This window comes from Amphiura filiformis, chromosome 18 (assembly GCF_039555335.1).
Source record: "Amphiura filiformis chromosome 18, Afil_fr2py, whole genome shotgun sequence".
In the NCBI taxonomy this organism is placed as follows: Eukaryota; Metazoa; Echinodermata; class Ophiuroidea; order Amphilepidida; family Amphiuridae; genus Amphiura; species Amphiura filiformis.
In genome coordinates this window covers 38,811,370-38,883,458 of record NC_092645.1, presented here as the reverse complement: position 1 = coordinate 38,883,458, position 72,089 = coordinate 38,811,370, and the positions used below count along the sequence as shown (strand labels likewise).

Sequence of the window (72,089 nt, the reverse complement as noted above, 5' to 3'; positions counted from 1 at the left end):
CTTGCATTATATTAATTTGTGTCTCGCTTTACGCCCTGCTAGGGTGAAGCCACTGAGACACAATAAGAGAGTTATCGTGGGGATTTAAGTTGAGATTGCCCGAGTACCGATTGTGAACTCAGGCAGTACAGTGATAAGACTCTCGACCGGTAATCCAGCGACCTGATTTTTTTTCTTTCTCAATATTTTCATATGTCAGTTTGCTCGAGCCCCAAACACGTCATTTAAATTATAATTTCTCGGGCTTGCATCGTTTATTTCCGATCCTCGAATATATCAATTTATGTCTCGCATTGTCTTAGCCCTGTTAGGGTGACGCATATAGACCGCCTCCTTCTTCACTGGTAACCGTTTGTAAAGTTACGAATACCCAATATTAGACGTAACTTTACGAACGGTCCCTGCAGTATTTCCCTATAACTTAATATGGGTACCGTACTTACGAAGGGTACCGTTTGTAAGTTTAGTGAATTGGAACTTACGACTCGTCGTAAGTTACGAACGATTTCAAAATGAAATGGACCCCTGTTTACATATTCGCAAATCAACTAATTTGATAAGGTTTTGTACGTTAAGTGGTCTTAAGAAGTGTGCAGGGCATCTAAATGTGCCAAAAAGTGATTTTATTCTCATTAATGCTATAACTGCAGATTACGATCTAAGCAATGGAAATGTTTACACTTACAAAATCTCAAGTTTAGTAGTTTCAAGAAAGGTGTTGGTTTGAATCGCAGATATTGGGACATCCGACAAGTATCTGAAATGAATGTTTTGCTGCATGTTAGTTTTACTTTCTATTGCTTGATAAAATTAAATTTGGAGTTAGATTTATAAATTCTTATTAATAACCAGTTTAAGGTTACGGCTTTAAATCTTACATCGTTAATTCAAATAGCCTACGCTAACAACTTGCAAATCAATGATGTGAAAATTTAAATTATTTTGATGATGACATTATGAAGAAATATGTGGCAATAATTGTTATAATATATTCCATTATGTTCATATTGAAGGTTGAGAAAGGGTTAAAGAGCTTTGTCAAAAACGTTATTAATTTAAGTATTACTGGTTGAAACTTTCAAGAACTAACAACTCCTTACTACGTCAGAGTATGTCACGTGACTTACGTCACGGTCCGATAGTCTCTGTTTACCAGTCCAAACGATAAATAGTGCTATATTCCGAAAGCTCCAAAGTGAGCAATTTCAACTTTTAGTAATAGTTTTTGCCTTTTTCAGTAATATTGATTGAAATAGGAAACATCAGGCAACAATCTACATTAGACATTTCGAAGAGAATATATTGTGGCGGACAATGGAGTTCGATATATTTAAAATCCACTTCCCCATTTCTATGTTGCTCAAAATGTAGTAAAACTTAACATTTCAAATGTTCCTGAAACTTGATACAAGGTCATGACTTACAATACTTTCAACTGTGGTAAACCTCTAAAGGCGTGACTTGTTAGCCTTGATATGTTGTTGTGTGAAAGATCTCTGCAAATATTACGGAAAAATAAACAATATAAGATCAAGGTTTAAATCACATTACTCCTAGGTTGATACTGGAGCAGGACCAGCTGAAGGTACACTATACACGGAGTCCCAGAAAATATACCAGGTGAATAAATTTAACATAAGTCGTGAAATGGGCATCATAATCCTAAAAGTTAAACAACAGCGTGTAGCCCATCTGATTCTGCATCTTATACGCTAATTTTACTTGAATCAGTTGACTGATTGCGAAGAAGTGAGCGATTACATAACGCATGCATCAATTCACTTCATTCCAAGTTTGAAAGAAATATATCATTCAACACAATGCGCACTATACGGCTGTTTGATGTATATAGAATTGGCTTCATTATTAACTAAATGCAAACTATACATGGCGCTATTTATCCTAAATCATATTTCCTAATTTGCAAGGGTTAGGTGATTAATACTGCCATTAAAACATATTGAATAGGTGAAACAAGTAACAAGGACATTTTATAAACATATTTTATCAAACAATAAAAGGAATTATTTGTATTAAAAGCCTGAAAGAATAATTTCCAGTAACTAAATAGCGCCACCAATTTTGTCATTAATAGATAAATTTTATATCCAAAAAAGCTTTTAAAAATAGTATAAAAGTGAATAATTTTGTACAAGAGGGGAAATTAAAGTTGAGAACGACTCGAAAGCATCTTTATACATAAGTATGATATCACTTTTAGCTGTTTAAGCCTAAAATTTGGTTGTACATGATGTTTTGTTTGAAAAACTAATAAATGATCCCATCAAACAACCGTGACGTACTAGTGGCTAACATGTTAATGGGCTTTATATTTTGTTAAGTGAAATCCTTTTCGTTCTTCTTAAACAATATGTTTCTTGCAAAACATTAGGTTTGTTCAAATTTGAAAATACTGCACGATATTAAAAATGAAAACTTGCATGTAAGATAATGCTCGGTACTTATACATGCCCTTTTTACCGTATAGTAAATGTAAATATAATCATAGCATAAACAATTATTACATAAAGATTTCCAGCTGGCTATAAACTTAATATTCCCAAGAAATGGTAATGCAAGGTTTAACATGTTACACAACATAAAGAATTAAAGCTGGGAAGCGTCCATTGCAGAAATCAACGTTTTAACTTTAAACAAAAACTTAAATGCATTAACATTGCACAGTATTATAAATTAGAAGTTACAAGCTCAAATCATGTATCGAGTTTCCTGGTTTTATAAAAATTTAAACATAATGCATAAATAATTAAAGCTTTTAATGTTATAGCTATCAAATTTCAGGAATCCATGTTAAGTTTTTTTTATAATTCAGCCACTGTGTTTCAATGTGAAGCTAAAAGCAAATCAAAAGTTATTATTCAGGTATTTCAACCTCAGTCATGTCAGTGGAATGCATGAATAACATAGCACCGTCGGACTAAAACATAGATAAGAGGGCTAAATTTTGAGATACACAAACTTTAGGAAGGGGTGAGCGAATATGAAAAAAGCGCCTGTTGATCAAACTTGGAATGAATTGCATTGATGCATTATATAATCGCTAATATTTTAGCAACCAGTTAACTGAATCAAATAATATTTGCGTATATGATGCACTGTAAAATGAGATACACGACGCTTTTTAAATGGTTTGATTCCGACGTTTATTTCGCGACTTATGTCCAAATTCATTCACCCGGTGTTTTTATGGGACACCTTACGCCCCCCCACCACACACACACACCCCAAAAAAAGGAAAGCGAAGAGAAGAGAAGGGGAGAAAAAGCGAAGGGAAAACGTTAACTTGCACGTTATCCTAAAAAGATACATGATTTGGTCGATTATAAGTATAATATATAGGCATGTGATTCTTCTAGGCAGTGCTTGAAAGCGGCTCCGCGCCCTTTTAAAAAGCCTGTAAAAATTACTGCGAGCCGGTAGATACGCAAAGCCCGTAACATATTTAAAGTTTGCAAATTGAATTCGGGCACTTTTTGTTAACAAATTTGACAACAATTATGTTAATGTCAGTATTTTTATGATTAAGAATAAGAGATTCTCAGCATAAGAAACATGATTGAATACTTAAATCATCATTTAAAAATCATTAAAATATAACGTGTCACCAGATGAACCAAAATAAAAAAAATGTACTTTATTTTTTAAATAACTAAATTATGACTTCAATTATATACGTTTAACCCTGTTCAAAAGATTTTTATTATGATCAAAATCTTATTTTATCTAGTCACATAATATCGGGTTACTTACAACCATGTCAAATTGGTAAGACCTTCAAATGCACCTTGTTCGAGATAATCAATACTGTTATCTTCTAAAGACCTGTCAAGAAGAAAAAAAAAACGTCCTCTAGTTATATTAAATAAAGAGTATAATAGAATATGGGTAAGGGTTAGAAAGCGTTGGACCTACATGTAGAGCGCCAAATAATAATCATTTTTACGAAGAGTCATCCAGTTGAAATTATTATAGGTACATAAATTATTTTATGAAAAATTATTTTCACACATAAATGACGGTGAGATTAATTACACACCATCCAGCATTTTAAAATGCGGCTGTGACCTTCGGATAATCCGACCAATGCTCCAACAACTGAGCTAGATTTAGTTCAATGATAACTTCGACCCGATCTTTTATTGCTTTATACTCACAGTGTATATAATGCTAATATTCCTTTAAATAAACCAGGTTCAACGACACTGATGAGTCCACCGGTAAGTTTCCTGCAAAAATACGACTTAAATATTGTAAATAGGTCCCTAAGCATTTGATAAGATACTGAACTTCAGTATAGGCAATTATAGATAATGACGGGATATTCATCACCCTCGTACAGTTATTTTGAGATCCGTCAAAATATCCCAACGGCGCGTATCAGCATCCACATTATACTCACAAAGTATTGGTCGTTCGAGCCATATTTGTTATAGTCTCCATACTCCAGCCGTTACTACAATCTGTCTGCAGATCATTTCCTTGATAGGCACAGTTACATTCTTCAGGACATCTGTTAATATCTGCGCAAAGAGTCCAAAAGGTTTCAGATGGAGAAATATCAACATCTCATAAGTATGACCATATTGAATCCATAAACATCATAATTTTAGAAATAATTAGACGAATAAAGATCCTTGAATTTTGACGAGCAGGTTGGAATATAATTACATCTGTGACGTAATTTTTTGTCAAAATTATTTATGCTGAAAAATGACGAACATGTGCACGTTTCTTTCCATTACCTTTTATTGTGGTACCAAAAGTATACCACACTGAAGTAATTAACATAGCACATGGCAGTCCAATGGCAGGGCATTTGGGTGTTAAGAAAACTCATGAAAGAATTCTGAGACATTTCTGGTGGCCCACTCTCAGAAAAGATGTTTCTGAATATTGCAAAACATGTCACATATGCCAAGTAGTAGGGAAGCCAAATCAGAAAATAACTCCTGCTCCATTGAAGCCAATTCCAGCCTTTGATGAACCATTTAGTAGGGTTATTATTGATTGTGTAGGCCCCCTACCAAATACTAAGTCAGGTAATCAGTACCTTCTGACAATTATGTGCGCGTCAACACGCTTTCCTGAAGCCATACCCTTGAGAAATATTAAAGCAGTGACTATAGTGAAAGCTTTAACCAAGTTCTTCACATTTGTGGGGCTCCCCAAGTCCATACAGTCGACCAAGGATCAAACTTTACTTCTGGAGTATTTCAGCAGGTCATGTATCAATTAGGTATAGAACAGTATACCTCAAGTGCTTACCATCCAGAATCACAAGGTGCACTAGAAAGGTTCCACCAAACTTTGAAAAACATGATCAGGACATACTGTTTGGAATTTCAGAGGGAGTACACTTGTTGTTGTTCTGCTAGGGAAGCTGTTCAGGAAACCTTACGATTTAGTCCTTTTGAGTTAGTGTTTGGACACACAGTGCGCGAGCCCTTAAAGTTGTTGAAGTAAAAGTGGCTCAATGAGAAATCAGATATCAATTTGTTGGATTATGTCTCCAATTTTAAGCATAGGCTTAGTAACTGATATCGCCAAAGAAAACGTGAAACAGGGTCAGGCCAAAATGAAACAATGGTATGATAAACATGCCAAAGAGAGAGTGTTCAAACCAGGTGACAAAGTTCTAGTACTGTTTCCAATTCTAGGACACCCATTACAAGCCAGATATCATGGCCCATGTGAAGTAGAGTCAAAAGTGGGTGAAGTAGATTATATTATCAAGACTCCTGGTAGACGCAAGAGCAGGCAGTTATGCCACATAAATATGCTCAAAGAGTATGTTGAAAGAAGTGACAGTGGCATTCCAAAACCTGTGTGTACAGTAAAACATGCTGATAATGTAGACAAATATGCCGATGTAGACAAAATCGCCAATGTAGACAAGATTAAAGATGACAATTCTGATGTCACATTTGACCAGGATAAAGAGCTAGAGCACAAAGAGTATAATGTAAAATTGAACAATTCTGATGTGCTCACTAATTTGGACTCAAAGTTAGGTCATCTTTCTCAAGATCAACAAAGTCAAATTGCAAATTTGATTCACAAATTTGACAATATATTTCCTGATACACCAAGTAGAACAAATGCTGCATTTCATGATGTAGATGTTGGTTACAGAGTCAATCCATTAAAAATGGAAAATCTCAAAAATGAGATCAATTATATGCTAGACAATGATATCATAGAACCAAGTAGTAGTGAATGGAGTTCACCGTGTATACTTGTTCCCAAGCCTGATGGTTCATACCGATTGGTCGCAGACATGAGAGCTGCAAATGTTCATTCAAAGACAGACTCGTACCCAATTCCAAGAATTGATGATTGCATAGACAAAATTGGGAATGCAAAATTTGTTAGCAAATTTGATCTTTTGAAAGGGTACTGGCAGGTTCCACTCACAGACCGTGCCAAAGAGAGTTTTGCTTTTTGTACACCATTTGGTCTTTACCAGTACAAAGTTATGCAATTCGGTTTGAAAAACGCGCCAGCAACATTTCAGAGAATGGTGAACCAAATTGTGGCAGACATAGATGGATGTGAAGCCTATGTAGATGATTTGATTGTTTACAGTCAAACTTGGGAACAACACATGGAACAACTCCATCAATTTAAAAACCTGTCAGAAGTACAATTGACAGTCAATCTGGTAAAAAGTGAGTTTTGCCATGCCACAGTCACATACTTGGGATATGTTGTAGGTCAAGGTCAGATGAAACCTATCAAAGCCAAAGTTGAAGCAATTGAGCAATACCCCACACCTGTAAACAAGAAGGCACTCATGAGATTTCTAGGAATGGTTGGCTATTATAGAAAGTTCTGTCCAAACTTTTCAGAGATAGCAAGTCCTTTGACTGATTTGTTAAACAGAAAGATGCAAAATTCATTTGGTCAGAACAGTGTGAAAATGCTTTTCACAAAGTCAAATCAATACTCATGAGTTCACCAGTGCTTACTGCACCTGATTTTCAGAAGCAGTTCAAGCTGACTGTTGATCATCATCATCATCATCTTCCGATACTGTGCAGAACCCTCCGCAGGCGTATACTCGCACATTAGTTGTGGTGCATTCAAGTAAGTGCAGACAAAGAGTGCTGATCCTATATACAAGGTGAATGTGCAGCTTAAAAAAGATAACTGGAAAGTGAACTGGTTAGGTGAAGGAGACGCCACACACTCTGGACTTGAAGACGTCTAGGGTTGGCGACTCAACAACTTCCTGCGGCAATGCATTCCATAGACGGATAGTGTCGGGGAAGAAAGAGCCTTGCAGTAAAGCTGTGCGGGAGAATGGAACATGGAACCTCTGAGAGTTGCCCCTGGTGGTGGTATTTGAGGGATCAGCTGGCTGTCATGAATATCAATGAGATGGTTGACAATTCGATACATCATGGTGGCTTTGGAGATTGCTCTTCGTTGTTGTAGAGATTCCCATCCGAGGTCATTCAGCATGGATGTAACACTGCTTTCTCGGGAGTAGTCATTCATGACATACCTGGCAGCACTGCGTTGCACATACTCAACCTTGGTGATATTTCTCTTGGTGGTAGGATTCCATACGCAGCTGGCATACTCAACAGCTGGTCTGACAAATGTGTTGTAGCAACGGGTCTTGACGTCACGGGGACAGCAGCTCAAGTTGCGTCGTAGGAAACCAAGGGATTTTATGCCTTTCTTGCTGGTGCAGTCTGCGTGTCTGTTCCAGGATAAGTTGTCACTGAATTCAACACCTAGATATTTGGCGGATGGGACTGCCTCCAGAGGATGGTCATGGATAAAATATGTGGAATTCACAAGAAGTTGGCATTTCTCGGGGTGGAACTCAATCAGCCAATTTCTTTCCCATTCTTGCAAGGCGTCAAGATCGTTTTGGAGCTTAATAACACGGTGTTGTGATGCAAGAGGGTGAAGATCAAATTGACCACCCTATATGTTACTTTTCAAGGAAATTCAACAAGCACCAGAGAAATTACTCCACAATTGAGAAGGAGTGTCTAGCATTGCTATTAGCATTGCTACATTTTGATGTGTATTTGGGTACCACAGTATACCCTGTGCTTGTTTTCACAGATCACAATCCCCTCACCTTCATCAACAGGATGAAAACCAAAAACCAAAGACTGGTGAGGTGGAGTTTGACCTTGCAAGAGTACAATCTGGACATCAAACATATTAAGGGAAAAGACAATGTAATGGCTGATGCCCTGTCCAGAATTGCATAAGAAGGGCTGATTAACAAAAATTCCATTAAATATGGAACTTGTGTGACAAGTAGTCACTGTGTATGATGAGTTAAATACTCAAAGTTTATAATATGTTGAAGTTGATGTAAAAGAAGAAAACATTTAAGAAAGTTTTCATTACATTCTAACTTTCTTCTTTTGAGGGGGGGGGGGGGGGTGATGTGCCCTGAATAATTTAATTTAATTTAATTATTTAACTTTGTTTACAATCTGAAAGTATGTCATGAGATGGGAAACCCCCTTGTACGTGCAAGATAATGGTGTGGAAAGTCATTTTGGAATTCCCCCAAATTATTGTAAACAAAGTCAGATTTATGTTTGGTGCTTGGAAATCCCCAGTTCATTATTGCACCATCAGGAAAACCCCCCAGGAAGTGATGTAATGTGAAAGGTTAATGTGTATAATTAATCTTGGGAAATCCCAAGATTGCAGCAATCTGTGGTGAAAATGTGATTGAAGTAATGGTTTATTAATAGATGATGGGTTTTTGCATGAGTACTGGTATAAAAGCTCTAGGCTTTTGTTTGGACTTGACAGAATGTCGTGGGAGATTGTAAACTCCACATGTGTGTGATGGTCTTCGTGCTTCAAAAAAGAAGTACATTTTAACCAGTTTATATAGTCAATAATTGAGCTATTTTAATATAGCAACGAAGCAGATTGCGAGCACACAAAAGTGCTCCTCCTCATCAAAGGATTAAAGTTCTTCTGTCGAATTGCTGGAGTTTGCTGGGTTGTGAAGGCCACGCAAAAAAACAGTGGAGCTGTGTTAAAGAAACCTGTTCCCTGGAAAAAGAGTGATTGGTGAAAGAAACACCATTATTGGTGAAAGCAGCGCAAGGAGATATATTGTAGAGAAAGCAGCGCAAGAAGACAAGTAATAGGAGCAAGCAGCATCATTTTCGTGTGAGGATTTCATACGCAAGGATATTTATAAACGCAAGTGTGCACTGGACTTCGCTGGTTTTCGCAGGACAAGGGCATAAGGATATATTACATCAGTCGTCCAGAACATTGCAAGAACTCTAGGATCACCAACAAGAAAACCGCTGGTTAAGTACTCATAGAATAAAACTGTGACTGTGTGATTTTTTTAATGTACCAGTATATGCAATATTGTTGTTATATGTACCAAGCATACTTTGTTTTCAATTAAAGACTTAAATTTTGTTAGCTTAATCAAACAGTGTATTTGTGTTGTGCATTCGTGTGAGTTCGGGTAAAAGGTGATTTTGGCCTTGAGTCAGTAGGGCTCGTAACACTGGACTATCGCCGCACTTGGTGTCAGTAACTTTGCCGTGGATATTATTTCGGGTGAACACTTTAGATCTTGTCTAAACGGGCCTTAAATGAAAGGCAACGATCTAGAGTAACTCCACAGTATAATGGATTTTGTCAATAGGGTAGCCTGGTGATGCACCATATGACATTCAACTCATGGTTAGTTTCTCGGGGTCTTCAGATGGAAGGCACAAAACTGCGTCTTGGATGGGTTTGCCCTGGGTAGGTATACCCGCATACATGACATAGGAGGAGGGCGTTGGGTGCTTCTGGGTTGGAACTCTATGCTTGAAGTGTAATATACATGTCATTAGCATTATATGAAGCTCTTAGTTACTGAGTTAGTGGGTTGGTGATTTGTATAGAATATATATTATTACAGGATTGGGACTAGTCCTTTGGGAGGCCATTCTTCTGTACGTGCCACCTACTTCGTTTTCCTCCTAACTCAACACAGAAGCGGCGCGGCGGTTCTGGAAGTGCTGATAGAGTAGCCTATGATCAGTCATCTCTCAAAGCCATCCGCGATATGTTTAAGACCTGACCAGTTGTGGACTTGTCTGTTCGAAACCCTATTTGCTCTGGTACGAGTATAAGATATCATAGGCTTAGGAAACGGTGGGCTTGGGGTCTCAGCCCCCTCAATAATTTTGGTGCGGGGCTAGAATACCTTCTAGCCCCCCCCCTCCCCAATAATCCTAGGTGAAGGTAAAAAAGTGTGATAAAATAGAGGGAAAATAGGTATTTGTGACCTATATTTGCCAATTTTTCTGACTCAGAGGGAGGAAACCCCTACCGGGCACCCTCAGGATGGTCCACCAAAAATGTTTTCAATTTTCACCCCCCCCCCCTGTTCAAAATCTTCCTAAGCCAATAGATGTTTATCTACAAGGGGGAGTCTGATAAGAACGAGTCTCTCGAACAGTTTGTAGCTGTGGTAGAGAAGTGACATTGTCTGTATCTCTGGTTCTGAGGGGTCATTACCAGGGGGATTTGCCATTTGGTTTAATACAACTTCGTCTCATAACCATTTCGTCTACATCCAATCCATTTCGTCTAAACCCATTAGTTCTATATCCACTTCGTCCAATAACAGTATAAAAATCATTTGGTCCTTTAGGGAGGTCATAGTCCGGGATCACAGTGGTCTTAAAGGAGGGTCAAAATCAATTATTCATAAAAAAATTGATAAACTTTGAAACCAAGTTCAATGCTAAAAACTAGGTGTTGTAACATACACACGATAAGCTTAAGAATTCCATAAGAGATATTTGTGCCTTTTAAGAGCACTGATTATGTTCTGTCTACGTTTGGGGCATTACTCCATGGAATCAAATATTAATAATATTAATGATAAGAATTCCATTAGAGACCATGAAGTCAAATATATCAGATAAGAATTAACAGTTATTCTGTGCCTTTAAATTCGCGCGGAGAATGTTCATGTCTGCGTCAGGTTGGTCATTTTACTTAGAATCAAATACTTAGAGAAGAATTCCATATGGATATTCTTTATAAATAAAACCACGTGATTTTTCGTTGGTATAGAACATGACCACCGCCTATTTCATTGTCTCCCTATAGATAAAGATCAAAATTGAACGACCCAGTACGTCAAAAACAATTTAAAAAACCCGACAAAATCGAGATAAGGACATCTCATTTCCCCATGACTGTCTTTATCTTCTCCCGAGGGATCATCAAACACACCACGTAACGTCTACATACCGCATCTTATTTCATCGTCTCCTCCAGGACATCCTATCTGGCCATCACAGACTTCATCCATCGTCACACACTTTGAGATGTTCACATCAGGTACTTCGTCACACAGGTACGACCCAGGGCATGTGATATAGGCTATAAATATTCAGATATTCAAATAATTATTCAGATGACATTCTATTAACCTACACTGACTTAAAAGAAATAGTGCAATATAGGTTTAATAGTGCAACATAATTTCAGTATTGTGAGGGTTTTTTTCAGAGATATTGAAATGATATTCGTGATATTTGATGATATTCTTAATGAATGGTTTGATCATAATATTGTCCATGGAGTTTTCTAATTCTAATCAGAGTCCGTGACTAGTAAGAAACCTTTCTTGGGGCAATGTGCAATTTTGTTCTACAAACCACAACGTCTTTCGTCTGCCTGGTTCACATAGCAGTCTACAAAGCCATCACACTTGGCTTCCAACGTAACACAAAACCCAGATCCACAATGGTATTCATCCACTTTACATACACCTGAAAAATAAAATCCTTAATTATATATATATCGTTTGGATTAAAAATCTAAAACGATATATCAAATTGGTTTTAGACTTGTCTGTCTCAAGCAGCGTTTAAAATAAGGCGCGTCCTTGCGTTTACACGTGAAAGTAGGCGTGGACCCGCAAATTTCCTACGGTAGGGGTCCGCATGACCAGTAAAAATTGAATCAAGCAAAGAGCAGAAAATCCTAGTTTTGTTGTTCCATTGGAAAATCTGGTTAACATAATACGTCCAGCTCCCTGAGTACACTTTCATTTTAGTTTCCCATCCAGTTTTCAACCCCGATTTTCAATTGTCTACAATCTACATACCGTGATCCCCGTAGCTAATTGGTATTGCTAGTTATCTACACCAACATTTAGTACTTCGTAATAGTCGGACCCTTGAAAATTAGAATTTTCAAAGACAAGGGTCCGGGTTCGGACCATTCAAAATTGGTAAGGATCCTTGAAATTCCAAAGGCAAGGGTCCGGATGACCTTTGGATATTTTTCTTATTTCAAAGCCTGGTCTCAAGGCCATTTTAACCGCATGAGTGAGGCTTTTCCAGCAAAATGGACTTATTTTAAAAATTTGTGTCAAAACGCGAAATCATCAATTTTCTTTATATTGTGTCAATCAATGGTACTTTAGGGTATTTAGGGCGATGTATCAAAAATAACATTTATAGTGACACCAGCTTCTTGTCGCCATGGAAATGACTAATTGTTCTTTTTTCCCATAAAACGCGTGATTTTGCCGAAATTATGTTTACAATTTCCTGTCAATTCGATATCATACTAGATGAAAGTTAGAGAAGGTTATAAGTTGATGGGGGGGTAATTTAGTTCAAGGTCTTATCTGTGTTTCAGGACCTAAATGGGAACTGAAGACCTTTTGATTTGGGAGATACCACGATTCCTAAGAGGGGTGTTTTTTTAATTATTTTGAAAAGTACATAAAACCATTATGTTTGAAACGGTTGTAAGTATCATGCCGAGGCTTCAGATTCAACAGACTTTTGTTTCTTGGATGATTAAAGTATACTTTAATAATTTATGCTACCAAAATACTTTGTCATGCAAAATTGATCTCAACTTGTAAGATTATCCCTGAACTAAATTGTCTTGAACTAAAAATGAACGATTAAAACCAAAATATTATAGAAACACAATATTTGTAGCATTTTGATATTTCTGTAATTTCATATTTATATTTGCATTACAGTAGACTTACAATATCCTAATAATTTTAATTTTCCCAATGCTAATATTACAAAATGTTTTGACCCAAAAAAACTATGACTAGACACCAACATTACCATTACAGGTTTTTTTTGTAATTATGTGCCAGTGATACCAACCCCCTGATTGCATGAGTTCAGAGCCAAGATTGGCGGTACTTTTACACCCCTGCTTCAACTGGAGGATACTGATGTAGAAGACCTGTGGGCTAAGTTCAGAGACACCACAAACACAATTACTGAAGAATCAGTTGGTATTAGGAGGGTTCGCCAAGTGAAGGGATTGCCTGAAGAAGTGAGAAGAAAAGCCAGAGTCTTGATGTTAAACAACCCCTCAGCTCCAAACAAGAACTGCTATTGGAAGCTGAACAAAGGGGTCAAATATCAAGTGAAGCAGTGGAAAAGAAAACTTCTTGAAAAGAGGTTCAAGAAATGGACAAACATGGTTCACTGAAAACAGCCCCAGAGGAAGTAATGACCCAGCTAACACACTACGTATTCACGACGTTCGCTTACGTTGGACTTAGGTTGTCATTTACGTTGTAAACACGTAAATCTGTGAACTCGTATTCGTTTAGTGACAACGTTATTTTCGACGTTGATTTTTGGACGTTGATATAACATCATTATGACGTTGTAATGACGTTGTTTCGACGTTGATGCAATGTTTGACCAGACCTGGTGACAACGTTTGTTCAGAAAACGTTACACAAATACGTATCTGAAAAATAGTTTAGATGTTGACACCATGGAATGTAAATTCTTCCATTCCAAGGAGATTGTTGTCCAGCCAAAATGTCTACATCGAGTCGTCTGCATCTGACGATCGCCTTTAGGCGTGAAACTCAAAGTAACGACATCTATTCCTGAAGTTCTAAACTTTGAATTTTATACGCTCTCCCTTTTTGGGATTGAGCATAATTGTTGCCTGATGTTAATATGTCATAATCACGTTGTCTCGACGTATAAAGCACGTGGTTAAAACGTGGTTTAAAAGTCATGAACTGACTCAGATACAACGTCATCTACAGACGTCGTTAGTACGCAAATTTATGACGTTGTTTCGACGTATAAAGCACGTGATTACAATGCCGTATAAATGTCATGGTCTGACCCCGATACAACGTAATCTACGGATGTCGTAATTACGTTAATTTGTGAACTCGTATTCGTGTTGTGATTTTCGGACGTTGATATAACGTCATAGTGACGTTGTTTCGACGTTCACAACTTGACGTCGAAACAACGTCATAATGATGTTACATTAACGTTCGGGAATAACGTGTTCACTACACGAATACGAGTTCACAGATTTACGTACTTACAACGTCCATATATTACGTTTGTACTTATTTATATAACTTTTAGACAACGTTGAAACAACGAACAATTGTTAGCTGGGGAAGTGCTGGGAGGAATACTTCAGTAAACATCTGAATACAGAATTCCCCACAGACTGTAATATACTTAACCCCATCCCGGAGCCTGTCAACCCTGCTACAGCAAGTTTGCCCTTTTCAATAGATGAAGTTGAAGAGGCCATCAAGAAACTTAAAAACAACAAAGCGTGTGGTTGGGATAAGATCTCAGCAGAAGTGTTGAAAGCAGGAGGACCCATGTTGAAACAAATGTTGTTGAAGATCATCAACACTGCTGAAGGAAAAATCCCTGAAGATTGGGGTAAAGGTCTAATAACCCCTGTGTACAAAAAAGGCGATAAACTGGACCCAGCCAACTACAGAGCTATTACCCTCCTGTCAATCCCGGGAAAAGTATTATGTAGGATGGTTCTTAACCGAATTCAGCAGACTGTAGATAACCATCTGAGAGAGGAACAGTGTAGGTTCAGAAGTTCCAGAGGCACCTCAGATGCGGTATTTACAGTACGCCAAATCTTTGAAAAGGCTAAAGAAAGACGCATTCCAATACACTGGAACTTTGTAGACTTAAGCAGCATTTGACACCACATGGAGGGAGGCCCTTTGGAAATGTCTGCGATCAGTAGGAGTAGACACCAAACAGGTCAACCTCATTGCAAAAATGTATGAGCAAACCAAATGCTCAGTCGTGGTAAATGGAAAGATCGCCGATTGGTTTGAAGTCCTAGTTGGTGTTAGACAGGGATGTCTTCTCTCACCATGCCTCTTCAATCTATAATCTGGAGTTTGTCATGAAGGACATCCAAAATCTAGGCTCAGGTGTGCAGATGGGTGACATGAGCATTAACAACATCCGATATGCAGATGCCACCACACTCATGGATATGGACTTTGATAACCTGCAAATCTCCACTAATGAATTGGAAAAAGCATGCAGCAGCTGGGGAACGAACATTAACCCAACAAAATGCAAGATCATGTCTGACGATCCACGAGATATCATGCTGAACCAAATGCCCATTGACAAAGCAAATAACGTTGTCTCTCTGGGTAGTAATGTGCCCTCAATAGAAGAGGATATTAAACGTCGCACAAAGTTGGCAGCCTGGGCATTTGGTAGATTAAAAAATACCATCTGGTCTAATCATGACATCACCAGATCGCTGAAAGTAAGGATCTACCAGTCGCCCATCCTCCCTATTGTCACCTATGGGTCAGAATCCTGGGAGTTACGTTAATCCGATCGACACATACTGGATGTTTTTGAAATGCGATGCCTGAGGGCAATGCTTGGAATTTCACTACTAAATCCGCAACAATTCCATCAGACAGAGTCTCAACATCACTAGCTCCATCAATCACGGTTGTTTGATGTATATAGAATTGGCTTCATTATTAACTAAATGCAAACTATAGATGGCGCTATTTATCCTAAATCATATTTCTTTGTTTGCAAGGGGTAGGTGATTAATACTGCCATTGAAACAGCTGGAATAGGTGAAACAAGCAACAAGGAAATTTTATAAACATATTTTATCAAACAATAAAATGAAAGCTTGAAAGAACAATTTCCAGTAACTAAATAGTGCCACCAATTTTGTCATTAAAAGATACATTTTATCTCTGAAAAAGCTTTAAAAAAAGCTATAAAAGTGAATAATTTTGTAAAAGAGGGAACATTAAAGTTGAGAATGACTCAAAAGCATCTGTATACATTAGCTTGATATCACTTTTTAAAAGCTGTTTAAGCCTAAAATTTGGTTGGACATGATGTTTTGTTTGAAAAACTAATAAATGATCCCATCAAACAACCGTGCAATGATGTTATCTGCCGGAGACGTTTGAAATGGGCTGGGCATATCTTCAGGATGCCTCTACATCGGCTTCCCCACCAAGCCTACATTAATGACTTCAGCAAGAAAAGACCACCAGGTCGTCCACCAACCAGATGGAAGGACCAAATTCAGAGGTACTTGGGAATGACCCCACATGAAGCAAAGACACAAGCAACAGACAGAACTGAATGGAGGAGGCTTACTCGGCAGAGGGCAAAGGGCCACACCGGCCTGAGCAGATAAGTCAAGTAAGTCAAGATAAAGTGTAATAAATAAATAAAAAAAAAAAAAAAAATAAATAAATAAATAAATAAATAAATAAATAAATAAATAAATAAATAAATAAATAAATAAATAAATAAATAAATAAATAAATAAACAAATACATAAATAAATAACATTTGTAGGAATTAAGTTATAGCCAACAATATAAAATGCGGTCATTTTGGACGCCATCCTGAATTTCGTAAAATCCTCAAGGGTGAGCACTTTTTATCTGGGAGATTCTGAAAATGCACACCCCTGGCTATCCAAACCAATAAAAAAAACCTATGTTTACATACCTATCTTAGGTTAAATATAAAGCAGGTTATAGCCAATTTGGTAGCTATATTGGCAGCCATCTTGGATTTACCAATATGTAATACCAACCTGACCTTTAAAATGGTTTAATTTGATTATTGACCCAAGAAACATATGACTAGACTCCAAAATTATCATTATAGGTTGAATCTAAAGTAAGTTATAATATTAAATGGCGGCCATTTTGGACGCCATCTTGAATTTCTCAAAACTCTCAAGGGTGAGCAATTTTCACCCGGCAGATTCTGAAAGATATATATGATGTCCAGCTCGTGTTAAAAATCCCATATGGCAACCAGACCATATACAACAACTGAGAATTGTGGGTGATTCCCATCAAATGTCAAGTTAATTTGAAAGCCATATTGTAAGGAACGGAGGCGTCTAAAGTGCAATCCAACTTGACGACATGGCGAGATAAATTAACTTGACATGTCAATTTATTATTAATGTCGACATGGTGAGATAGATTGTCACGCCAAGTCGACATGGCAAGATAAATTATCACACCAAATCGACTTATTAAAAATAGTCGTCAACATGACAAGATAAATCATCACATCAAGTCGAAAAAGTGTATGTTGATATTGCGTGGTAAATTATCACGCCAAGTCGACATAGTATAAATGTATGTCAATATGACGCATCATAGAATATGCATGCATCAAGTTGATTGTAAGTTAAAGGAATGTGCGCGCAGCACGCGAAAGATTTGAGTCACCAGCCCTTAATAATTTTATAACCCCCCTATTTTTGGTGTAAACAAATTAGTACCCCCCCCCCTATATTTTGTATAAAAAATTTGTGACCCCAGTATATTCATGGACCCCCCCCCTCCGAAGAAAATGACAGCCCCTAATATACCTAATCAATGAACAGTATATCTCATCAAAACGAATAGTAGTGATTGTATTTTTGAAAAATTGAAAAAAAAAACCGAAATTGCTGCACTATGGGAACTTCCATATAATGATGGTTTTGAGGTCACGCAAAGAGGTCAAATGTCAGTTGAGGTCAACTTGTAAAATGGGCTGAAAATGACAACCAGTTTAAATCCATTTGCAACCAAACTTAAACTTATAAATTGCAAAAATCCAGACCGTGTATACACGAAAAATGGTGGGCTCCATACTGAACCACATGTATATACCCGGTATAATATAGGAGTATAGCACGTGCAGCACGAGCAGCCCAGCGAGTTCAAATCGATAATGTATTGCGCATATGTAGAACACGCAGTTATCAACAATTGAGCGCTATTAATACACATAAATGTTTTTAAACAAATAAAATTCCAAAATATGGTACGTTTTCTGTCTTTGCTTGTCACGTGGTATTTTGAAGTAATGAAGTTGCGATTATATGTTTAAATTTTCACGAGGACACCAACAAGTCATGGTCTTAGGCGCTGGTTATAATGTCGATACTGTATACATGATAGCGGCGCAGTGCAGCGTGGGTTCGAGCCCCACCTCTGCCGAAATTTAATTTCCTTTTTTTTAATTTCATTATGTTAGGGAAATGTGGCTGGGATAATTATCACTTCAGGAGGTTTTGGGTGTGTAGAATCCTTTTCTGATGTCTTTTTAAATTCAGGGTCAAGGTCAGGTCCTTAAGTTCAAGTATCCAAGATGGCCGACAGACGCCATCTTGAAAATTGAACTTTTGAACCACTTGCCCTATGATGATATATAATACCACTTTAAAAAGAGATTTTGGGGTGTGTAGAATCCATTTCTAATGTTATTGTCTAAATCAAGATCGAGATCGTGTGTGAAAGGTAGACAGGGGCGTAGCATGCGGATGTACAGGGTGGACGAAGTCCATGGGCCCGAGGGTTCAGTAGCCCCAATCAAAAGCGATAAAGGATAGAGTCTGATAAAGGAGATGTTAAAAGGGTCAAACACTGCTCATTGTCCATGCCCCCAGGCTCTTGTTACGCCCTGAAGGTACTGTGTATTATGATTTAGTCGCTCTTAGCAACAATTTCTCTGAAAGAACTATACCGTCATATATTTCTTTTAAAGTATTTAATGCGACAACGAAGCAAACGAGTAATAATGCAGCCACTTAATGATTCGGTTCTTAATTTCTTGAATTATAACAATTTGAAAATCAAAATTGCGCAGAAAGATCGCAAACCCGCCAAAATGGCATATGTCGCAAACGAGCGCAGAAAGATCACAAACCCGTGAAACGGCATCCGCTGCAAACGAGGGTAGAAATATCACAAATTACACGAAAGCTGTGTTATTATACAGTCGTCTTAGGGCATTTAAATAAAGGCACTTAAGTTTTGATGATATTTGTCTTAGCATTGTAGCACATCTACGGATCACTTGGTGGTCTTGGTATGGCGGCGCCCATGGGTCACGTGGGCATTAAATTTAGTGCATTTTATTAAATACCCTATGCTAACTGTTAAACAACTGCATAAATCATTAAGTCTTGCTTAGCGCATGCATTAAAATAATAAGAAATAGCAATTTCCAATGGTAATGTTATTTCAGAGATATTATGAAATTGTAATTTAAATAAAATTAAAATTGTGCAGAAAAATGGCATACCCAAGAAACGGCATCCGCCTCAAAAGAGCGCAGAAAGATTGTAAACTCGTGAACATGCCATAATATGTCGCGAAAGAGCGCAGAAATATCGCTAACCCGCGAAACGGCATCAGCTACGTACGAGCACAGAAAGATCGCAAACCCAAGAAATGACATCGACTGCGAACGAGTACAGAAAAATTGCAAACCCGCGAAACAGCATCCGCGACAAAAGTGCGCAGAAAGATCGCGAAAATGCCATATGTCGCGGAAGAGCGCAGGAATATCGCTAACCCGCGAAACGGCATCAGCTGCGTACGAGCACAGAAAGATCGCAAACCCAAGAAATGGCGTCCACTGCGAACGAGTGCAGAAAGATCGCAAACCCGCAAAATGGCATCCGCCGCAGAAAATGAACTATAATCTGTAAATGTCTTATCTGCCAAAAATCGTTTCAAAACGTAAAAAAGGGGCCAATGTTTAAAAAATCTTTCCTGTGTGGCTTTTTACCCTTTTTAAAACAGATAGAGGGCAGTGCTTGGAAGACCGGCTGCTCTTAGCATCAGGCAGCTAGCTACCCGGTACAAACAACAAAGTTCACCAATTCTACGAGAACACCAATCAGGGGCTGTACAATAATTATAAGCCCTGGAGGAAGGGTAAATTGGGGGTGCAATAATTTTTGGCAAGGTTTGCAAATTGGGAACGCAACAATTTGCCAAGTGCAAGGGGAAAGTGAATTTTTGGCAGGCCGAGTGGGGGCAAGCAATTCTTTTTGGCACGCGATTTGGAAAGTTTTAACCCTAGCCCCTTAACATCAGAAAGCATGTGAAGTTTCATCTAAAGCAGATGGATCTTCAGGAAATTCAACATCAGAAAATATTAACCAAGAAACACTATTCGGTTACCCAAGGAAACATGCACAAAGCGGCACTAGAAGCTCACATTCAGTCAGGAAAATATGACAAAATTACAAACAAACAAAAAAAGCCTTCTAGGTACGGCCAAGATCAAGGAAAATACAAGCGGACATCAGTGCATTCTTTCTGAATCCGAGATATGATTAGGTCATGGATGGGCCCTAAAGTCAGCAAGAAAACAGACCAGATTTTCCAAGAAGCAGAAATAATTTATTATAGGTGACCCCGGCCATCCGGGTACTTATTTTACATGACGCTACAGTGCCTACACTTACGCTTTTCAACCCACGATAGACCGTGGAGCAGTGCGACTAGTTGAAGACTTGTAACAGAGGCTGATTCCGTCTGTTTACATTTTGTTTTGACCTCGAATCGAGCAAATTTCGGGCCGATTTCGGTAAAATAAAGGTTAAATACTTGGCGAAAATTGCATTTTATGTGAAGCTGAACACATGAACATATAGAGGAGAGTCTTTATTTTTGTTGTTGGCTGGAGGCCCCATATCGAGAAGTTATAGAAATTGTAGTATTTTGGCCGATTTGAAAAGGGACAAACCACAGAAAACTACAAATTTGACTTCTGAATCGGATTTGTTGTCAACGGAGGTCAACGGCTTATGATGTCACTCCGGGGTCACCTATTGATGTGTTTGAGCATGAAGAGGTTACTGGGAAACCCGGCTGGGAATAGAGAGACTCTTCTTCAGCCGCTGCTAAGCAAATGCGTTATTTGACGGATGTAAAATTGGCAACAAGAGGGCATAAATAGTACAGAGAAATAGTATTTTTTCGAGACTTCTAGAAACGTATAACGTTTGAGTATTGCTATACTGTGTTTTTGTCGCCTTTGTAAGGCGCTGTGTGCTCCGTAGAGCGCCCTATAAGTTTTGTGTAATAATAATAAATAATGAATAATAATAATAACGAGGCCGATTTACCACCATTGTAAGGGTATGGTAGATGCGGTAGGGTACTGGCAATAATGTTCATGACAAACAGAAACTTGGTTTGGTCATGTTGGTAGGGATATTTATTTTCTTCTTTCGTCATATAAAATCATAAATAATACAAAGTCATTTCATATGAATGTACAGCAGAGCGAATCCCTCATAGTGTCTGTGAGCCAAGAGCGTGAATGACAGAGAGTGATTTCTTTCCTTTTTCGTTTTTCGTTTTTGTAGATTTGAATGGCGCTTTCAACTCATATGGTTATTTGCAAGGAGTTTATATAGGAAGGAGAAGAAATAGATTATGTAACGCTTATTGTTCCTTTGTGCCAATTGGAGTTCCCGACACGCTATTCATCGAGAGGTACCTTTTGTTTGAGACAAAGGGCTTCCGCCATTAAATCGGTAACTGACCTGACCAGCATATTAACGCTATAATAGGCAGGCTGCTGTCAATAAGTGATGAAACGAAAGTCACGTAAAAGCGCCTATACGTACGAGAGGTACCTTTTGTACTAGTCCATCCCAAGGGTGTGCGTGAGTTGTCGCATGCACACAAAACAGAGGTTCACCTACAATACAAACCTATTGCAGCGCCCAAATTGGTTTGGGCGCTCATTTGATTATACTCAGTGAACACGCTTTGCTCTACCATTTCGCTACGGACAGTTCAACAGCATAGGCAAAGTGAGCGCTCTGACGTGTGGCGGATATAAGAATCTACACAAGTAAGTTGTCTACATTGTTTGCCAATAGGTCTACATATAAGGATTTGAAGTATATAATTATGATATCACTCCTACTGTAGTATTTTTAAGGACATTAGCCGCGGTCCACATCGTGTTTTATTATGTATAGGCCTACCATAGTATTTTACATGAGCATCGCGTATATAGGAGTCTACCCTGCTGATAACGCGAGAAGCATATAGCCATACTTTTTCTGAATCAATCAATAAAGCAAATCAAATCATACTTGTAGGCCTATAATACTATATTAAATATAATTGCGGACCAACCGATACAGCTCGATACGCCCAATGTATGAATAAAAGCACCTAACAATAAAGTCGCCCAATTGAACAGTTGTAGGTGTCGATCGCACGACTTCATTAATATTGATTGGCAACATTTTCCAATATGTCAGCGCTCAAATCGGACACAATAGAACAATAGACTCTTCAGTGCGTTGGTTATTTGCGCCAGTACTCACTCCTTTGTCAAATTGCACCTGTATACCTTCATTCAGTCACAAAACGTTATATGCTTCACTGCATCTTAATAATTTCCTTTCAGTTTGCTGCCACGTTGTATGTTTCGTGTAAACTCGTACGGTGATTTCAATGTTATTTCTCAGTCTTCTTAAAAACAAACTGGCTGAGTCAACCGAGGAAGGGCTAGAACGTGGCCAAAACTTGACATGGTCCTCCGCTAGCTTGACTTCCTCGCATCCAAGCATGTTCCCCATTGCCTAAGTTAGAGTTACCCATCCGACACCACGTGGAGGTTTGGGTTGGGTTGCGGATGTTGTTGATCACAGATCAATGAACTTTTACCGCCAGAAGATCAGTCGGGCTGATGATGCGTTTAGGATCGAACGTGAAAATTTCCCACTCGAAAACGTAAGTCCAGTTGCCTATATTGTAGTTCAAAATATTATATCACATGCTTGTTTATTCATACAATATTAGGCCTTATGCCGCTTCATACTCCATATTTTCGTGGATTAAAAGTATGTACTGAGAATATAATATATATTTTGTTATTATCATTAGTGTTGCTTAAGGGTAAAACAAATATGAATATTGAGGAAAAGAACATATTCTTGTTTATACCATGATATATAATCATAACTTCATCGGTGTAACTTTAGAATACATAATTCGTCGTCTGTATTCCATAGTGGCGTATAGTGGGGCGCCGCGAATAAACAACTTTTCGAGAAAATCGGGTTTGAAGAAATGCCAATTTAAAATCGAGTTGTGTAAATCAGACATTCATTATATTTTGTAAATGATGTGATATTTCTGTAGTAAACTAAATAGATTTTATTGTTATATATTTTTCAAAAGAAATAAATACATACTTTTGCTGGCAAACTGAAAATAAAACTATACGTCACTATGGAAAACAAACAAAACGCAATACCCTAACCTAACGTTAACCGTACGCCACCTCGGTCGCCGTGTAATCCCTATGGCGTTACTTTTCGTCGTTCGTATTCCATAGTGGCGTATAGGTCCGATACGTGTACGCCACTATGACATACGATGTTTTTCATTTTGCCGATATTTCATAATTATAAAATGTGTATAAAAAGTGGCGTATGGTCGATACGCCACTATGGAATACAAAAATGTCACTTTGTAACTATACGCCACATTTAATTAATTAATTACTGATTAATTAGCTAATTATGACTGATGAGACTTAGAAAAATGAAAGAGAACATCATTAAAAACATATGTGCCAATTTTCAAAAAATGACCAAAAATCACTATACGCCACTATGGAATACAGCCGACGAATTACCAGCTAATAAGCGGTGCTTTTTTACTGACCAGACTAGGTATTATTTATTCTTCGAAGCGGGTTACTTTTTCCCCTATATATACTATATATCACATTATATACCTCATATATAGATTCCTGTCATCTGATTGGTTAAAAATGCGGTCATTGAATTAGCTATTCCCAAAAATGAACTATTCCCATAGCAAAAAGAAAAGTTTCCCGGTGACCACCCGATGACCATTCGGTGGTCATCAGAAACCTTTCGGGTACCTTTTCCAGAGTTATCCGAAAGTGCCCGCTAGCGGATACCTTGCGGATACCTAATGAAGTTATCCAAAAGTTTTCGGGTAGACATCCGGAAGTCACCCAAAAACTCAAATATTTCAAATGAGTTACCCAGAAGGTTCCCAGAAACTTATATTCTTTGCAGGAGTTACCCGGTGGTTATCCGCTTTTAATTTGACCTTGAAAATAGCATTAAGCATCTTAAGAATGCGTGGGTGGGTATATGGTCAAAGGTCACTGAATGAATTCAAATAATGGAGTAGCTAGCTGTTGGCAGTTGGAATATATTTGTGCAGAATATTCAAGTTATTTGTTGTCCAAAATGTATGGATTTACATGTAGGACATTACAAGGTGCTTACTAATTAATCTGGAACATGCTGTATGAATTATACAGCATTGAATGCTTGATTTCATATGACAATGCAGGTAGGAAAATTTGTATGAAATGATTTGTATTGATGCAGTTTTTATACACTATGTACCTAATATATGACACATTTGAATGTTTTAGTTTATATCTTTTCTAGTAAATCATACATATTTTTGACAGTAAATCATGTCAATTAAATTACTATAATCATTAGCTAATGTGTCAATTAACTGATTAGCTTTATATTAAGCTATTTGTTGTAAATAAATTATAATATTTGATATGAAAATTATTATATGCTGTGTCAGTGATGTGATCACATTTAGGTACTGTAATACATGTATATGCTGATATCATAACAATTTGGTTGTACATTAATTGAAAGGTATGCACCTTATAAAGGTGTGAACCAATTAAATTAAATCAGGAATATTTAAAATTACATTGTACACTTTCAAGTTTCTAATGGCAAGATAGCACAAGCTCAACTGCCATGACTGCAGAGTTATATTTCTCCAAAATCTACAATTCAAATAATAAGCTAAATGCGCCTAATAAATTTGTGCATACTCATGAATTTGTATTTCTGCATTCCCCAAAAGGTCAACAAGAAGTCTCCAAAGAGGTCACCAGGTATATCGTCACCAAAAGTTATCCGCTAGGTCCCCGCAAAGTTATTCTGGTAGTTATCCGCTAGTTCCCCCAAAAAGTCATCGGGTGGTTACCCGCTAGTTTCCCAAAACAGTCATCGGGTAGTCATCCGGTACCTATTACCTGAAAGGTATCCACAATTGTTTCCCAAAAATTTATCGGGTAGTCACCCGCTACCTATCTAATTTGCATGTGAAATTTGCCGGTGTCTACCCGGTGACTATCGGGAAGTTATCCGAAAAGGTCTCATTTTTTGATATGGGTTGCCCGGGCAATAGACTTTTTTTACTATTGCCCGGGCAATATAGTCATTTTAAAATATCTTCTTCTCGATTGAATAATATCGCTGTTTACAATGCGTCACTGCCAATTGCGACATTAAGATACTGATTTTGTTTTGGCGGGACAAACACCGCGAATCCACCATGCCGGTGATACACAACAAGCAAGCACTGAAGAATAGAAAGTGTGGCTAAAAAGGACCGGATGAAGATACTCTAAAAGCTGTGAGCATTATGCAGTGCAGTGAAAATACGAATGGAAGCTTAAACTCGCTACTAGGCTTTGGCCTAAGCTTTAAAATCATCGTCACGGAAGTTGAATTCACACTGAACGTACCCATTATATCGATTAAATGATAATACCGCAAATACGAGGATCATCTGGATAAGAATAAACAGATGCTTGCTCCTAACACCAACCATAGTTCTACATACTGAGGCCTTACCTTGGACTACGGTCTGGGGCCTAGTCGTCTCTCGCTGATAAACGTGGGCCTGCCCTAGGCAAACAGCCTAGTCTAGCCTAGCAAATTCTTTTAACCAATCAAATGACAAGGATCTATTCTATTATATTATATAATACAAACGTTGACTATTTTGTATTCGTGAATGGTTAAAGTTGTAGGCCCGCCGTGATCTCAAAACCATGACTATGCCTCTCGACTTAGTCTCGGGGCATAGTCATGGTTTTGAAATCACCTTGGGGCTATAATTTTAATTACTAGTATATCCTTCAGTAATATATTCTTGCTCATTAATTGATTAAACGATTATCATGTGACCAAAACTATTTTGCAAAGCAGTCAAAAAGCCGATTGATGAGGGCACGGGGTTACTATTGGAACCTCGGAAGTACTATTCGCCCTAGGTAAATAGTACTACTATTGTCCTATGACCTCGATGCTGCGTCGCAGTTCCTAGTGGTCGGTGCAACTCGGTGCAACGCAGTATTTCAGTACCGGTTTCGGGGTATTAATGTGTAGAAAGTCATGTTGTCTTGCGAAGCACAAACGCAGACGCACAGAGCTGCAGCTAAAATACAGCGGTTTCATGGCATAATTTGAGTTCAGTATAGGGATCAGTATCTTAATATTGATGGTGAAATAACAGAGAACATGGTTACTCGCCCGTGTTACTCGTTTCACGGCGGTATTACATTAGAGGTTACAACATTTTCACGGTAAGCTTTAGCCATGTTAGCCATTCAACTGTGTGCGTGCTGCGCGCATGTGCATCAAAACAAAGCAAGGCCCGAGCCCGGGGGCCGAGCCTAGCCTTGACTAGGCTTAGCCTACATGTATCCGTTTCTAATATTTAACTAATCAATGAACAAAGAATATATTAATGAAGGATATGAAACAAATATTTACTGCTCTAAATTAGGGATCTGGTGGAATCTATTGGTCCCCTCGGTGAACTGGAGACAGTGAGCCTACTATTTTCCCTCGACCGGTAGGCCCATGGTCGGTCTCCAGTTCACCACGGTGACCAATAGATTCCACCAGATCCCTCATGAGCAGTAAATATTTGTATGCAAAGTGCGTGACCATTAGTGACCAGTGTCACTAGCAAAATAGCAGCCGGCCTTGTCCATTATATCGAATAATAATCGTCAGAATCGTCCAGTTGACTCCAGTGATATTTATTTATTCAAGCAAAATACTGCATTGACTTACAAAATATTGAAGTCAATATAAAAAGTAATATCACCTCATTTGACTGAACTTAAAAGCAGTTTTAAAAATATTATTATTGATCGAGACAATGAATGAGGAATAAGATTACAAAGATAAGAATGAAATACAGCAGGTCTAGTGGTTAACGCCGTGGTTTGAAGTGCGCGAGGTTGAAGGTTCGAACCCTACCGTAGCATTTTGATTTTTTTCTCTCTGGTTCTGTTAGGCCTATGAGGGTGTAGGGGGCCTATATGTGTGTAGGCCGGTCAATATTTATATGCAACACGTTTGTTTTGCCACGGTCTTCCCTGCAATGTTTTTCTTTATGCGCATATAGGGCTATCAAATATTATGAGATAGCGTCAGGCATACTGTACGAATTTCAAACCTGATTTTTTGGCATATTTGTACATTTTACACCGTCTTTACACCCTACCCAGACATACACCTAATTGAAAAAAAAAAACGCTTTCTTTCATTTTACCTCATTATTTCTATTTCAAATGACCAGAAACCCTTCCTGAAAGTTGTTTACTAATATCATAAATATTTTCATAATTTTCAAAAAGAAAAATCAAAACGCTATGGTAGGGTTTCCAACTTTCAACCTCCCGCACTACAGGCACGGCCCTAGCCACTAGACCATCACAACCTGCTGAATTATTCTCGCACCTTTTGCAATGTTATTTCTAATTCAGTGTCTCGTTCAACAATAATCTTTTTAAACTGTTTCAAGTTCAGTCAAATGGGGTGAAATTACTTTTCATATTGACTTCGATATTTTGTAAGACAGGGCAGTATTTTGTATGAATAAATAAATACCACTGGAGTCAATTGGACGATTCTGACAAGTATTAATCGATATATGGACAGAGCCGACTGCTAATTTTCCTGGTCACCATGGTCACGCACGATTGCGACACGAAGCCATTTCGAAAGCAACTTTCCAACCTACGACTCGATTGTTCCACCAACCATTTTCGCTGACAATTTAATAGAAGCTCACGTTAGTTAATATCTATCATTACATAAAAGCATACGACTGGCGTTTGCTCATAGTTGTAGGTATAACCATTTTGGTGATCGTGACATGCATTTTTTCTTTTTTTAGGCTACTTCGCGCACAATAAACACTCATTTTGTCCACAATAATTGGACTTTACTGTTTGTTTTAAACTCATGTTTCAGATCTTATCTATGGGCCCAATACGGGAATTAAGCGAGAAATGGCTTGTGTATTCCATTTTTTGAGTATTTCCAAAATAACGTCTTTGCCGTCTTATTTTCAACATTTTGTTACGTAACAGCAAAAGTCACGCCGGTATAAAATACCGGAAGTGAGCTAAGTTGCCGTCGTACTGATATGTACACAGGCGGATCTGGGTTTGTTTCTATTTTCGTTTCTTTTTAAATAACAAATTCTGGTTTTCCAGTGCAAGGGGCCGCCAGGATGATACTAATTTAATGCTTAAAAAAAAAGAAGGTATTTCTAGTATAATGGCTCTCCATACACAAATGAACAAACACAATGGAGGGGTCATTTTGCCATGCAAATGAGTGAGTGTCGCACGCCTGGTGACTTGTTTTGTCACGGGAGTCACTTCCATTGATGATTGTAGCTCATTGTGGAATTGACGCGTATGTAGGGCTGTTAAGACCCATCCCACTTTCAGCATCGCTATTTCCCAAAGAACCATGTAATACAAGCGATATCAGCATAAGGTGTTGCAAATTCATAAACACAATGTTTTATGCTGTAACAAATTGCAACTCCTATTACTCTTTCACATGTAAAGTAGAGTGGTGTTTTGTGTGTTTTAAGTGTTTACAAATGTTATCCGTCGTTTTATTGCCAGCGTATGCCCAACAATTTGTACCAAAACTATTAAAAATAATAAACATATCAATAAAATCAAAGCACCGAAATAAATACTACGATTCCAGACAAATACAGCACTAAATAATTTGGACTAAAAATACATTATCCTGTCATTGCCAGTTACAACTAACTAAATCATAATCATTTAGCTAGTTCTTACTGGCAATGAAGTGAAGGAAGGATTTGGGATAATTAGATGGGGCCTACCTCTCACAACAACAAATAAAAAGAGACCTACTCCTTTTCCAGGCATTGTTGTGTAGGCTACGCTAAAACAGCTCTAATTATGGGTATTTACGCCAATTTTGCGATAAAAAAAAAAAAAAAAAGCCCCCTCCTCCTTTTTTTGAAAAACCCGGACGTGAAACATGGTTTTTATTTTACTTGGCCTTATATTGATATTGAATACCCATGTGTCACGTATTCTGCACACCAAATATGAAGTTTCTACTCCATTTAGCTTCAAATAAATAGCTAGTGACTGTTTTGGGTAAAAATGAAAAATCCTTAAATAACGTGACAGTTGCCATGGAAACAGAATCAAAAGCGGGGGTTACACATTTGACAACATAGCAGTAACGATTCTCCAGGCTATTCTGATCATTTTGATATATGATTTGTCCATTTGAAAAACATCTACCAAACGACGCGAAAATTGTCTTCAATCTTTTTGTTTATAGCTTAAATTATTCGGCTGGTCATGACAAGCAAAAACGTAAATGGTCACATATCTGTTCGACTCCTCGTTGTGAGCTACATCATGGCATGATAGTTTAAAAGTCAACCAACTGTCCGATTAAGCCAAAAATTATTCCAAATTGTCCATCGTGTCAAAAGGAATAAAAAATGATAGGTATATCTTTGAATACATATCTACAGTTAATGTTGCGTTATATATGATGGAACCAAAGGTCTGGTGTCACTTCCTTTTGTATTGTTTATTGTTACGCTATTGTTGAAATGTATTAATAATAATATGCACATTTGAATTTATGTATAAAGATGTTCAACTTATTCTTTCATGTTTCGTTCGATAATTAAGTTTGTATAATTTATTTTTCATGGTAACCCTTTGAAATCAATGATGACTGTGGAACCTTGCTTTCCCGTAAACTTACAAAGGGACACATTCACCACATAAATTAGTAAACGTTTTTGTAAATGCATTAGGCTTAGAAAAAAAATAGTTGACTTGCCCTTTAGGTGCCAACACCTGGGTCGGTCGATTTAAGTTATCTATGCCCGTGCAACGGGGCATAGATATTGTATTTGTTGTGTTTAGTCTTCTCCTTATCTATGCCCGTGGAACGGTGGCATAGATATTGTATTTGTTGTGTTTAGTCTTCGGCTTCTCCTCCTTCTCCTTCTCCTCCTTCTCAAGACCAGTCCTTTGCACTCCTCTAGCTCAAGAACTAAAGTAGCCTCGGGGCCCATACTTGGTATAATGATGGCCCATGACCCCTAGAAACATCATAAGGTACCCTCGACCCCAGAGGTCAAAGGTCATGGGCTACAGGGGGCAATACGTATAAAAATTGAAGCACCTCTAGCTCAAGAACTATAGCGCCCTCAGGGTTCATACTTAGTATAATAATGGCCCATGACCCCTAGAAGTAACTTATGGTAGCCGCGACCCCAGAGGTCAAAGGTCACATGCTACAAGTGGCAATATGTGTAAATTTTTTAAAACCGCTTTAGCTCAAGAACTATAGCGCCCTCAGGGTTCATGCTTGGTACAATGATAGCCCATGACCCTTAGATATTTCCTGCATTAACATGGTAAATGTTCAAAGGTTATAAAAAGCAAACTAGGTACAACCTATTAACACAGTATAGCGCAATAGGTAGCGTTTTGTTAGCTACCTGTGTTTGCAATGATAACGGCCCGAATCGTATGTCAAGGAAATTGATCACTCTTAACAAAAATTCCCTTAAAAGGGAATGTGTAGGCATTTTGATATTGGTACCTTGGACCACCTCAAAAAAGCTGTCATTGTGGGACATGGCGTGTGGTTGGTTAATGGGTGTTAGGAGGGTTAAGGGTTGTCACGGTTTGTAAGGGGTGGTCACCAGTTTTTTTTAGATTTGGCGCCCAATTGGGCGCTTTTTTATTTTAGGTGCTATGAGGATGATACTTATATCAATTTAAGTTTATAACAAGGGCTTTCACATGATGGTCACTAACTTTTGCATTTGGCGCCCAATTGGGCGGTTTTTTATTTTAGGTGCTATGATAATGATACTTATATCATTTAAAGCTTATACCAAGGGGTATAAGTTTTCGTTTTGTGAATAGGGGAAGGGGGTTAGGTGTGGTCACGGGCATAGATATTCGTGTTTGGTCAAACACAACTGTGGTTTCTAGTCCTCCTTCTCCTCCTTCTTCTTCTCAAGACCACTTTTTTGCACTCCTCTAGCTCAAGAACCAAAGTAGCCTCGGGGCCCAAACTTGGTATAGTGATGGCCTGTGACCCCTAACATCATCCTAGGGTACCCCGACCCCAGAGGCCAAAGGTCATGGGCTACAGGGGGCAATATGTGTAAAATTTCAAACAGCTCTAGCTCAAGAACTATAGCGCCCTCAGGGTTCATACTTAGTATAATGATGACCCCTAGAAGTAACTTATCGTAGCCTCGACCCCAGAGGTCAAAGGTCACAGGCTACAGGGGGAAATATGTGTAAATTTTTAAAACCGTTTTAACTCAAAAACTATAGCGCCCTCAGGGTTCATGCTTGGTACAATGATGGCCCATGACCCTTAGATATTTCCTGCAGTAACATCGACCCCAGAGGTCAAAGGTCATGGGCTACAGTGAGCAATATGTGTAAATTTTCAAACAGCTCTAGCTCAAGAACTACAGCGCCCTCAGGGTTCATATTTGGTACAATGATGACCCATGACCCGTGATGTATTCTGTATTAGCCGCATCCCCAGAGGTTAAAGTCTTAAGACTTTAAAAAGCAAAATAGGTACGACCTGTTAACACAGTGTAGCGCAATAGGTAGTATTTTGTTAGCTACCTGTGTTTGCAATGATAACGGTCTGATTCGTACGTCAAGAAAACTAATCACTTGACAAGAACTCCCTTAAAAGGGAATGTGTAGACATTTTGATTTTGGTTCCTTGGACCACCTCAAAAGGTTGTCATGATGGGACAAGGGGTGTGGTTGGTTGAGAGGTGGGGTATTAAAGAGAGTGTGGTCCAGTCTGGTGGTATTTTAGAGAGAGTGAAGGTCTGATGGGGTATAAGAGAGAGTGAAGGCTTGGTAGGGTATTCGAGAGAGTGTGGGCCAGTCTGGTGGTGTTTTAGAGCGAGTGAGTGTCTGTGGGGTATAAGAGAGAGTGAGAGTCTGGTGGTGTTTTAGAGAGAGTGAGTGTATAGTGGAGTATAAGAGAGAGTGAAGGCTTGCTGGGATATTAGAGAGAGTATGGGCCAGCCTGGTGGTGTTTTAGAGCGAGTGAGTATCTTGTGGCGTATAAGAGAGAGTGAGCTTATGATGGGGTATTAGAGAGAGTATGGTCCAGTGTGGTGTTTTAGAGAGAGTGATGGTCTGGTGGAGTATAAGAGAGAGTGAGGGTCTGGTGGGGTATTAGAGAGAGTGTTGTCCAGTATAGTAGTGTTTTAGAGAGAGTGATGGTCTGATGGCGTATACAAGAGAGTGAAGGTTTGGTAGGGTATTAGAGAGAGTGTGGGCCAGTCTAGTGTTGTGAGCATTACATGTATATCAAATGAAAGCTTAAAACAAGGGCTTTCACATGGTGCTCACCAAGTTTTCGTTTGTGAATAGGGGAAGGGGGTTAGGTGTGGTCACGGGCATAGATATTCGTGTTTGGGCAAACACAACTGTGGTTTCTAGTTAGTATTCTCCTTCTCCTTCTTCTCAAGACCACTTTTTTGCACTCCTCTATCTCAAGAAGCAAAGTAGCCTCTGGGCCCATATTTTTTATACTGATGGCCCATGACCCCAAGCATCATCATAGGGTACCCCTGACACAAGAGGTCAAAGGTCATGGGCTACAGCTGGTAATATGTGTAAAATTTCAAACAGCTCTAGCTCAAGAACTACAGCGCCCTCAGGGTTCATACTTAGTATAATGATGGCCCATGACCCCTAGAAGTAACTTATGGTAGCCATGACCCCAGAGGTCAAAGGTCACAGGCTACAGTGGGGGCAATATGTGTACATTTTTAAAACCACTTTAGCTCAAGTACTATAGCGCCCTCAGGGTTCATGCTTGGTACAATGATGGCCCGTGACCCTTAGATATTCCCTGCAGTAACATCGACCCCAGAGGTCAACGGTCATGGGCTACAGTGAGCAATATGTGTAAAATTTCAAACAGCTCTAGCTCAAGAACTACAGAGCCCTCATAGTTCATATTTTGTACAATGATGACCCAGGACCCTTGATGTATTCTATATTAGCCGCATCCCCAGAGGTCAAAGTCTAAGGGGAGACACGTAAACAAATCTGATACGATTGTCCGTTTTCGGCAGTACAAAGTCTGATGTCAATGCCGATATGAAGCTCTTGCACTGCGGATTTTGAAGACAATTTTGTAACTGTAATATCATAACATCGGATAGCAAGTTTCCGATTTGACTTTAAAACGGCAATTGATCGAGCTATCACTCTTTTCAAATCAAGTATCGACTTATCAGAATACTTCGAGTACCACTTACAAAACAACAATAGGCAGTACTCAGTGCGTGACGAGAATCAATATTGATTTATCTGGAAGTTCACCACCAATCTTGTACTACTATTTATAGAATAAATAGATCAAAATGACATTATATTGTTTGTGTGAGCTCCAGGCCTAAATTCCTGTCTATGTGAATAACTCAATATTATAGGCCTATTATAGGTATAATTATTGTATATATATTTTTCCAAATTTGCTAAAGTGCTTCAGTTCTCCCTTTTATTTAGTAGAAGGAAAATTTTTTTTTTTTTTTTCCAAAGAACATGACTTCCATATTCATGAGACGGTTAGTTACGATTTATATGCATATACGTATATATTTATTCATTCGTTAATTCGCATCCATACCTTCCTTGTACAATGTCTATAATACAATGACGTACAGTACACGCAAAACCATGCATGGACGGCCGCGGCGGCGCTGAAGCTAAACTGCCCCGCAATCTACCCGTACATAATGAGCGTAGGCATAGGCCTTACATTCACAGCGGTGATCCATCTCCCACTTGTCACGGGTTGAGGTCTATTCCTTTTCTATTCCATTTTAATTACTATTTTTTTAGTTATTTAGACTTAACTTTACACACACTGAAAATTTTCCTGGAGTGGTTCGAAAAAAAAAGGTTATTTTTAGATCTTACAAACCACTAGCTTAAACTACGAACTTTTATTATTTTCCCGCTTGTTAACTCCAAAACTCGTTTTGAAATGATTTCCACGTTTTTGCAAAATTGAAATACTACATTTCATGTTATTTTCGATCTTGTACATTTGTAATAATTCATTCATTCATAATAATATAGGCCTACGTAAAATATGTTGACAATATCCATGATAAATCAAACAATATATCTACCTGTATACCAGTCATTATTTTTCATGAATACTTTCGCTTAACTTGACCGTCTCAGTGAATAAAAATACAAACGTTTTTCGCATCGCAGGAAATTCTGGCTTTAGAAACGCCTTAACGCACTTATTTTGAACACTGAAGTAAGTTGGTTCATTACTAAAGATAAATAAAAAATAATAATGATAACAGTAAATAAATAAAATTAATGAATAAATAAATTGTGCGCTAGAAATCGGTTGCCTTAATTTTATTGAGTTATAATAATGAAATTGAATTATAACTGAATGGAATTGAGTTATTTTATGTTAGCTGTGGTAAAATAACTCAAAGGACCAATAATATTTTGGAGAAAAATTTAATAAAATTATATTTTTATAATTAATCCTAGAGACACCGACTGATGTTGTCTTGAAATAATTAATAAGTTACACAATTACATTATAAATCATCAATCATAGGCCTACTCAGTAATATGACTCCATGTTCACCGAGCTCTTCATCCGGGAATTCATATAATGCGAATATAATGCGAAATTTCACATGTGTTTAAATTAATAGTTTACTTTTTTCATTAAGTATTTTTGTGATAAAAAATAATGAAATAGATAAGTACACAATCCCATACATTCTCACATCAGATAGAGTTGAACATTTCCATTTATAAATTGCATTGCTCGTGCAATGTAAAATATAATATTCCCGGGAGAATATATAGGCCTATATCACATAGCCCAACATATTTGGACTTTTGTTGCGGTAATTTTTAACAAGAAATTAGATTTTAACAGCTGCAATTAACATTTATGATTATTTTAATTAATTAGTTTGTATGTGAATGGAATGAGTCACATGTCGACCCACAAACCTTAATTACAAGCGCGACCACGATCAATAGACATGCTCCACGGAGGGTAGTGGTAAATCCACTTGACAACAATAGCATGTAATTGGTCGGTACTGCTCGTGCAATGTAAAATATAATATTCCCGGGAGACTATTTAGGCCTATATCAAAGAGCCAAACATATTTGGAGTTTTTGTGTGGTAATTTTTAACAAGAAATTTGATTTTAACAACTAAAATTAACATTTATGATTATTTTAATTAATTAGTTTGAATGTGAATGGAATGAGTCGCACATCGACTCACAAACCTTAATTTACAAGTGGGACCACGATAAATAGATGCTCCACGGAGGTAGCGGTAAATCCACTTGACAACAATAGCATGTAATTGGTCGGTCTAGCGTTTCAAGTGGCCATTATGTTTTATCGATGGGTCAAATATTATACCTTGCCGATTTGAGACAGCGCTGCTGTGAAATCACATGCTTGGATACATGAAACTGTCGATTTGGACCCGACTCACGTCAGATTTGACACACTGCAAATATCTGACGGCATCAGATACGAACTGCCGATTCGTTTACGTGTCGCCCCTAAATGCTTTAAAAAGCAAAACAGGTACGACCTATTAACACAGTGTAGCGCAATAGGTAGTATTTTGTTAGCTACCTGTGTTTGCAATGATAAAGGTCTGAATCGTACGTCAAGGAAACTGATCACTTGACAAAAACTCCCTTAAAAGGGAATGTGTAGACATTTTGATTGGTTCCTTGGACCACCTCAAAAGATTGTCATGGTGGGACGAGGGGTGTGGTTGGTTAAGAGGTGGGGTATTAGAGAGAGTGTGGTCCAGTCTGGTGGTATTTTAGAGAGTGAGGGTCTGATGGGGTATAAGAGAGAGTGAATGCTTGGTAGGTATTAGAGAGAGTGCGGGCCAGTCTGGTGGTGTTTTAGAGAGAGTGAGTGTATAGTGGAGTATAAGAGAGAGTGAAGGCTTGGTGGGGTATTAGAGAGAGTGTGGACCAGTCTGGTGGTGTTTTAAGGCGAGTGAGTGTCTGGTTGAGTATAAGAGAGAGAGTGAGGGTCTGGTGGGGTATTAGAGAGAGTATGGTCCAGTCTGGTAGTGTTTTAGAGAGAGTGATTGTCTGGTAGAGTATAAGAGAGAGTGAGGGTCTGGTGGGGTATTAGAGAGAGTGTGGTCCAGTCTGGTGGTGTTTTGGAGAGAGTGATGGTCTGATGGGGTATAAAAGATAGTGAAGGCGTGGTAGGGTATTACAGAGAGTGTGGGCCAGTATGGTGTTATGAGCATTACATGTATATCAATTGAAGGCTTAAAACAAGGGCTGTCACGTGGTGCTCACCAAGTTTTCGTTTGTGAATAGGGGAAAGAGTTAGGTGTGGTCACAAGCATAGATATTCGTATTTGGTCAAACACAACTATGCCATCTAGTTTTTTGTTGTTGTTGTTGTTGTTGTTATTTCTGCAAATTACGACATGATGCGTAATGTTGCAAATTTCTTATTGACCGTTTTTTCCTATACTAGCTGCACAGTGTGTCTGTTATTGAAACATGACCTCAGCGCATGGCTCTGTGTTCTAGGTATATGACACTTTCTTAAATGTCGTGGTGGTGTTATTTTTCATTTAATGCCTTAGATACTCAGATCATCATTTGCAGAAATTTGTTGTGATTACAAATATCTTTTCAAAATATAAAATAGAGCATGTTTTCAACGTAGTCACAGGGTTTATATAAAAAGGCAAACGAAGAAATCGAGTCAGAATTTGTTTATTTGTTAAACATTAATAATACAAATATGCATCATTGTCATCTAAAATCTATGACATATCGTATTATATTATGACTGCTATTTACGATTATCAAAAGCTTGATTACATTACTTGCCTCCAGCATCAGAAACTGTTATCTGTTCCAATTCAAGTCGATATCCCAACTTATTACCCGTGCTATCGGTCTTCAACGTAAACCACATACTGGACATTGACGAAGTTATCACTCGGACTTTCAGCACACCAGTCAGTTCTGCTATTGCATCCACTTTTGCCACTGGACCGTCACCAACAGTCAAGAAATCAAATCCCTTTTCCAATTCAAAAAATTGTATTCGAGCAACGATTAATGTTTCGTCATTGTCAGCGAATATTACCCAATGACAATCGAGATCGGGTGGGTATGGATTTGGGTACCCAAGAGATGTCAATGGGTACACGGAAAATGTCAAGCTGGCGAGGAAAATAGTTCGGCCACAAGTCGCTGTACGGAGTAGGTAGAAAAATATTGCAAAACGCGTAAGGAAACATTACGGTATACATGTACGTTCCAATTGCAGAGATACAAATATATTATATTGACGCGACGTTGTTTCTTTCGCAAACTTGAGCTTTTTTGATATGTATGTACTTTGTTATGTTTTTTTTTATAAATACAAGGGGAAAAATCCAGATTTGTTAACTCCAACTGCACTATTTTATGGATTTTATTTCACTATGTCACACTCGTGTTCGCAATTTAAAAGGAAAGGAAATCTTTGTTGTACCAGCGGGGTATACACGCACAACAACGCATCGCGTTAACGCACATATACGCTACGCATACGCGACACTTATCTGCATGCGCGGCGCATCCTATGGAAGCACCACGGAAGCACTGATTTCGAAAAAACCTCCGTTTTAGCTGGTAAAATGTGGGGTTTTTTTTCAAGTTTTTCCCCCGATTTGAATATCAAGTTATGAATGGATTTCGCTCAAATTTCCCAAAGGGATGTGGATTTACCCGATGTTTACGTAATGTAAGGTAGAAAACGAGAAGAGCCGCATTCTCCTGTGAGATTCGATGAAAGTGCAAAATGTGATCACTTTAAACTTCAACGGCCATTATTTCAATGTTCATTTTCTTGGTAAAATGACTACTTAAAGGCAGTGGAATGTACCCATCCGCCGGTAGATTCCAGAGGGAGGTTGTTTTTAAAAGGCACATCCACAGAAAAATATGAACCAAAAATGAGTTTATTATTATTGCAAAGATCAATTTAGAATTAGCCCGAGGTGGGAATCGAACCCACAAACCTCCGATGCAGGAGGCATCATTACACCACTACACCACCAGAGAGGCGTTAATCATGTAATTATTTTCAATACTAATAACCATAGTAATATATTATAAGTAATAAATGAAATAAAATGCAGATGAGGGCGGCATACAAATGCGTGTTCATAGATCGAGGTATAGATCGCCAGTGACACCCATCCCTAACGACGGCGGCGGTAGGCGAAGAAAATGGTGATTTAGGCTAGAAGACCGATATTACTATAGGCGCGAAAAAATAGAAGTCCTTCAACGCGTACATGTCTGAAAAGAAGGACTAGATCGTTTGCGTAATTTCCAAAATTGTTGCAGTATCGACTTCACTACGCGCACTGAGAAGTTGGTGGTCTGACGTATAGTTTGTCTATTTGTCTAAAGCGAGCTCGTCACTCATAGAGGTCATAGCCAGCACACCATCAAATCCTTCCGCAAAAAATAGCACCTAGGCGAAATATAATTTATCAGCGTCTAAATTTGAGCGACGCTTGAATGTTTTGACCAAAACGATAGAATAGAAACTCAACATTACAAATCTGTTAAGAAAATGTTCCGAATCGAATGTACATGGGCGATATGCTCTCGTAACAATATCATTGCCGGAACCGGCAAAGAGGCGGAGTGTCGGCTGACATTTGGAATGACGCTAATCAGGAGCTCGTATCTCAACAGTTTTAAATTAGATTTTAATCTTTATTGACGACATTGGTGCCACCAAAATATGAAAAATGGTTTTACATGGGGTAGAAAAATAAACTTACTTTCATGTATATTTGCGTGTATTTCAGTATTTCAATGGGACTTAATTAGTGGTGTGCGCCATTAGTATATGCGGCTCTTCCAAATAAGAATTACGTGCCACAGTTTCGGAGAGAAATCCGCAATGAAAAGTGGTATTTTTTGGCGAAATAAGGTCAGTCTTTCTAAATCTAATGCTACGTAGGGTACTACTGAAAGCATATTTACAAATTCCAACGATCATATCAACATTTTAACATTTCGTGTTCAAGATTTACATATATTCATATCTAGACACAGGAAATTCGGTTTTTAATAAAAAAAAAAAATTATGCTAGAATCCTTGTGTGTGTTACCTATCTGACAAAGGAATTTAATTTTCGGACTTATTATTTGATATCAGAAGGCCATTCCTCATATCCTGACTGTAATTTGGTGTGTCTGATGTGCTCTCGAGTCCCACAAAAATACTGTCCAAACGTTCATACCCCAGCCCTTAAGTACAAGACAGCTTAATAAATACAGCATCCATAGGTAATCAATTATGCTCGTCGTAAAAAGAAGATCGGCTCAATAAAATCATGTCCTCATATTTTTTTAAATAATATATTTTGGTCTATTTCCGGTTTTAGGCATCATTTTGCGCAAATAGGCGTTTGTGAATTTTAAAAAGTTCATTTTGATGCCTTATAGGGTCAATATCTCAAAAAATAAGGCCAATATCAAAAAAATTATTCAAAAAACGGTTTTTTGGAACGGAGCCTCAATATTATGCAAAAACAAAGCAACAGTTTTGGAAAGAGTGTTTTTTTTTGTTATGATGTACCAAAAAACAATTACCAAAAATTCACTTTTTGGTGATTGTCTTCATAATTGTTCGCTGATGCCTTGCCTTTATAAAAAATGTGTACTTTTAATGTCTTGCTGGAATAATTACAAAGTTATGTCACTTTTACTACATGTCCGAAAGTATAGAGCTGCCTTAAGGGTACAGAGTGGCATGATTTTTTTTGGCCACATTTTTGAAGTACAAGAATATGTTCATCACCCGAGGGTTTCACATTATAAAATATCTCTACATACAATGTGCTTTTAAACCATTTTAGTGCATACTTTTCTCCTTAGTATTTTAATTTACTATTACACTAAGGAATGACATTAGTAAGAAAAGAATGATCCATTCTATTCAATGTATCATGCTTCTGATAATTTGACGAAACTGAGTTTTCACCTTATGTAGTTAATCCTGTTACATCTACAGTGAATAGGGCTAATGATACATAAGGCCAAAAAGGGGGTTTTGTCGAAACAATTTACGATCATTTCAGAAAAAATGTCAAAAATAAATACTCTACGAACTGTATCATATTGTTCGCTCTGAATACCGATTTGTTGAAATATCATGCTGCGAACGAAATAGCGGGACAGTATAAATCTCTGCCTTGTATAGAACACCATCACTGGAAAAGTTTTACTGCTCGATTTCATATCGGTAGCTCTAGCAGAGAAAAGATCATCATTTAACTAATTTTCATGTCATGGAGTTTCCTCAACACATCAACGATCAACATTTTGTACTCCTTAATTAAAGTAATGTTTTAATGTAGGATAAATTAGTGGCGCACATCAACATTTGGGGTGCTGAATTTGTCAACATTGACATTGCCCACAACATTACATTGTCATGCCACGGCACGCCATGTGATCGTGATTTTTCAGAACTAACTTTTTAACATTTTGAACTAAAGTTTTTAAGGGTTTGAATTATTTAGCATATTTTTTTTTAGTTTTAGGTCAGGGTTAGGGTTTAGTTAGCATAGGTTAGGTGTATAGGAAGTGGCGGTAAGAAAAAAAAAACATCGCATAGGACATATCTTTTAGCCAAAGGGCCTTGAGACAAACCTTTTTTTTTTTTGCCTAATACATCACAGTCATAGAATGTGTAGCACAAATTCAATCAATATAATCATAATACAAGCATAAACAGTAGAGAGATAGACAATAGAAGAATAACTTGATGGCTGTGTTTGAGCAAACAAGAATATCTATGCATGTGGACCCCCTCCCCCTGCCCACAAACGAAAACTTGGTGACCGCCATGTGGAAGCCGTTGTTATAAGATTTAATTTGATATATATCTCATACTTATATCACCTAAAATAAAAAAAAGCGCGCAATTGGTCACAAAATCCAAACGTTGGTGACCTTGTTATTTGTTTTCATTTGATATATATCTTATGCACATAGCACCTAAAATAAAAAAGCGCCCAATTGGGTGACAACCATGTGACATCCCTTGCTATAAACTTTTATTGCTTAAAGTATCATCCTCATAGCACCTACAAAAAAAGAGAGCCCAATTGGGCGCCAAATCCAAAAATGGGTGACCATCATGTCCCCCCTTACCTAAACAACCCTAACATCACTTATCCAATCACACCCCTTTACCCCCCCCCCTCCGACAACCCTTTGGAATTGTCTAGGGCACCAATATCAAAATGGGTACACATTCCCCTTTTAAGGAGAATTTATATCAGTATTATATTAAGACGTATGTTCCAAGCATTTATTATTGCAAATACAGGTAGCTCCTAAAATGCTACCTATAGCGCTACACTATGTTAATTGGTCGTTCCTATTTTGCTTTTTGAAGCCTGTGAGCTTTGACCTCTGGGGTTGCGGCTACCATCCAGGGGTTATTGGTCATCGTTGTACCAAGTATGACCCCTGAGGGCGCTGTAGTTCTTGAGCTAGAGCTATTTGAAATTTTACACATATTGCCCCCTGTAGCCCATGACCTTCAACCTCTGGGGTCGAGGCGACCCTACGAAAATTTCTAGGGGTCATGGGCCATCATTATACTAAGTATGGGCCCAGAGACTACTTCATTTTTGAGCTAGAGGAGTGCAAAGAAGTGGTCTTAAGAAGATGAAGGAGAAGAAGCCGAAGACTAAACAAAATATATATGGTCAATTCCAGGGAAAGCGGGACAAAATTCTCTCTATGTTAACTTTCCACTTTAAAATGTCATTAATAAAGGAAATCACGTTATTGATGGAGCATATCATGTCACGTCCAATGTGCTCTCTTTGTGCATATAGGCCTTTACTAGCAAGTCATACCAGGGGATAGACCCCCCTCGGGTCCATGGAGAACGACTGGTAATGTAGATTACATAGCATTAAAAATCAACCCAATACATGGACCCTCCCAGTCTGTAAGCAATTTGCCTTCAAGTTCCCACAAAATGCTGGGAGTTCACTTTTACGGATTTGGAGTCACGCAATCTTTCTATATACCACATCCATGTTTTCACTACATTAACGTTTGTGTAAGCGACTGAAACAACGATATTGTATCCGACCAATCAACGCAGCTTGGCAGTGCGGGGATATTTGAAAAGGCTTCCCTAGCTAAATAATGTGCAAACATTTGCAAACCGCACGCGATAATATACGCAATATGGTCAATAGGCCTAAGTCCGAGTCGAGTGGTTGCCTTTTATTATTGCGCGTACCATGGGTCTATCAGACGCGTGCCACTTGAGCTCAATACCTCTCAGTTGTTGACAAGTGTCCCATCCGATCTTGCGTCACATCCCGCGGCATAGCTTTGTGCTACCATATTTGAATTGAAACTGGGGCGGGGCTTTCGTAAGTGACATCGGAAACAACGTGCTTCGTTGAACGAATATTTGGAAGGGAGATCTCTAACAGATTGGACCAGTCTCGGAATCAGCGCTCAATGGAATTTCGCGTTCACTTATAATACGAGTATATTTCTATATTGCTGCATGGTTGACTGTGGTGGGTGTAATTAGTGGCGTCGATTTGTGGATGAAGAGGAATGGGTTTTTGGCATTGAAGAAAATAAGGGGGGGGGGTTACAGGACTTTTCATATTTTTTTCATAGGGCATTATGTAATTATTTATTGTTACATTATCCAGAGATGGAACCGAACCGAGACTGGGGGCCAGTCTAACCAGGGGACAAGTTATGATGGCTTAAATGAATTGGCGTTACCCACGAATTCAAAGATAAAGCATCATATATGTCATTGAATGTCCTTTAATCAAAATGAAATTATTACCGTTAGAAAGACGTTTGCATGATCTCTCATCATATGTAAAACAATTGAATTCCACCAAAGTTTTTGGACTCTAGAGGCCATTAAGTCAATTTGGCTAATAATTTTGTTACCTGCGTATCAAAAATAAAATGATCGTTCTGAAAAATGTTAAGTGAATATGCCATAAATGACTATATCATGAAACGAAGTTTCGTTCTATAATTCTGAGGTCCAAGTGATTATTTTATGCAAATATGTTTTACCCATAAAATTCCATAAAATCAAATTTGACGTTACCCACGTATCAACTGTTACCCACGAGTCCAGCAAATATAATTGCCATAACTTAAATTAACATTCAATGACTTTGACCACTGAATTTAGTTTGACAAGCGCTTAAAATTGTAAATCGTAAAAATACGTTCACCGCTTTAAAAAAGAATCTACGACCGTTTAAACTTTTGTTACCCACGAATCCCGAATAGATGCTAACCTTGAAAAACAAGGAGATTGTTTATTTTAAGTTTAAATCAGCACATATTCAAGCCATGGGTATGCTATAATTTTGACAGTACTTACAGTTTATACACCTAAGAAACGCAAACCCCAAACGGTACTATAGTACTTATAGCTTTACCCACGAATTTGGCGTTACCCACGAATCCAAGGATTTACTCGTAAATTATATGTTTCTTATGCATCTTAACATTTTGAAAACATGCGAAATAGGTTCCAAAACAGTCCTGTTTAATAGCGTCCTCTTGAAGGTATACTGAAGCTGTATCATGAAGTTTTGATTGATTATCCTAAATTACCATTTTTGGGTAAATGCAATTGGTTAGAGAAACGGGAATCATTGAAACACAATGGAGGAATAACCGCATGATGGTTTCCAACCTTCTGTAATATTTTCTATTTTGCCGCTTACCAATACATACCTTCAAATTTGTGTTACCCACGAACATTTTGGTTACCCACGAATCCCTACTTAAATTATAGTTAGCAATGTATTGATAGTGTTTTAGTTCATAGGAAGTGTCAAACACGAGTTAATAGAATATTGCTGCATGAAAATATGGAATGATTTTACTAAAATAATAATGTTAAACTGTTTGCTCTGTCGATTTGAATTTGGCAACTTCATTATTCTCAAAATTTATACCCAAAATGCCATAATGATCCATTCTAAATATACCACGTAGTCTGTATTTTGATTAAAATTCATTTTTAGTGCCATTGCAGCCTGAATTATTGACATACGGAAAATATTTTTTATTTTCATTTAAAAAAATTAATAGGAATTGCTATTTTCCAGACGCTGTTACCCACGAATCCATCCGAGATCCTCGTCCTGCGACGAGATACAAAATCTAACTTTATATTTATATGAAGCATTTATTCTAATCTTTCGAAATAATACAGTAATGTTAAATGACAGCCACTTTGGAAAGAGTTCGAAGAATTGACACAATCTTAACTGTACACCTGGTTCTTTCTTAAAATTTGTAATAACCAAAATATTTCTTTGTAGATATATGTAATAAAATTATATTTTACGTTCAAAGTCTTCACCGATTTCTAGTGTATATGAGTCACACATAAAATATTGAAAGATATCAAAGAAAGTGAAATTTTATGGCGTACAACAGGTGAAAAATGCTTGAATTCGTGGGTAACATGCATATGCGCATTTAACAATTTATTTGGTCTAGCAAGAACAGTTATTTTTCAATCCGATGGCACTTCCACCTGATGATTCACTAGATATGATCGTCTCATTTGATAAGTCTAGAATTGAAAAGGAAAACATTTTCAAAATGGCCCACAGAGAAAATTTTGGCCCGCTTTGGCTGGAATTGACCATATATACAATAAATACAATGCCACGTTGCACGGGCATATATAATTATAATGTACTTTGGGCATTGTGGCACAGACCATAGACATTCTGTGCTTAGTTAAGCACGCTAAAATACCCTCTACAACAAGGCAATTCAGCAACATGATATACACCATTTTCACCGTTGCATGGTATAATAATTCCTCACCGTAACTTTCACAGATGCTGCAATGATAATTGTTGCAAAAATCGTCATCCCATGCACCTCGCACGAAGTTCGGCCAATAATCCTCGATTGTTATTTCAGCACAGTGCTCTTCTGCACCGTTGGGGGACCCCGTTTGCCAATTGCTGTTAGAAAAAAAATATTTAGACAGAAAAGTTTCTTTTATGATCAAACAAGTTCTTAAAATCACTTACGCTAACTTTTCTCACAGTTGATACAAGTTTACATATTCAAGTCATCACTTCCCTGATCATATACTACTAAATTATTTTAATATGGATTTGCAGCTTCGTCACCGACTTTAAAAAAATATTGAGCCGCCCTACAACTTATATTTGTAGTCAAATTAATGCAGAGCTGCATGGTATATGAGAGTACTAAATTATAGAGAGGTGCTACTTCGATCGCAAAAAATGAGGACAGTGTGAGCTCACAACTTACGTATAAACTATATCAGTTCCATCCACCCATGTATATTCATCTGGCTCATTGGTACTTGACATCAAGCCTATCCAGCATGCTGATTGCGTATTTGTGGGTAACAAAGTGGTTACGAATGCCTACAAAATATAAAGAAAGTAAGTCTTTAATGCAGTATCAATGCGCGGACTATATGTTCATGCTATGTTTCGTACGCTTGTGGGCACAGGTACGTCACTTTCATTTTCGAGTACCTCCCCCGGGATCGAGTTACAAAGTGAGTTACAGGCCTGTATGTCCCTTAAGGCGCAATGCGTACAGAACATCACGACCTTTCTATTAGCCGATGTTTGTTATACTTACATTTTCGGTCCCATCGTTGATAATAACAAGATCTGCGTCCATTTGTAAACATGTTTGCCTTGCCTCTTGTCTCGCCATTGTATCTGCGTTCATTATGTAACAACGCTGGTTATAGTAACCCCAGTCTGTTTGACATTGCCATTCTGTGGTATAAATCAATTCATAGAATGTACAAATATTGAATGAGGTGAAATATTCAACGAGGCTTTGCCGAGTTGAATGGAACAGTTCATATTTCACCGAATGAAATTATTCTTTCCATTGAACGAATAAAAACATTCAATATTTGTTTTATAGCTCCGCGTCCGTGCAATGGAAGAATAAAATTGCACGGGCGCGGAGAGCAATAGTCCTTTTGCAGCTGGCTAAAATAGCAGAAATAATCAATAGTAGTTGGCCAATCAAATGACAAGAAACTTTGTTTGAGTTATATAAACTATAATGATAATAATTAATAGTAATAATAAAATTTATACTACAGAAATATACCACAGAAATATATATGTGGCTATGGGATACCAAAACAAATTGTGGACGTTATTGAAAGGACATACAATGACAAACCAGAGCCAAAGTGATCTCCCCTGATGGAGAAACTGAGCTGTTTGACATCGCAGCCGGTGTACTACAAGGAGATACCCTTGCCCTACATCTGTTTGTCAGTGGCGTACCGTGGCCGCCCCTTCCCCGGGGGGCTGAAGAAAATCCAATTTTGCCGCCCCTTCCTCAACAGCCCAAAAAGGTTGCCTCAATTTTTTTTACGGTCGTTTTGAAAAAGTGAAGAGCTTATAAGGGTTTATAGGCGCTACCGCCCCAAAAGCAACACATTTTGAGGTCTAGTACAATTTTTGCACATTTTCCGCCCTTTTTTCTTTACTAATTCTTTTCGCCGCCCTTCTTCTTCCGCCGCCCCTCTTTTTGCCGCCCCTTCTTCTTTCCGCCGCCCCTTTGATTTGGCTTGCGCCCCCAAAGCCCCCCCCCCAAAAAAAATACCCGCATGTTTGTGATAGTGCTCGATTATGCCTTAAGGCTATAGATGGTAAGGAAGAAGCACTAGGATTCCAGCAAGAAAGAAGAAAAAGCAGACGAGTTGGGCCAGAAGTGGTAACAGGCCTAGACTTCGCTGATGACATCGCCCTCCTGTCAGAAGAAATAACACAAGCTCAGGAGCTGCTACAAAGGGTAGAAACGTCAGTCGGAAGAGTCGGCTTAAAGATGAACGCCACCAAGACAAAGTTCTTGTCTTTTAACCAAGATCAGCCAGTTAACATCAGCACAAATAATGGCACAAAGCTAGATGAGGTGAAAAACTTCAAATATCTAGGAGCATGGATGGCTAGCACTGAACATGATGTCAAAACACGCAAGGAAGCTTGGAGAGCATGCAACAGCCTAAGCAAGATCTGGAAGTCTGCTCTACCAAAGAAATTCAAACTACGGGTCTTCAGTGCAACAGTGGAGTCTGTATTAACATACGGATGTGAAGCCTGGACCATAACTCCCAAACTATCTAAAGAGCTGGACGGCTGTTATACACCCGAATGCTTAGGGCAGTGTACAACATCCACGGGAAGCAGCACATTAGCAACAAAGAGCTGTATGGAGACCTTTCAAGACTCTCAGAGAAGATCAGAGAAAGGAGAACACGCTTCGCTGGGCACTGCTTCAGGAGCAAGTGTGAACCTGTAGCCAACCTGATGAACTGGGCACCCAAACATGGAACAAGAAACCCTGGTAGACCACCCCTTACATTATATGTAGATGTACTGAAGCAAGACACCGGACTGGAAGCATCTGACCTGGGAACGGCGATGCAGGACAGAAGGATGTGGAAAGCTGTCGTGGTTCGGAAAAACCACCCGAAATAAGCAAGTAAGCAAGCATGTATGTGGCTCTCACGAATCAACAGGTTTTTTTTTAATGTAGCTGTGAAAATTAATGGTGTTTAACAAAATGAATATATGAAATAAAATATAGTTTCCACTGTCTGCGATATATAGAGACCCGCGCGAACGAGAGTGGTTATGAAACATGGTAAAGGGTGATGATAATCATGGTGTCTTGGTGTAGATTACTCATCCAGTAATAACCATGTTAGCTTGATAACCATGTTAACTCCTGTCATGTTAAAGAAGATAAATGTGAATATTCAGACCTGTGATAGTGCCGGGGATTGTTTTCCCCGAGTTCAACTTGACGCCGATCGGAGCAACTTTAAAACCTGACCTTTGACCTTGGATGAACTTTGCAGTTTCATACTCCCCAAGTGTCAGGGATCATTTTCTTCAAGTTACCATGGTTACAGCCCGATCGGAGCAACTTTGAATATGACTTGAGTGACCTTCGACCTTAAATGACCTTTTCGGTTTCATACTCCCAATTGCAGCCCGATCAGAGCAACTTAAAATTTGACCTGACTTTTGACCTTGAGTGACCTTTGCGGTTTCACACTCCCCAAGTGTCAGGGATCATTTTCCCCGAGTTACAGCCCAATCGGAGCAACTTTCGATTTGACCTGACCTTTGACCTCAGATGACCTTTGCGGTTTCATACTCCCCAAGTCCCGGTGATTGTTTTTCCCGAGTTACAGCCCGATCGAAGTAACTTTAAATTTGACCTGACCTTTGACCTTGGATGAGCTAGCAAATGCAAATTTGCTCTGGCTTGGACCAAGACGCACTTACCCACCAAGTTTGAAAAGGGCAGACAGACAGACTACCAGTTTTATTATTAAATTATGTCTAACCTTATTAGTGTCTAGTTCAAGATGACAGAGAACAGCAAATACACAAATAATTCCAATAATATGAGCTACTCTCTTTATATTGTCCAATATAACAATGTCACAATCGCAGTAAATTTTCTCTAATTTAATCAGATCTAACTCTGACCTTGTTAGTTTCTCATTCAGGGTGACAGAGAACAGCGACTATTCAGCGTTTTTTCTAGCTGACATTGATTTATTCCAAAATTCCTACATTTAACAAAATTATTGCTTAACTCTCAATTCATGATAAATAAAGTCCCCTACTATTATATTGTCAATTTAAGATGAACAAGCAGCGGCGGCCCCCCTATGACTTTCAAAAAAAGAGGTAAAGGGAAGGAAAAAGAGAAAGAGAAGAGGGAGGAGAGAGAAAAAGGGAAGGGGGGGGGAGAAAGAGAGGAGGGCCAAGAAGAAGAAAAGGAGCCATTTCCCGCCCTGGCCATGGTTAGCTCCCCTTACGACATCTCCCCCCCCCCTGTGCAATGCTGACCGACGCGGTTTTAAAGTTGTTGGTTTTTGTATTTTGGGCCCATTTTCCACCATGAAAGTCACCTCTCCTGCCTTTTCTCCCAACTACTTTGGAAAAATCTTGGCTACGCCACTGTCCTGGCGCACAAGTCTGTGTCATGCCAGCAATTTAATCATTATAAATAAGTTTACTTTCAGTCTGATGTCAACACACAACTTTTACGGGGTTTTATCACAATGTATAGGCCTATATCCAAAAACTATATAACGCGTCTCTCAAAAATTGCGTCATGCAAAATTATGTACCAATAATAAGCAATTGGCTTCATTTAATATGGCCAGGGGCGTAGCCAGGATTTGTGGGGCTGATTTTGAAAAAGTGGACTAGTTTTGGACCTTTTCCTAAAATTGTGGACTCGTTTGACCAAGAAAGCATGGCAAACTTTTACTTTTTTGACCGAAAAAGCATAAAACCTGGGTTTTTTTCGCTCGCAAAGTGAACCGTTTTGGCTTTAATCGGGTGGCGACCACCCCGCCTACGCCCCTGATTACGGCTTTCATTTTTAAATTAAATATTTCCAACTTCCAGACACCCCCCCCCCCTTCATATCATGTTTATCGTGCCTATTTATTACGTAATTAATGTAAGGCATATCATATTTAATAGGCAACTTTAAAACATACTCGTACACCGCGTTGCGACTTAAACATTGCATTAATTAACCGGGACTTTGCAACTACGCTCAAATAATTGTAATGCCCGATCATTTGTATAAGGATGACATGAGAGAAGAATATAGAAAGAATGGGGGTAAACATGGTCAAAAGAATGAAATTTCAAAGGTGAAATTGGACTGGGAAAGTATGGGAAACAAGAATAGCTCCAAAATTGAACGTATAGATCGGCCTAATTGAGTAGGTCCATGCGGGCGGGCCTAAACCAGCGGTCCGGAAGTCGGGCCCGTGAATGAAATCCATAAAAATATGCGGTTGGAAAATAAATAAATAACCAATAAAAGGGTGAAAATGATGCATCAAATGGCTTCATTTGTGCTTTCACTTTGAAAATGTTTCCAAATTCCCTCAGACACCCCCCCTGCTCGCGCAAGCGCGAGAGGCGGCGCTGTCACGCCGCATAACAATCTTTAAACATTTTTTAATTGCATCGTCCCCCCCTCCCCCCCCCTATTAAAATACCCTGGCGCCGCCCCTGTGAACAAGTGTTCCAATCCCGGTTCCAATTTTGGAGGAGCTGCATTATATTTTTTCACAGCTTCCTATTCTTTATAGAAATTAAGTACATCACAAATTGTGAAATTTTTCTCACTGCCTGAAGCTAGACAAACAATTTGGTACAATCGGAGTAACTTTAATTTTTGACCTCTATACAACTTGCCCTTCGACCCTTTTTGGCACATAACTCCGCAACCACAGGTCGCACACGCAAAAAATGTATATCAGACACGACAGATAATTTGATATGCTAATGAGTGAATGTGTAATTGTTGACCTCTGTATATTATTCAACAAGTCCAAATTAGTAAAGATGTCAACTTTTACTAACATCAAGTGCCTTGTGAAATCTGAATTATTGATATATTATTTTTTTAGATCAAACGTTCATTCATTCACTCTTGAAAAAACCCAAATTATAGCAAAAGCTGTCGTGAGGGTTGAGAGCCAAAAAGCCTTAACTTGCCATCACTTGCTCCCACAAAGTGAGCATAAAGTCGCCAGGGCACTATAGAAAATACAGTCCATTAATCATGAAAATGAAAAAAATCAATAGAAAACGGAAGGAATACTGGAGGAAAATATATTGATTTATGAAGACCAAAGTAAGGTGCGGGTAGGAGAAATTCAAACATGTTTGATATGATATTAAAGGTTATAAAATAAGGATTTCAAATCTGGAATATCTCAGCAAGTTGTTTTGCCAACTTTATGATCATATTGTGAGTTACGGCTTTGTGGTTCTAAACCCTCGATTTGTCAAAATGACTATCTTCATCTATTAACATCATGTTCTAATTTTATTTACCAGCACAGCGGGTTTCATCTGTTCCATCTGCACAATCTACTTCATCGTTACATCTCCAGTAACTTGGAATGGAAGTCATATTGTCATCGCATATAAAATTTGATTCTCCTTGAAATCACAGGGAAGAATAGTTATATTTAGATTAGGGAGAATACTTAGAATTAACACCAATACAACACACAAACCAATCCCCCACACATCCGACGCGACGCACACACACTCCCCACACACAGAAAATAAATAAAATGAAATGAAATAAACAGATCCTAGAGGCTGGTCGAGTGCATATCCGCCGGAAAACGCGTTTCAATACGAAATAAATGCGAACCTCATCGTGACATCATCCAAGCAGCAAAGTTCATTTCCCATTGAAAAAGCGTTATCCGATGGACATGCAGTCGACCATTCTGCCTAATAATAAGCTCTGTGTTTTGTAGACCACAACCCTGTACGCCATGCATCATCGTGTTTCTATATTTTGTTAAGGCATCGGTCATCCATCTTTACATAGTATTGTTGCGGGTCCTGAGAGCACATTCAGACACTGAAAACTGCATTCTGAAAACGAGGAATGTCCTTCTGATATCGGGTGTTTTTTTTAATTCGTGATAAAATACAAATTTTTCCCAAAAGGGCCTAAAATATTTGGGTAGTTTTGGAAAAAAATGCATATCTTTAATACGAAAGGTCAAGTTTTTGAAATGATGGACGGTTTTTCCTGCCAGCTATGATACACTCCACACTGGGTGTCAGAGAAGAATGGCAGTCCCTTGCTCAGATTGACGCGAGCGCCCTGTTTATGGTTAATGAGCGACACAAGCGGAGCTTTGTGTTCACTTCAAGGGCGCCGATCTGCTCCGACCAACGATTTGACGCACAATCGGCCAATCAGATTATCGGTCTGTTGCTATGATTGTCACACGATTGATTCAGGCAATCAGATCCCCACTTCCGTGTTTACGCTCTGCATGCTCTCAAAATGTAAACAAGTGCCGTTCTTCTCTGACAAAAACTTTAAGTACATATCATTAGATTGATACAATTTACTTCGAGGACTGTTTTTGTCAAAATATCAATTTTTAATACTTTGCCATAAAATTGATTATTAATTTGATATTAGAAGAATATTCCTCGTATTCAAGATTCAATTTCGTGTGTCTGATGTGCTCTCGAGCCCAACAAAACAATACGTGAAAACCGTTGCTATCCAAGGCCTTAAAAACTATTGCTAGAAAATTAACACCAATTTAATGCGCAAGCTATGGAACCCTGATTACCTTCCCGGGAAGAGCCGCGTGGTAGACTTTTCAAATACTTTTGTGTAAATACTGTAGCATCCGAGGTATAAAGGTATATGAATATTATATATATATCGGCTGGATTAGCGACCCGTCTTACCACTCAGCCTTCGTGGTCTAGTGGTTAGGACGTGTGCATAGTACGCATGAGGTCCCCGGTTCGAGTCCGGGCGAAGGTTTTTGCTTTACGTTCTTCGTGGGTTTTTCTCTATTCTTGTTCAGTGTCTTTATATTTATTTTATAGAGAAGCGCATCGTTCCGATCCCCAATATGAGTACTGCCAGGGTTTTTCCACTTTCCTGTTCAGTGTCTTTATAATTATTTCAGTGGATTGCATCACTTGGTGATCACCCAGCAGTATACCATGGCATTTAAAAAGCCGTATTAGGCCTATATGCATGGTGGAACAATAAGTAAAGCAAAGCCTCGCCTATATCGGCTGGATTAGCGACCCGTCTTACCACTCAGCCTTCGTGGTCTAGTGGTTAGGACGTGTGCATAGTACGCATGAGGTCCCCGGTTCGAGTCCGGGCGAAGGTTTTTGCTTTACGTTCTTCGTTTGTTTTTCTTTATTCTTGTTCAGTGTCTTTATATTTATTTCATAGAGAAGCGCATCGTTCCGATCCCCAATATGAGTACTGCCAGGGTTTTTCCACTTTCCTGTTCAGTGTCTTTATAATTATTTCAGTGGATTGCATCACTTGGTGATCACCCAGCAGTATACCATGGCATTTAAAAAGCCGTATTAGGCCTATATGCATGGTGGAACAATAAGTAAAGCAAAGCCTCGCCTATATCGGCTGGATTAGCGACCCGTCTTACCACTCAGCCTTCGTGGTCTAGTGGTTAGGACGTGTGCATAGTACGCATGAGGTCCCCGGTTCGAGTCCGGGCGAAGGTTTTTGCTTTACGTTCTTCGTGGTTTTTTCTCTATTCTTGTTCAGTGTCTTTATATTTATTTCATAGAGAAGCGCATCGTTCCGATCCCCAATATGAGTACTGCCAGGGTTTTTCCACTTTCCTGTTCAGTGTCTTTATAATTATTTCAGTGGATTGCATCACTTGGTGATCACCCAGCAGTATACCATGGCATTTAAAAAGCCGTATTAGGCCTATATGCATGGTGGAACAATAAGTAAAGCAAAGCCTCGCCTATATCGGCTGGATTAGCGACCCGTCTTACCACTCAGCCTTCGTGGTCTAGTGGTTAGGACGTGTGCATAGTACGCATGAGGTCCCCGGTTCGAGTCCGGGCGAAGGTTTTTGCTTTACGTTCTTCGTGGGTTTTTCTCTATTCTTGTTCAGTGTCTTTATATTTATTTCATAGAGAAGCGCATCGTTCCGATCCCCAATATGAGTACTGCCAGGGTTTTTCCACTTTCCTGTTCAGTGTGTATATATATATATATATATATATATATATATATATGTATATGATTATTAACGTAACTTAAAAACGTTGCTATCCGAGCCCTTAAAAACTATTGCTACAAAAATAACACCAATTTAATGCGCAAGCTATGGAACCCTGGTTACCTTCCCAGAAAGAGCCGTGTGGTAGACTTTTCAAATACTTTTGTGTAAATACTGTAGCATCCGAGGTATTATGTATGAATATTAACTAAACTTAATATTTAAAGATTCTTTACACATTATCGAGCCACAATCGATCTAACTTAGAAGGCCGAGTGTTTATTTTTAAATTGATTAAAAATGAAGACTGGAAAGACGCTACATTTTTTCTATAAAAATGTCATCGTGTTTATTTTTTAATATCTGCAATATACTTTGGGATCGATTATGAATTTTTGTATAAAATTTAATTTTGTCCAAAATGAACGAAGTCACGATGTTGTTAACAAATATTTTATGTACATGTGAAAATGAAGATTATACTTCATTTATATTTTAAAACCATTTTGATATTGCCATATTTTGTAAATAAAAACGTTATAAAAAATCACAATTTGCAGACAATTTAATTTTGTCCAAAAAGAACAAAATCACCAAAACGATGTTGTTAACATATATTTTATGTGACATGTATTCTCCGCAGCAAAATTGAAAATACTAAAGATTATACTCAATTGTTTTTCAAAGATATTTTAATATTCCCATTTTTGGTAAATAAAAACCGTTATACAAATCACAAAAACTACATTTTGAAACAAAATATCTCAGTTCACGTCAATTTTCAAAAATGACAGCCGGGTAAAATGAAACGATCAGCATGAGAGGATACATTTTACCATGGCTGTCACCTTTGTCTAAAAAGTTGCACTAAAACCTTAACTAGAGCAAATAGATATGGAAGCGGTAGCGGAAACATTAAAATTTAAGGGCAACGAATCTTGTGTTGGCGCGCAAAAAAAAAGTGACGTTTGGTATTTGATGGGTAAATGCGTGCGAAACGCGAAATATCGTGTAATTTTACCCTCTTGTGGCCTAAAACGGTGGTTTCGGGTTAAACCTTGTTTCTTTGCTTTCTACGGGTCATAAAAATATATTATAATGGGCCTGTCAAAAACCAGAGAAAAGATAACCTAGTGGGCCCGTTAAAAAGCAAAGAAAAGTTACCATTATGCAGTTGCTGTCCGTTTTTCCTATTCAGTGCACACACAGCGATCCAATTGATGATTGACCTCTAGCTCACTCACTGTACTGTAGGCATAGGCAATGGACTAGTTAATGGGCTGGTGGAAAAACCATTCACCCAATAATAGCCATAGAAGCTCACATGTGAATTATAATGTTCATCCTTAACATACTACAATTTGAAGTAAAAAATGTCACGGGAAAGCTGTTGTCGAGCTGTTTTCCCGAAGAGAGTCTTCCAAAATTTCATAACAGTCGGACATGTAATTTCAATGGCAAATTGTGCTCAACAGCTGACTCGCGATAGCTCCAACTTCAAACGAGCACCATCTTGTGATCGGTTTGATCAATTTTCGCCATAGAAGCTGTAAATAAACTTCAATTCTTTCCCTCTATGGTCATCTAACAATGATTAAAATGCGATTTTGGAAAGATTGTTGTCGAGTCTCCCAAATATGGAGTTCTGACTGCCTGATAGGGGGCTAAAAAATGAAAAAGACTTTTTCCAAACCGTGTTAAGTCTAAAATCACATGTTTCTCATTTACTTGTGTGATACGATCACAATAACTGTGACAAGTTTGACATGAGTTGTACCATCCACATGGCTGGATAACAATACGCAGACTATTGTTCTCGTTTCGGAAACAAAGGCCACGCTCAGCATTGTTACTGTTCGTTTGCTTTGTTATGGTGCATCCAACTGAAATTATAATACCTATTTCATCACAGCACATTGAATATCGCACAGGTAAATCAGAAACATATGTTTATGAATTTAACCAGGGCTATGAGACTCATCCCTGATTTAACATAGTTGAGCTGTTTTCAATGAGGTTTATCTTGGTTTAATGGGGTTTAAGTCCTGCAAAGGTCGTGGTGAATTCTGCTGTAGACATGACTGCATAATGCCATGATAGGTGCGTAAAAAGAAAAGAAAATTACCTTAGTGGGGCCTAAAGGCCGGGCTAAAGGCAAAGAAAACAAACCTTATAAAAGCAAAAAAAAAATACTTACCAAAGCTCTCGTAGCACGTGTTGTTCTCGAAGCTATTTTTGCAAAGAGCATAATCTAGTCAATGAAATATATACATAATTAATAGACATTTCAAAAAGATAAAACATTGTATAATAATACGTAATAATAAAAAGTATATTTCATTAAAATATCAAACAAAAAGTATTATTATATTTATCGTGTTAATTATATCGAGATTCCTGTTTCTGTGACACTGATGTCTATTCTAAATGCTGATAGTAGTATATATTAACTAGTTTACGAACTCAAATAGTAAACCTTCGTTAATGGGGATATATGATACGTGTGTTAGGTGTTTCATAACCAGTATAATCAAGAGCCCTTGGATTATTGATAATTCCAACATATAAAACGTCAAATACGTCAACGAAGAATCCTGGTTCTGTCACTGATAGCTATTCTGACCATTTACAAGGGGCACAATCTAGTCAAAGAAACATAAAAAGTATATTTCATTAAAATATCAAACAAAAAGTATTATTATATTTATCGTGTTAATTATATCGAGATTCCTGTTTCTGTGACACTGATGTCTATTCTAAATGCTGATAGTAGTATATATTAACTTATAAAATTAACTTACGGCCTTCTAACTAAACAACTTCAAAGCTATGTTTATATATAATCTCATTTTAATCACTTTCGTTTTTTACCTCCATCTTCTGCATCAGTTACTAACAATGAGAATCCTTGATCTGTGCCAAAACCATCTGATGTGAACTCAAATAGTAAACCTTCGTTAATGGGGGATATGATACGTGTGTTAGGTGTTTCATAACCAGTATAATCAAGAGCCCTTGGATTATTGATAATTCCAACATATAAAACGTCAAATACGTCAACGAGTTGGATAGCCAGGAATTGCACTAAGACGCGCCTCATCGGTGCCGGTGTTACCGTCCATTCACACAGAATGTTGTTCTGATAATATGCCGGGTAGCCAGGTGATTGCATAATAACGGATGTGTTAAAAGACAACCGAGTTTCCTTATTTGGACAATCTGTGTAAAATTATAGGTAAAATGTCTTAATGCCTCGTGAGAAAATGCACCCCTTTCTAATTTTTTGCAAATGTTATACAAGTTGATTTATATACTGTTAAAACGCAAAATAATAATAATAATAATAATAATAATAATAATAATAATAATAATAATAATAATAATAATAATAATAATAATAATAATAATAGTAGTAGTAGTAGTAGTAGTAGTAGTAGTAGTAGTAGTAGTAGTAGTAGTAGTAGTAGTAGTAGTAGTAGTAGTAGTAGTAGTAGTAGTAGTAGTAGTAGTAGTAGTAGTAGTAATAATAACTGCTTAGTGCTTTTTTGGCTATGGGAAAGGAAAGAACGAAGGGCTAAAGAGATGAGATGAACAGATAACTACTTTGCTCAACTCTGTATTCGAACCCCAGACCCCGGCCAACGAAAGCGTACCTAGGGTGATTGCGTCATCCATTCACCTAGGATGCACGCATACTCAGTGGCTTCGTGCTGTTGGATTTTGTTGGATTAGAGTGTTGGGGTTAAAAGTGTACGTGGGTAAAGGATGGCCATGTTATGGACGCTGAACGAATGATCTTCCTCCGATACATGATCAAACGTTAAGAAAGTGCTGGTACAAGGAGCAGAGAGATCATCAAGAAACATCGATGCTGGCGACGAATAAAGTCATTTCAGAAGAGCAATGATCTTTTGGTAAAAGAACACACATCATAAAAGAAGTATTCCTTATTATAGTACAAAAGACATAAAATAAGGGAAGAATTTCAACCAAAATATTTGATTTCAGTCGAAAATGATCTCAAATGTTTTTCGGAGATGCTTTTTCTATAGTAAATCAAGATAACGGTTTAAACTTTTCGCTGGAAAAAATCCCGAAGTTAGTAGTTTTTGTAGCGGTGGTGACAAAAGGGAGGACACATCTGTACAAGTATGCTAGGGGGCACATACTATACGATCGCATAGATTATGTTTACGAAGCCACAAATTGGAAAGTCGGGTCACATCTATTTTAACACGTTTTAAGAGGAAGCTAATCGTTACTCCATAATAGTACGAAAGCCAATAATTCCACTCTAATTCCTAGCCGTAGTGCACGTTAGTAACCATTGGTTACTGGTTCAAGCCTGGGCTCATACACCTGTTCCGAATTATGATATGCCATAGGCTTTGTATTGTGATCATTTCGATCAGTGGTTCGTAACAGAGAAAGCGTGAGCCAGTTGACCTAGCAACGGTCATATTTTAACGTGCACTACGTCAGCGAATAGTTGTATTGTGCCCTTCTCTTACCATAGCAGTTGAATGATTCATGGATAATCTCCAAACCATTTTGACACAGATCGTGATCTAGTTAAAGAAAAAGATATTTATAAATGCTTTTTCAATTTCAATTTCAACATAAAGACAAGAAAATAAAATACAGCATTAAAGGGGGGTAACCCTATCGGTTTAGGATATGGATTCTCTTCAAACTTACATACAATGTCAAATATTGTCACCTTTATCCATTTATGTGAGAAAACGGGAACAATTTCAGCATAAATGTGAATAATTAGCATATTAGCAAGCCAATACACTGGTACGCGTGAATTGCATTCTGGTCAGAAACAACAGCCGAGCGCATGTCCCGGTGGAAACAGGAAGTGTTCGCCTTGGCACTGAAAACCGGCTCGCCCCTGTACACTTTTATACCCTCTATTCATACTGATTAATCTTAAAAAACATTACATATCACTGCGCTCATTATCATTCTTGACAAGATAGCCCATGCTGTATTTGCTTCGCTTAAGTATTTCTTTATTTTTAGCTATATGATGCACATTTTCACATAATGATTTTTCTTTGTTTTATTTTTTAACTATTTTTTAAATGGGGGGAGGTGCTCTCATAATTTTTTTCATATTCCTCGTATCATGCTTGACAATAAAGGTCATGTTTCCTTATTTATTTCGCCTCTTATGTATATGTCTTTATTTTTGTTTTTTTGTTTTATATCATTATAGCGCCATCTATAGTTTGACATTAGGGGGCCTATTTGATGTATTTTTGCGGACGAATTGGTACTGGGGTGAAGTCTTCCGAATCTATTCCGATTTCATTCTATGACTACCCAAAACTCCCGTGTCGTGTAAAATGCGAACAACTGGTAACCTGTAAAACCGCTGTGTTTCATGATTTCTCCGGAAATACATCGACTTGGAGCGTCAAATTTCAGGATAGTAATGAGAAAAATAGTATCTATTATGTGATACCAAAACCTCATCAACAATGAAAAAAATCGGGGGATGATGCTGTCGATCGGGTTACGGACCTTTAAGTGGTCGATCCAAAAGAAAACCAACTCATACACAAATGTTTCCAAAAGGTTCCATCTCTGCCTATGGGAAAAGTACTTTATCATTACCGCGGACAAATCTACTGCATTAAATTCTAAATCTGAACTCATCAGCAAATGTAGACATGCCAACAAGTTTCTCTTAGTGAACAATGTTTTCGAATTATTATTATCCAATTCAACTGTCTCATTTTATGTTTATATTTATATATAATGCCATTCATTGTGGATCAGAACTTCCTTTAAAGTGCATGCTCTTTTGAACTTGTGGCTTTATGGCCCACTTGACAGACCTATAAATTATGACTCTCAAGTGCTTACTTTGATGGTATAACTCTATGTTTGTTCTATATTTCCCTTATTCACCTGAGGAACCTTAGGGCGAAACTGTCTGTAGTGAATCAGCATGGACTAATTTGGAATGGAATGTATATATATATATATATATATATATATATATATATATATATATTATGACCAAACTCCAAATCTTAAAAAGTTACTAACCAGAGCCGCACTTAATAACAAAGATAATGGCGGAAGCACAATGTGTAAAGATAAACGCTGTGGGACGTGCGCGCACATTATTGAATGTTCCAACTTTACTTTCAAAAACGGCATGTCTTTTGAAATAAAGAAAAGTATGAATTGTAAAAGTAAAAATCTTGTTTATGTTATGACATGTAATGGTTGTAATGAAAATTATATTGGACAAACAGGGGACAAACGTTGTTCTCGCATTAGAGTTCATAAACAACACATTCGGGATCCAAGCACTCGCCAAATCACGCTGAGTAATGCTTTGGAACGCATTCATTATGAGCGAGGATCACCAGCTATCCTCCAACATCTTCGCAACCGTATTACTGCTGCATTCGCAAGTATCCGGCGCACAAGGATGGTACACAACGCAATTGATGCAATGAGGACCAGGGCTGAAACATGTATTTGTCAAGGAGGCAACCAGGTAGAGAGCATGCAGAGCAGCACAGTAAACTCACTTCAGAAGAACCAAAGACAAACCAAACCCGCCCGCCCTTTTCAGGGCTACCTTTTATCCCAAAAAGAGAAATGACTTATGTTGTAAATTTAAAAAAGAAACAACAAAGTAAGAAAGTAAGAAACACAATAAAACACACAAAAAGCATAAATAACCAGACAAATAAGTAATTGCAAGTATAACAAGAGAAGTCCCATCCCACATCCAGTTACCCGACTAGTTAATGGCACTTAACAAAATACATAATCCAAAATACAAAATCCCTGTTTTTTTTTATAAAGTTATCATTGAGGAATGTTTGATATTCATGCACGGTACATGTACTCCTTTTCAATCATTGAAGTAGCCAAACCTCCTCTGTGGACAGAATGAAAAATGGGTACATTTCTTTAAATGAGCATATCCTCAAAAGTTGTGAACCGATTGAAATATTTTTTTCGGTTTATTGAAGCTAAGGAATAAAGATATCAAAATATATCTGATCAATGTTTCAGAAATAGGAGGAAAATAAGGCGCAATGAGGATTCTGGTTTTTTTTTGGGGGGGAGACACCCTGTAGATACAATATAAGTCTATCTCTTCCTACAATTTGTTATGTTGTGAATACTGGGTATTGTTGTGTGTGTAAAGTTTGGATACATAATTATTTCAACTTACCTTGTATATTAAGTTAAAAAGGTTGATAACTAAAGATAAAAACACGCTTGTAGCTCTTCAAAATAAATAATGTCAAAGCAAACTTCACAAATCAATTAATCACTTTATGAGTTTCTTACCTCCATCTTCTACATCAGTTATTAATAATGAGAATCCTTGACCTGAGATACTGTCGTCTGATATGAATTCAAAGTGCAAACTTTCGTTAATGGGCGATATGATAGGTGCGTCAGATGTCTCATAACCAAGATAACCAGAATAAGCAAGAATCCTTGCATTGTGTATATCTCCAACATACAGAAAGTCATATCCAAGTTCAAGTTTGAAAAACAGGAATTGCACCAGGACCCTCCTCATCCCTGATGGTGTTACTGTCCACTCACATCTTATGTTGTTGTGATAATAAGCAGGGTAGCCAGGTGATTGAATCGTAACGGTGCTGTTATAAGGCAATTGAATATCCTTGTTTGGACAATCTGTGTGAATTTAAAGATAAAAACATATCATGGTTATAACAAATTCAAATAAGTAGACTGAACATCAAACATTCAAATTTCCGGCATTTCCAACGGACAGCATGTAGTGGGTTTAATTAACTGAACACAAAATTCATTTCTCATTGATTCCGTAGGAGAAGACACTGCTTCATGTTGTTGCAAATTTAATTAATTTAGTTAAATATTTAAATACTAGTATTCATGCTGCAGCACAACTTTACAAAAGTGCCACAGCTTCTAAAATAAACAATGCTTACAATTAAAAAAACTAACAAAATAATGAGATTTTGTCTCGGCAATACACCTTCCTCGAGAGTCAAAAATAGATTCCAGGGAAGACACACATTTTGGTTTTTGTATTAACAGCTTCTACATGTTCCCGAGTGTTTCTTATATAAATATTTATTTTTTCAATAGCAGTGTTCATCGGTAGTTTTATATTAAAATATGTAGTATTTGGTCCTAAATTTGGTCAATTATGGTTAAAACCATATACCAAAGTATTTCTTTCACGGTCAAAGGTCAAGGTTTAGACTTACAGTGTTTTCAATTTCCCAATAAGAAAGTGTCTTTATTTCTTTTGAAAGTTACATAAAGATAATATCTATTTAGTTTACTACAGAAATTTCAAATCAATTACAAAATATAATGAATGCCTGATTTACACAACTCGATTTTATATTGGCATTTTTTCAAAGCCGATTTTCTCGAAAAGTTGTTTATTCACAGTGCCCACTATACGCGACTATGGAATACAGCCGACGACATGTATTGTTATTATCACGTGTCTTTGGGATGTTCACAGGTTTGGGGTCAAAGGTCATTAAAGGGGTACTTCCGGTCCAAATTGAAATACCTTCTGCCACAAACAAACAGGGTGATGCCACTTGCTCACATGCATTGACATTAGCCAGTGTCTATATGGTGCTCACAAATTTGGAGTCAAAGGTCATTAAAAGTTTCACTTCCGGCCTGAGACGAAATACCTTCAAAATGTTTTTTTTGCCACAAACAACATAGGTGACGCCACTTGCACACAGGCATCGATATTAGCCAGTGCCTTCAGGATGTTCACATTCTTGGGGCCAAAGTTTATTAAAGGGTCACTTGTGACCTGAGACAAAATACCTCAAAATGTGTCTTCTGCCACTAGCAAACAACAGAGCAGGGTGTCACCACTTGCACACATGCATTGACATTAGCCTATGTCGATTGGGTGTTCACAAATTTGGGGTCAAAGGTCATTAAGGGGTCACTTCTGATCCAAGACAAAATACAATGCGTCTCCTGCCATAAACAACATAGCAGGGTGGCGCCACTTGCACAGATGCATTGGCATAAGACACTCTCAAGGGTGTGTACAGATTTGGAGTCAAAGGTCATTCGGGAGTCACTTCCGGTCCGAGACAAAATGTCTTCAAAATGTTGCTTCTGCCACAAACAACATAGCAGGGTGACACCACTTGCACACATGCATTGACATTAGCCAGTTTACAAATATGATGTCAAAATGTATGTCTTTTGGGGAAAAAATGTGTATCCACAATACTAATGGTCAAAATTTTCAAAAGATTGTCGGCTTTTCCTCACAGCTTCAGACACTATAAGTACATATCAGCAGATTTAAAAATTTTGTAGTGAATAAAAACATACTGTGCAAACGTTGATATCCGATCACTCAAGACATTGCTTTTGGTTTAAGTGTTCGGATAGTTTTTGTGCGCAGTGTATTTTTAAAATATATGGACCTCTTCCCAGAAGCATCCATAAATTCAATCATAATGACAAGCTTTATTTATTTGTCAAGAACGTGTAGAATGCCCTTCACCTACCGTTGCAGTAGAATGATTCCTGGATGATCATCAGAGGAGTTTTGCAAAGGGCGTAATCTAGTCAAAGAAAATAAATACATATTTCATTAGAAATTTAAAAGACACAAAACAATGTGCATTTTTTTAAATCTTTTTCGCAGTAAAGTAGCAACATTACATACGATGTATTGATTTCTGTTTCTGCAGTTCTCGAGCTATTTAATGGGCCTAGCTAACCAAATGTGAAATCTGTACATATTGTTAATGTTATGCAATACGAAACAGAAAGAATAAAAAGGCCCATTGGCTTCAAAGCATCTATTTATCGTTATTTCGAAATTAATTCTAATACTGGAATTCAAAGTTATCAACTCACTACGTTGCGTCCGATAACATTGGACTTCATCTGATTGATGATAGTGTGACGAGAGGAATGTCTTTTAATACCGGGTCCCATGCGTGTGACAATTAGGAACGGGTCGCCCTTTCTTATTAATGGTGGGCTCTTCCACTCTCTCCCATATGGATTCCCTGACCCATCTCTTGAACATCTCCACTCTTTGTCAAGGATAACTATTTATTCTAGAACGCAGAAGTGTTCAAAGTTCACGTTGCAGTGGTTGTACGCAGCGGAGTTTTGAGCTTGGCTGGTACTAGGGCGCCTGTGTTGGTTTGGACGCGCTCGTAGGGATTTTTTTAGTTTTAATAAACATCATGTACATGGGAGAACAACCCGTCTTGGGCAGCATAGATAGTGCCATACCCTAAATTACACTGTTTATCTTTTGGGGATGAGCTTTCCCCTTAAGGTGTTAATGGTGAAGAACGTATTGATGCCGAAGGGCTTGAAAGAGTTTTGAGCCAATAATGTACCTCTCCTGTGGTAGCTTTGGTGGCGTCGCTGGTTATGTTTGCTTTCGTAAACGCCCAACCGGGGTATCCACAAATACCCGGGGATTTCTGGATGTGATCTTTTTCTCTGACATGTCCTCGGAATTGTCCTCGGAATCCTCGTTTACACGGTATTGAATGGTTCTGCATGATCACACCTAATTTGTGGATCAGCGGATGGATGGTGAGAGTCAAATTGTAAATAGTGGTCGATTAGCGTGGGTTTTCTATATATACTTTGAGTTGAGGGTGCCGTCACTGTTCTAATATACCAATCAGTCTAGCAATGGTAATTTATTATCCACACATTCCATACATTGGGTGAATTTAATGTGAGGGTCAACTTCGTTGATGAAAGCAACGACTCACTTTTGTCGATGATAATGAAAGTGCCGTTAACAAAACGAAGCCACAACTTCGGGGGCGGGGTCTCCCGGATAATTAAGCACCACATGTTGTTTAAATTACTCCAACAAATTGGAGAAACGGCCCAGCCCAATCGCGCACCCATATTGTTGTATGACGTATTTGTTTTCGTAAGAGAAATATGTTGTATTCAGTTCAACAATATGTTCGACGGCAATCCTTAACAACTTGTATTGCGTCATTAGTGGGAATGGGTGTAAAAAAGGCACTCACATCATATGAGGTTTTAATCTCATTATCGACTACCTTAATGTTCTGTATTCTCTAAACAAAGTGGTGTGGGGATTTTCCAACAAGAGGACCGAACAGAGCCAATGCTGCTCAATACTGACAGTTACTGGTATAGGATCCTGCTAATGTATCTTAAGCAGGCCATAAAAAGCTGTACGCAAGGTCCGGTGTCGGGGGGGGGGGTAATCTAAATTTCAGATTGAGGTCTACAACCCCATCCGTGTGAATTTTGGTGATGAATTCAGACGATTGCTTCTTATAACCGTTGGTGGGGTTATGTCATATGTTACGTTTCATGTCAAAAGGAGACACTTTTGGGCAGCACCGTAAATGGAGAAATATCCACAAATCTGCTCGGGGTGATTTTTTTCACAATTTGGGTTTGTTGCGAATTTGTGATGTTATTAATGTTTAAAATATTGTCTGATAGTTTCAGGCTGGAATATACATGTGACTGGCATCTTGTATTTTTGAGACATATTTCTAAGTAATTCCAACTCTCAACATTGTCAATAATATTTTTAAAGGCCGATATCTCAATTTCCAATTTTATAATACCATAACTTACGAACTCAATATCTTCGCTTGGGAATGTCCGATTTCATTGGGGAAAACGGCATTGTGGAGCAAACTATATCTATATTTCAGATATGTAAAACCTCAAAATTGATAACCTGCCCAAAAGTGTCTCCTTTTGACATGACACGTCACATATGGGTATATAGGTTTTCTTGTCCTTTAGCAACAGTTATACCCGCATGCAAAGCATGAACGGGTATATTGCCATCCTATGGTTTCTTCTCCTCCATTTCTTCTTCCTCCATCAAACACAACATTCTGTAAAGGCTAGCGCTAAAACTACAAGGGCCACAGGGCCCATATGTGGTACACTTATGGGCCCTTCCACGTAGATTTATCCTTTGCCCATCTTGGCCCCAGAGATCAAAGGTTACGGGCCCCAGGGGCCCAAATGTAAAAATACAAAGCATGCCGTTTCTCATCAAATGAAGCAGCCTCAGGGCCCTGAGTTGGTACACTGATAGCCCCAGGGGTACTCTATATATACAAGTATACATGAGCCCCATGTCATATATTATGGGCCCCAGGGCCCCAAATGTTAAAATAAGGGGCAACAGATTGACAGCGCTAGCGCTAAAACTACAAGGGCCCAGGGCCCATATGTGGTACACTTATGGGCCCTACCCCGTAGATTTATCCTTTGCACATCTTGGCCCCAGAGGTCAAAGGTCACGGGCCCCAGGGGCCCAAATGTAAAAATACAAAGCATGCTGTTTCTCATTAAATGAAGCAGCCTCAGGGCCCTGAGTTGGTACACTGATAGATCCAGGGGTACTCTATATATACAAGTATACATGAGCCCACATGTCATATATTATGGGCCTCAGGGCCCCAAATGTTAAAATAAGGGGCAACAGATTGACAAGGCTAGCTATAAAACTACAAGGGCACTAGAGCTCATATGTGGCACATGTATGGGCCCTAAGTTGTAAATTGCCTTTTGCCCATTTTAGCCCCAGATGTTTAAGGCTAGGGGCCCCAGAGTCCCAAATGTTAAAAAAAAGGGCCGGTCGTTTCTCAGCAAATAAAGGAGCTACATGGTTTAGATTTGATACACTAATAGGTCTTCAGCATTATATTGTTATATGTATATATGAACCCCATGTGTAAAATAATATGGGCCCCAGGGTCCCAAAGGCTAAAACATAGGGCCGTCCGTTACTCCGTAAAGAAAGCAGCTACAATGTCCACCTGGAGTCAGCTGATAGCACTTGAGAATTATACTTCAACATATGCACATGAGAACCATAAGTCAAATATTATGGGCCCCGGGGCCCCAAATGTTAAAGCAAAGGCCCGGCCGTTTTTCATCAAATAAAGCAACTTTAGAGCTCAGAGTTTGTACACAGATTGCACCTGAGAATTATATTGTTATATGTACATATGAGCCCCATATGTCACACCATTGGCCCCATGGCCCAAAACGCTAAAACATAGGGTCAGCCGTTACTCAGTAAATAAAGCAGCTACTGTGCCCAGCTTGAGTCTACTGATAGCACTTGAGAATTATACTTCAACATATGTACATGAGCCTCATAGGTCAAATATTATGGGCCCCAGGGCCCCAAATGTTAAAAAAGGGCCGTCCGTTTATCATCAAATAAAGCAGCTTCAGCGCTCAGAGTTTGTGCACAGATTGCACCTGAGAATTATATTGTTAATAACACCCATCCCATCCCACCCCATACAAGTAGGACTAAACAGATTCACAGACAATAGCGTAATTATAATATAGATAACATAAACGTTAAGGCTGTTCCAGTTAAATTACATACCCATTGGCTGTTCTATTTAATTTACATACTCCCTCTGAAATGGCCACAAAATAGGCTGTGCCATCTAATTTACATACTCCCTCTGAAATGGCTGTTCAATTTAATTTACATACTCCCTCTGGAATAGCTTTCCCCTAATCAAATTGCATATTGTGAATTTCAATAGCGTATTATAATAATTATAGATGATGATTGGAAATACTATGTGTGAAGCGTTAAGACTGTTCCATTTAAAGTTCATACCTTTGGCTGTTCCATTTAATTTACATACTCTCTCTGAAATGGTCCCAAAATAGCTGTTCTATTTAATTTACATACTCCCTCTGAAATGGCTGTTCCATTTAATTTACATACTCCTTCTGGAATAGCTTTGCCCTAATCAAATTGCGTATTGTGAATTTCAATCCACCAAATTGCATAGCTTCACTGTGAATTAGAGAGACTGACAACAGCAACGTAAGTAATTAGTAAATAAGGACTGTAAGTTTGTGTACACCGTTAACATGCGGGTATAGCCGTATTTGTGTACAAATATATAGCCTTCTAGTTGTCACTTGCTATTGTAGTCAGTTTTGGTCAAAACAACAATATACTTGCCCTTATCGGTATATACAATAGCAATGTTATTGTCCTTGCTTAGTTAATCTAAAGTTTCCCTAATTACTAACCTTTTGACGAAGATTTTTAGCTGTTGATGCATCTATTTTGGCCTTTTTCGCAGCGGTGATAAAAACCGCTGTGGGAATTTTGTTTTGGAACAACCGTGTGATTATGTTCTCAACACAAACACTCTACTGCCCTTCAAACTTCAGTCCGAGAGATTACGAGCCCATTTTTTTCTGAATGTCGGGGTTATTAGAACTTGATCTCCAATTTTTATCAAGGCCCGCTTGCAATGCGGTTTTGTATTTTCGCAAATATTCGCCAATATGGCGTCACTTGGTTAAAAATTTTCAATATGGCGTCACTTACAAAAAAACCAGTGTTGACTCAACTGTGCAACCCTGTTGAATTTGACAACTTTCTCGTATTTAGTCCGTGGTAGCGAGTTGGACAAACGATCTAATAAATCTGACTTTTCTTGATTAAAACACGTCGATAGTAAAGTTACTCAGCCAAATCCGCGTTCATGAAACGGCATCACGAGACATTCCTCGCCGTCTTAGGTCACACCATCATCAATCAGATACCTGATGAAGTTCGATGGTTATGGAAAATTTTTAGTTCCAGTATTAGATTTAATTTCCAAATAATGTTTAAACTACTCGATGAATATATAGATATTTTTTGATTATGTTAAGGGGCGCACCATTAGATTTCCAGGGGGCATGGGAGTTTTTTGAAAAAAAAAAAAATTCGCCCACTAATGAGACGGGAAAAAAATTGCCTCACTGACGAGTAAAGTAAAGTATAAAGGTATACATTAAAATTGAAAAATAAATACTTCGGCGGCGAAAATGCTGCCTTCGGAGGCGAAAAAAAATTCTGCCTGACCAAAACTCCCATGCCCCCCCTGAGAATCTAACCATCATCATCAGTCGGCTGCATCCCTTCAGTATCTCCCAGGAGCTGCTGTACATACTGTAAGTACAGTGTCCTCGGCCATCCCGGTTTCCTTTTCCCATGTGGTGGAATATAAAGGGCATATTCTTTCACAGGCTCGTCATCTTCAAGACACAGTATATGGCCGAAAAATTTGAGCTGATGAATCTTGACTCTGGCAATCAGTGGAGTGGTGTTGGTCAGATTGTAGATGGTTTCATTTGGGATCCGATCCACACGCTTGATGTTTAACATGACTCTGTAGCAATATGTTGCAAAGGCATTGATCTTGTTTTCCATGTCCTTGGTGATTACCCATGACTCGCATCCGTACAGAAGGATAGTGACACAAGTTGTCTCAAACAGCTTGATTTTTGTACCGATTGGCAGGGATGGGCTTCTCCAAAGGCGTTGCAGTTTCCAGAAAGCGGCCCAGGCTAGTGTTTTTCTTCTTTTTAGGTCTCCAACAATAGAGCCCATCTTGGAACCCAAGTACTTGAAGTCTGTGACATGGTTGATGGTACTACCATAGACTTTAAGTGCTAGCTGGGCGTTACAGTTTGCAGTCATATATTCTGTCTTAGGTGCGCTGATAACAAGGCCTAGATCTGCTGCTGCTGTTGCAGTCCTAGTAAGCTTCCAACAGAAGATTCCAACAGGGCAATATCATCAGCAAAATCCAGGTCATTCAGCATCCTAGCAGGATATCTGCTAGACCGACGTGGGTAGGTAACAATTCCATCATCAGTTCCAGAAGTTGATTTCTTCAGGAGGTAGTCTACCAGGATAATGAACAGGAATGGTGCCAACACATCACCCTGAAGCACTCCAGTTGTTACTTGGAAAGGCTCTGAGATACTTCCATCTACCATAACGGCACTATTAGAGTCCTTGTAGAGCACCTGGATGGCATTGACCACAACCTTTGGTATTCCATAATGCCGCAGCACTAAGAACATGACGGACCTGTTGATGGAGTCAAAGGCTTTTTTGAAGTCCACAAAAGTGACTGTCAAGGGAAGTTGGTACTCCTTGAAGCCTTCCATGATCCTCCTCAAAATGTGTATTTGCTGAGCACAGCTTCGCCCTGATCTAAAGCCAGTCTGGTTGCTTCTCAGTAAAGGATCAATGTGAGGTCGAATCCTGTTTAGAAGGATCTTGTTGTACACTTCTGCGGCAATGGACATAAGCGAAATACCACGGTAGTTTGTCACGAGAGAGAGGTCGCCTTTCTTTGGTAGAGGAATGATGACATTTGTGACCCACTGACGTGGCGGTGTCAGCGTTGAGAATACTTCCATACAGAATTTGAGAATCATATCAATCATGCTATCCCCTCCTCCCTGAAGTGCTTCAGCAGTTATAGCACAGTACAATGCTGCTGCCTTGTTGGTCTTCATGGCTGCTATTGCTTCGACTACTTCTTCACGAGTTAGTGATAATAGGAAGATCTTCAACAGCTGGTGCAGGAAGTTCTGAAGCTGCTGTGCCACTGTCGTTGTTAAGGAGTGAGCTGAAATATTCCTTCCATTCCTCAAGCAGTTCATGGTCACTGGTTGGGGCTGACCCATCTCTCTTTTTGACTTTTATCCCTTTCCTTGAGTTCTTCCCAGAAAGCGAGTGTATGATTTTCCAGGTGGTGGTGTAATTCCCCATTTCATCAGCCAGCTTCAGGTCTTCCATCTGCTTATTGAGTGTAGCAAGCTCATCAGATTTATAGGAGTTGTTAAGGCTGGTGTTCAAGTTCCTCCATCTTTCTATAGATTGACGAGACTTTGAAATGGAGTACCGCTTTTTGGCCTCATCCCTTTCAAGTTTAAGTCTAATGGTTGCATCTGATACCCAACTTGGCAGTCCGCGTGGCTTTTGCTTTCCAATAACTTCCTCAGCAACTTCACGAACTGCTGTCTCAAAGGTCTCATACCTAACAGAGATGGGTGTGGCATCATCCATGCTCAAGACCTGGAATATGTTTGTTAGTTCCAGCTGAAATTCCTCTTTTGTATCAGGATCTTGCAACTTCTTCCAATTGAATTTTGGTCTCTTGCAAGGTTTTCCTTTGCTTGTTCGCAAACTGGCAGCTAGACGGATGCTCACAATACGATGATCGGAGTCCACTTCTACTGAATTGTATGCTCGACAGTTGCGGAGATAATTTACCCACTTGCTGTTTATTAGAATGTGGTCTAACTGTGCATGGGTTGATCCAGCTGGATGGGTCCAAGTCCAGAGACGATTCCTGGGTTGGGGGAATCTCATTTGGGCCGGTCTGAGGTTGTACTCCTGGCAAATGTTGACCAGACGCTCATCATTATCATTGGTTGAATCATGGTAGCAATATGGACCAATCACCCACGGATGGGAAATATGACTATCTGTTCCAATTCTGGCATTAAAATCACCGAGGATGAGATGGATGTCGTGCCTTTTCATACCATCCAAGTGGTCAGATAGAGATGAATAGAAATCCTCCTTGTCAGAAGATGTTGAGCACTCAGTGAGTGCATATACAACAGTGATCCTAGCTGAGGGTTACCATGGAATGTTACAAATAGTATCCTCTCGGAAACAGCTTCAACACTCTTAAGACATATGTGAACATGCTTGGACAAGACCAGATCCACTCATCCATGCCTTTGCTTGGTAGCAGAACTGTATACTATAACCCAGTTCCTATCGTCTGACCAAAGTTTATCAGTTGGGCTTGGTGTAATGAGACGATGTTCTTGAATTCCGGCAATGTCAATACCTGCATCAGCACAGCCCATGAATAGCTGATGGATTTTCCCTTGTTGATTAATAGTACGGACATTATAAGTAGATATTACAAGAGCTTTGAAGGTAGACAGGCGACAATAATCAGGGCCAACAGTTCGTGATGGTGTGCCGAGTTCCCGCTGGTCCGTCATGGAGTCAACAGTAGACTGCCGTTCATCTACCCTCGGAATTTTTGGAGATTTGCTTGTAGTTTTCGTAATCATTTGAGTTGCAGGGACTTATTTTAGTCCAGTCCCAGCAGCTTTACGGGTGATCAGCCCTGTTTCAGC

The 72,089-nt window shown here is 38.5% G+C and overlaps 4 non-coding genes across 4 annotated transcripts; all 4 read left to right on the top strand.

The window, feature by feature from the left end:
* Positions 1-52,770: 52,770 nt before the first annotated feature.
* On the top strand, positions 52,771-52,843 carry Trnat-agu (transfer RNA threonine (anticodon AGU)). The gene has a single exon. It is a non-coding gene; the product is annotated as a tRNA-Thr (tRNA).
* Positions 52,844-53,131: 288 nt separating this feature from the next.
* On the top strand, positions 53,132-53,204 carry Trnat-agu (transfer RNA threonine (anticodon AGU)). Its single transcript has one exon. It is a non-coding gene; the product is annotated as a tRNA-Thr (tRNA).
* Positions 53,205-53,492: 288 nt separating this feature from the next.
* Trnat-agu (transfer RNA threonine (anticodon AGU)) lies at positions 53,493-53,565 on the top strand. Its single transcript has one exon. It is a non-coding gene; the product is annotated as a tRNA-Thr (tRNA).
* A 288-nt stretch (positions 53,566-53,853) lies between these two features.
* On the top strand, positions 53,854-53,926 carry Trnat-agu (transfer RNA threonine (anticodon AGU)). The gene has a single exon. It is a non-coding gene; the product is annotated as a tRNA-Thr (tRNA).
* The last annotated feature ends 18,163 nt before the right edge of the window (positions 53,927-72,089 follow it).